We start from the raw sequence: 59,729 nt of genomic DNA, 5'->3' as shown, positions 1-59,729 counted from the left end.
GCAAATTAGGACAAACGGCGTTCCTCTGGTAGTCTTGTCTTACAGACCCTGATAAAAATATATATCAAATACAGCCCCTTGCAAGTCTATGATGTTTGGCAAGTCTGGGGCTTCCTTTTATTATATTTTTATTAAGATAACTGAACAACTGTTTTTTCTGTACGATATGTTCATTTCAGAGAGTAGATGTTAGTCTATTCCTCTGGGCGCCGTTGTACAAAACAACCCTATCGCTACGATCATCGTAAGTCTATGTTAAGGTATGGGAGGTACGATCGCCTTTGCGCTAAGATCGCTTTGTACAGCAGCACCCTTTGACATAAACTAAGATTGCTTTGTGAAACCGGGCCCTGCTCTTGCCGCCTGTGTTGATCTACCGCCGTGATAAAACTTAAATACAGTTCAAAGCAACGTTAACTGTATCTCACTATCTGTAGTAAGTTATCTGTCTCAAAGCGAGGCGTTCCGGGAAGTTTCAGTTTCGAAGTAGTAATTTGATGAGCTGTGATTGTTGCCTAACCTGGCTTGTCAGCTGATATCGGAGTATACAACTGGGTGACAGGTAAGGCTGCCTTAAACTCCAAGTGTATAACATGGTCAATACAATTTACATACTTATACTGACCATTGTATTTTACTGTTGTCATTGTCATTATTGTCAACTATGGCGAACAGCAGGTTAGACGTTCATCGCCCGCGAACACCATGTGGCATTTACACCATACATTGTTAGTGGAGTACACGCCTATCACATGCGTTATTTTATGTAAATGGCCTAACTGTTGACCTCGTACAGTGACTCGACAAACGTGTTTAAACTTGCAGAGGATGTACCATCTACATGTAACAGATGACATTATTTGGAACAACACTTTCTTAGAACAGTACAAATTCTCCTTTCGGGGTTGAGTCCCATCAGGGATGGGAGCACATAGAGTGATCTAACCCGCCCAGCACCCGAGGCTGCACAAATTGTCCGACAACTTGTACCACATGGTCCCCGGTATCGTATGGTGGCCTTACTTTGGTTGCAGGTGATATATAGCCGAATTATATATTGTATTGTTATGAATTGTCACATTTTTATGGTTATATGGTTACATACTAGTTTTAAAGCTATATCTATGATAATCTAGTGCTTTTACTGCCCTTTATAGTCTATATTGATGTATTATTACTGTACAACTTGATTTAGCTACGATATGACTGACATATTGCCGATGTGACTACAAATCTTAACTTGCTCACCCACTTAACTCACTCACTCTCTACAAGTACAATCGTCACGATATGGCTGAAATATTGCCGATGTGACGAAAAGCATAAACTCACTACAGGGGGCACGGGTGGCCCAGTCATCTAAGGCGCCGCGATTCGCTGTGCAGAGTTGCGTCCCTTGGGCACGCCAGAAAAATATGATTGTGGGTTCGAATCCCTGTTCGCCCCGATTATGATTCTAGGTTTGTCAGCACCATACCCGTGCTCGTGGGTTTCACCGAAGTGGTAAACGTCTTAGACCTGCATCACTTCGGGCTTTCCCCCCACATTAAGCTGACACGCCGTGATATGACTGGAATACTGTTAAAAGCGGCGTTAAACCCAACTCACTCACTCACTCACTCACTACAAGTACACTAAGATTCACTAAGAAAGGTAGAGCAATTGATTCCATTCCTTCTACATAATCTCCTTTGTACCAACATGTCAAAAGAGCTGCATTTCATGCTCGCCACTGGTTAGGACGAATTCTAGAGTCTGAAACAGATCTTCCCACACCAACTAAGAGAGAATAGGTAATGTCAGCAGCACAGGGTTATTAGCCTGTGGACCACACTACCACATGCTTCCAAGTCGTGACGAAAGCTTAAGAGATGCACTTGTACGTCTGAGACGGGGTGTAGACCAAGGTGTGACTGTGTTGTGGCACATTTGATTGGTATACAACTTTGGGGTGACAACTGTGATCCCATTTAATTGTACCTAACCAACCAAAACCATTAGCCATTTATAGCATATTTACATAATTTTTGTTCTTTAAATAGTATGTTATTTACCATATGAGTAAATAATATTGGTGTAGTTAATTGGCTTTGTGCAACATGATGCTGTTTGTTTGTTGTTTAACGCCGCACTCAACAATATTCAAGCCATATGACGGCTTTCTGTATAAATATTCCAGTCTTGACCAGACAATCCAGTGATTGACATGAGCATCGACCCACACAATTTAGATACGATGACATGCATCAACCAAGTCAGCGAGCCTGACCACCCGATCCTATTAGTTGCCTTTTACGACAAGCATAGTCGCCTTTTACGACAAGCATGAGTTTCTGAAGACCTATTCTACCCCGTATCTTTACTGGTACTTTCATTATGCACTTCTTTAAGATATACCGAAAAAGAAATAAATGCACTTTTTTTCACACATTATATTACCTAAACCAACAGAAATAGTCTATTATGATAAAACTATTTACTTTAACAGTAACTTTGTGTTGTGTAAATATATTCAAAAAATTCATTGCATTCACTATATAGATCTATTTAGGTTGTGGGTCATGTTCACATGAGATAAACTTGAATATCATCCACCATGGCGGCCATATTGGATTGTTTGGGTGGCCCCCCATATCTGAGAATATTTGGAATACCATTACCTACAACTGTGCGAAGTGTCATGCTTTTATCACAAAGTGCACACTTGATGGTATATCTGTCACGAAACGCCTCCACTGGTAGCTCTGTGTAGCGACTAGTCAATATCAAAATCATTTGTTTTGTTTGTTTTTGTTGTTGTTGGTTGTTTGTTTTCTGTGTTTTTCGTTTGTTTGTTTTGGTTGTTGTCTTGGTTTTGTTGTTGTTGTTTTTGGGTGGGTGTAGGTGGGGGTTGGAAGCAGCACATAGATAGGTTACCGCAGCTTACCAAAGTATAAATCTGATAGCAACTAACGTGATACACAATATCTCATGTCATAGCAGGGATCATAGATGGTTGCCACAAGACACTAACCAGGTCAACGCGTAAGGTACTGACATGAGCGAGTCCACAAATAGACTTCACCATGTTGGAAGGGGGAGATGGAATGGAAGAGCACGAGGCAGGGGTAGAGGAAGAGTCGTGACGTACTCATTTGCCCAGGCGACCATCGAAGATGAATCGACAGACGTCACTGGTGAGAAGGCACATTGCTGATACTGTCGGTTGATGTTTTGGAACAATTATCTGATTTTTGATACATTCAGCTCGGCTATTCGAATAGACATATGTGTCTTATCACTCTACATGCACGATAATTTGATTGGTCCTTGCTCGTGATACCAATCACCGGATTGCGTGGTCCAGACTTGACTATTTTCAGGCCGCCGCCATACATATGCGAAGAATTGCTGATTGCAGCGTTAAGACACCGTAAATATATTCGCAGAAATAAGGCGCTGTCAGATAAGAGAGTACCCATGTGAAAACTAGTCCGCCTGGATCAAGTCTTATCTCCCACATAATCTCTATAGCACTATCCACGTATTCACTTCTGGCAGTATTTCTTAAATCTTTGATGTTAGTGTCATATGTGAGGTGTGAGATTACCTTGGTGCCTTCGATACATTGGCACACACAAAACAGTGAAAGGATGGGGATTTATTAGAGGCCACTCGGACTCAACACCTGGCCAGTTACCCTACTTATCAGGTAGGACAAGCTGTCAATCGTGGACTTTCTTTCAGCCATGACATGCAGTCCGATCCGGACTGTCTCTCATCCGGACACTCTCTCCCATGGCAACGTCACTGGATTCCAAACGTTGATTAAACATGGACAAGACACCAACAATGACTATTTTGTTGCAGGAATGGAAGGTCGATTATGAATGGAAGAACAGAATATCACAAGTTCGATATGTCTGATAAAGCCAACCATGTATGCATCGCTATATAAGTGCAATAATCTTGAACGCGACGCTAAACACAATTTCCCCTCACCTCACCTCACATCACCTCACCTTCATCTTAATGTTAGGATGTGAACAAAATATCATAATACACGTTATGAGGCTATCACACACTCGCAGGTGTTTCATTAAAGCATGCATTATAGCATGCATGATGCACCAGTGCACCAATATAACTACGATATTAATGTTTAACCTTACCAATTAGTTTTGATACTTTAGTTTGTTAATGGCTGACTCTGCAATTTACGAACTTTCAACAACCTTTCAACAATAAAGAAAATGATTGATATTTCAGTACAGAGTGTAAGACGAGGTCTGACCCAGGGCGCGAGGGAGCTGTGTGAACGATACAATGGGGGTCCATGTTCCTGCTCTCGTCTCCACCATCAGAAGAAGGCCCCGTATGTGTGGCAGTACCTGGCCAACACTGGCGACTGGAGTCTCTTGTCAAACACGGAGATGGAATTTGTGGAGAGAGCGTTCTGTAACAATGAGGACAGTACAGTGGCTGAGGTGAGCTGGGTGGCACCGTGAATACATGTATTTTCACATATAACGTCATTTAACGTCATAGTTATTTGTTAATTGTATCAGAATAAAATATAAAGAAAACATATGACTGTGTAAACATTTATGATGACAGGCAGTCTCATTTTAGGCGACCGGGTCAAACAATAGACAGTGTTTAAGCAATTTTCCATTCTTGTGATATCCACTCAAAGGTGACAGTCATAACTGAATATTGTGAGGGACCTTTCAGTGACATCTCGACATTTGGAAACTAGTTTAATAAGCAAAATGTGTGGTTCCTCGTTTTTCGTTCTATTAGGTGGATATTGCAAGAAGACGAGAGTGTCCCTTGCAGTCTTTCGAAAGTCCCACACTTCGTGCATTGACACAGTGAATCCCTCCTTTCAGGTCAAGTTATTTGGAAATATGAACTCAACAGAAGTGAACCTTGATAAAATACTTGATCCACCATCGAAAGCCTACAACAAATATAGTTTCCGGCGGCTGTCAACCCGGTCCTATGTTGACGCCGGAAGTGACGCTATTTCTCGCTACACGCAGTGGGTGTGGTACTGGAAGGACAACGATGGAGAGTGGGCGCCCTTTGTACCGGTAACTTTCATGGTCCATAAATGTTTCTTGATTATTATTTTTGTTTATATTTGCAGCAAAGAGAGTTTGGGTGATTCTCGCAGGCTAGGGCTGTATTCCTGGCAACAAACCCGGGTACTCTCCCAATGTTAGTCAACAGGTACCAAACCGAAGGCACCGAGAACAATGGGGAGTCGGAAAACTTGGTACTTGGGATGCAAGCGTGACATTTCTGAGGCGAGGTCCGAATATTTTCCGTTTTTTCCTGAATCATGTCAATCACATAAGTGTCAAAAGGGACAGAAAATTCAATGATATAAATGATTTCATTGGATTTATCAAAAAGGACAAGATCAGGTGTGTTGGCCTGGATATGTCTGAGGCTGTATACGGGCCTATTCCAAAGAATTTTGTATTTATCATTTTCCATGACGCCCTCAACATATTCTGGGTCGTACAATGGCCATGGATGAACTTCTGGGTCAAAACCACAAGCATGACGAAGACGGTAATAAAATGATCGCGCCACGCAATCATGTCGGTTAAGATACTGTGTTTGTGCCAAAGCTGGGTATCCACTGACAATGTGTTGGACAGCCTTATTAAATTCATTGCATATTCTTTATATCTTAAATTACATTTTGATTCAACATCACACATTGACGGTTTCGAGTGGAAAGTGACTGGTCTTGAGCAGCAAACAGAAAGTCTTCTGTTTAACTTTTCATGCAAGCGAAGCGCAGGACAGGGTTGCTGAACTTCTCAACACACTGTACATAAACAGGCAGTGGTCGTTTAGATAACTTCTCCATGAGAGGCCGATCTGACATGGCACTTTGCTTGGTTGACACTCATTTCTGTACCGTCCAGTAGTACAGAACCATCAACAAAATCAACACTGACATTGAGATTATGTCCCACATACTCGTTTAAGGAAACTGTGGAATGCCTTGTTTTCATAATGAGTCTTGACATGCTTCACAGGACAAATAAATGTGTGCAAAGTGCACAATACAATTCTAAGCTGAAGAGCCTCCACGTTAATCAGACCACGCCCTCCCATGATGATTGGTAAATATAAGCATAATATAAGGGAAGAGCAAGGGTGGTGGGATCTATTGTCTGACACAATATTCTTCGTGTGAGGGTGTCAATACCCTTAATGTCTTGTTTCGTCCAATCAACTTCACCAACAGAACATAAAAGCATACGTATTTGTGGCTTTGACTTTATTGCGAGCGTTCAGCTCTGAACTCCAGATTTCTGAAGCTTACATTTGTTCTCTGCCCGAAGTTTTTCCTTGATATGTGCAATCTTGATTGTCCCTAACTTGCATTCCCAAGTATGTATAGGCCTGACCTTCCACGAAATGGTCAATAACTCCTCCCCCGTGTAAACTGACTGATCCTCCCTTTCTACCTTGCCACGTATGAGATGAAGAATGCTGCATTTATCGAGTCCAAGGGACATGCCGATACCGTTAGAAAAGGACTCGACAAAGAGAATATGTTTTCTTTAGTTTGAATCCTCCATTGGCAATGAGTTCAAGGTCATCTATGTAAAGGAGGTGAGAAAGGGGTGGTGGGCATCTGTACTGATGAAGTCCAGGATGATAACCTCCCTCTTTGCTAAGAAAAAAGCTTAAAGGATTTAGTGACAAACAGACAAGGGAAGGACTAAAAGAAGCGCCCTGAAACATTCTTCTCCTAATAGAAACAGAAATGGGTTCTGAAGTCACCGCCTGCCCCTGCGAATACATCTCGAGTTGACCAGCATAACATTAAAGACTTGAGTAAAACAAGTAGTCGCACGGGGAGGTCAATACATTCCAGTGACTTCAAAATCTATTCGTGAGGTACAGAATCATAAGCTTTCCTGTAGCCTATGCAACACACTGTGAGGTTTTAGCCTCTTCAAGGATCATTCTCTGAACTTGCAACTGATCCTTACAACCCCAACATCACTTCCCGGTTCCTTTCTGCTCCATGTAAATAACGTCATTGGAAGCGCAGTATGATGACACAATGTCTGTAAGACACCCTGTGAATATTTTGTATTGTGTATTAAGTAAAGTAATAGGGAATCACCTTCCTTTGGGAGAAATATCGTTCGGCCTTTGTACTACGAAGGCGGAACATTCCCTGTAACCACAAGAAAATTTAAACAGTGAAGTTTTGGACACAAGGGAACAGTTTCCAAAATCGGTTTCGAATACCATCACGCCCTGGCGCCGTATTAGATTCGGACTTTTTAGTTGCCTCTTTCAGGCAATCGGGTGTAATGAAACACAACAATGGTGACTGTATTTTGTCATGTACATTATTAGTGTACTCTTCTATCCATGGTTCCTCGAGAATGCAGCTGCCGGGTATAAATCACAACTGTTTCCAAATCCTTTCACTGGAATCCATGATGGATCTTTTCTCATCATTGCCCTAGTTGCATTTAATTGCCTGTAAAACTGTTTTTCATGAGATGTGAACAGTTTATGTTGTTTAATGAAATCATTTTTCTTATCCCAGTTTCTCTTTCTTTAGACCCAAACCTTTAACTTTGCCTTCAGAGAATCAAGAATTTGATCAAGTATCTTCTTTCTTGTTGTCTTGTCTTGTACTTTATATTTTTTTCCAAATTATATTTTGTCGTTTTGACATTGATTGCCCTAAGGAACGTAATGTCAAGTTCTAGCCATGATATTGCTTTCCTTGTTTCATTTAATTTATTTTTTCTTTTGATGATTTTGTTTATTACCCTTTTGTGGTTCCTTTTCTTTGGAAACTGTATGGAGGTCCTCAAATGTTCGAGCAGCAGCATACACTCAACAGTAAATGTCATGCAAAGAACAGTCCGCATTGAGAGTATTAGAAATAATGTCATTAAATTTATCAAGTTGATTCTGTGGAAATGAATGGTTTAATTGGCCCTCGTTTCTCAATCGGTAAATCACAGATTTTTATTATAGTATGACATAAACAAAATATACAAAGGCTCATCGGAAAGATCATTGACAGAAGAGGGGTCAGAATCTGTAGAAAACCCAAAATCGTCGAAGCCACCAACAGGAATTTCATTTTGTGAGCCCATGTGTGGGTCATCAGTGACAGCTGAATCAGGTAACTTAGCGAGAATCATGCGAACGTTCACTTGCAATTTCGGGCCTGCTACTGTTGGAACTGAGGGTTCATGCAAAAGCGCCCGACGACTGTTAGCTCACCAGGTTCACGGCGCATATATAATAAAATTATATATGCTGGAGCTGGTCACCGATGTTTTGTTCTGGCAGGTATGCATACATCGGCATGGCTTTGTCCCAATTCTGCTTCAACAATTTGCCATTTACTAGTGGTAGTTCTGGTTCATGAATTTCTTCTTGGCTTTCTGTAACCCAGTTTTGAACCAGTTTCGGGGGGTAATCTCTAACTGGGTGATGCACTTCTAGTTCAGGGTAATAAATCCTCACTATCTAAGCCCACCACGGAGAGGCGTACGTCCTTGGGCACTTATTATTATTAATTATTACATTACATTACCTAACATCATTATGACGTCGCTCAGCATTTGGCGGGTTGAACGGCGACTGGTCGGCTCGGAGTAACTATAGTGTGTCTGAGTAGGAAAACTGCGGCATCTCACTGGGCTAGCACTAAAAACCGATATAATGGACTAAAACAGACACATACACACGCGCATGCACTGTGTAAGGCAAATAACCTTGAACGCGACATTAAAGCCCTCTTTCACCACACCGAACTATCTCCATGCATCATGTTATCACATAGTTGATTTTCTACCATATATATTCTACCTTATCTATGTTCAGATACATAATCTCTCTTCAGCCCGAGCTTCAGCTGACCCTTGAGACCAAGTACCTGGCAGGACAGGACATCTACCTCTACTCTATCGGAGATCAGGAATACCACCTGGACTTTACATCTCTGGTTCAGGTCAACAGGAAGTATCAAACTCGGAGGCCAGTCCACCGGAGACCGGTGTTTGTATCTCTTGATGACGCCCGACACCGCCAGCAGACATGGTGAGACATCTGAGTCATCAGTGCATAACATGTAGGTTAAATTAGGTCTTCCACAGTGGACCGGCGTTTGTGTCTGTTAATGGTGTCCGATACTTCCACCAGACATCTCAGTCATAAGCGGGTTGCCTGTAGGGTCAAATTAGGCCAGTCCACCGGAGACCGGTGTTTGTGTCTTATGACACTGTTATTGGACGTGGTGAGGTGAGGTGGTTGGTTGGTTTGTTGCTTTACGCCGCACTCAGCAATATTCCAGCTATATGACGGCGGTCTGTATAAATAATCGAGTCTGGACCAGACAATCCAGTGATTGATATCATGAGCATCGATCCACGCAATTTGGATCGATGACATTCATCAACCAAGTCAGCGAGCCTGACCACCCGATCCCGTTAGTCGCCTTTTACGACAAGCATGCATGGGTTGCTGAAGACCTATTCTATCCCGGAATCTTCACGGGTCTGAGGTGAGGTGAAATGGGGTTATACGTTGCGTTCAAGATTATTGCACTTATATAGCGACGTGAATGCACGTGTATGTGTGTGTGTGTGTGGCTGCTTGTACTACTGTACTCTACTCGCCAACAGTATGCTGACCCCGAGCCGACCAGTCCTTGTTTTAGCCCCTTAATACCGAGTGCCAGACGGGGTAATAACAAGTACCATCTTTTAACGTCTTTTGGCATGACGCGGTCGGGGATCGAACCCCGGACCTTCCGCTCTCCGGGCGGACGCTCTACCATTAGACCACGGAGGCGGTCCTCATTAGACGTGGTAAAGCATGTAACATCACTGTATGAATGTTGTGGGTTCTGTTTCATGAAACCTTTATTGTAGTAACCCTACTCTTTAACATAGCCTTGCGTAGATCGTAATAATAACGTCATGCAGTGTTACGTACACTTCCAATATATTCAACTTCCAACGTTATATCCAATGTTATATTTGGGTTAAGAAAACGTGCCTGTCGTGCCTGCCTTTCACAGCTTACAGGACAATTATTCAGTTCCAGTTTATTGATGTCCCCGGCGGCAGTCATGACATCTTGCGTCCCTGCGAACTGGACACCACTTGACTGTTACCAGGAGAGTGAAATGGTTGACCTTGCATCAAGTTCTGATGAATATTCTACAGTGATGGCATCCATCAACAAAACGCTATCATCGAACAAGTGTAAAGTAAAGCATGTATACAGACTGCAGAATGCTTTACTGTTGCATAATTACAGCAGGTACAGTGCTGTTTGACAATTGTTAACACAGATTACAGTCCGTTTGACTCCAAATGAGAACAATGAATTGCAAAATAACTCGAAATCCAGAAAAGTGTATGAAACATCAATACGGTACTTGACCATGAATATCCTGTACCCAACAAAATCTGAATTTTGTTTATTTTAAGACCCGTGACGAATGAAGTTATTTAAGAAACAATCATGTAATTTTGTATAGAAATGTGTACATGACACGTAGGGGGACAAACCGTGGAAGGAACAGCGCAAGCACGGTCTGCACGTGCTACACAGTGACCGTGTTCATTCAATGACAAGATGCCCTACTCAGCAGATGTTAAACAGTTGATGTTGAATGTGTATGATTTCTTTAGAAGTGAGGCAGAAAGAGCAAAGCCTTTTTATGCAATTAATAAATTCTTGAAACGAGCTTCAAAAGCTCTTAGTATGTCCCCTCAGAAACTTAAAAATGTTGTTAGTCGACGAGATACAAATAGTCAGGCCAAGGAGGTAGGGAACATGTCAAAACCACGCAAGGTTGATAAATTAGACAGTTTTCAGAGGGATCAAGTCAGACGTGCAATTGTTAAACTGCACTCAGAAAATAAGTACCTGTCCCTAAGAATTTTGAAGAAACACCTAGAAACTGACCATGATTTACGTGTTACAAAGTACAAACTATGGCAGCTGTTGCATACATTTGGTTACAAATACAAAAAGATAACTGGAGAAAATAGGGCTGTGTTGTGTGAACGGTCTGACATTGTTCGTCTCCGAAATCATTACCTTCGTACCATCAAGCAGAAACGTGAAGAAGGATATGAGCCCGTCTTCTTAGATGAGACATGGGTAAATGCGTCACACAGCCAGCAGTCAGTGGGTACCCAGTGGTGACTGTAAGGAGTCTGGTAGAAAGTTACCAATGGGAAAGGGTGAAAGACTCATAGTTCTCCATGCTGGTTCTACTAGTCAGGGTTTTCTCCCAGACTGTGACCTCGTCTTTAGAGCCAAGGCCAAAGACAACAGAGAGTATCACACAGAAATGAACGGCAATGTATTTCTGGAGTGGGTGGAAGATAAATTAGTCCCTGCTTTGCCTACCAAGTCTCTCATTGTCATGGACAATGCACCGTATCATAGTGTGCAGGATCCAGAAAGCAAGACTCCAGCCTCTAATAACCGTAAAGGAGACATGGTTACTTGGCTGCAACAGAGGAACATTACCTTTCCTTCTCGAGCGACGAAACCAAAGCTCTATGAAATCATCAAAACTATGAAACCTGACCCCGTGTATAAAGTTGACAGTTACATCAAGGGTCAAGGTCACGCTGTCTTACGACTGCCACCTTATCACCGCGACCTGAATCCAATCGAGTTGGTATGGGGCATCATCAAGGGTGACGTTGGACGATCGAACACAACGTTCAAATTACGAGACGTTGAAAAACTCGTAAAGGAATCCCTTGGTCGGGTAACAGTAGAAACATGGAGGCGTTGTGTGGCCACAGTCGTTGACGAGATAGAGCCACGTTATTGGTCACGAGATGGACTACGGCCAGCAACAGTCCAACCTATAATAGTGGCAGTCGGTTCAGGCACCAGCAGTTCCGACGACTAGATCTATGGCATGAGCGAGTCAGATTGCGACTGAAATTTTCATGAGACGGCCCCTCTAACGCTCTGTCATTTCCCCTACCACAGAACGTGCAGTGCATGCATGCGTGCTTGCGCTGTGCCTTCCACGGTTTGTCCCCCCTACATGTCATGTACAAATTTCTATACAAAATTACATGATAGTTTCTTAAAGAACTTCATTCGTCATGGGTCTTAAAATAAACAAAATTCAGATTTTGTTGGGTACAGGGTATTCATGGTCAAGTACCGTATTGATGTTTCATACACTTTTCTGGATTTCAAGTTATTTTGCTATTCATCGTTCTCATTTGGAGTCAAACGGACTGTAGGCTACTTGTGTTTAAATCGCTTTATGTGTATTTTGCTATCTGTTTGTAAAATGAAATAAGTTAGAGAATGCCCTTATGCCATCTCTTGATGTCTTCATCATCCAAAAACAGCTGTGTTAACCTCAATATTTATACGTTACACATTTCCAGCATTTCGAGTTATGATACTGATGGAAGTGTTGTATCTTATCACCATTTATGTACTGACTTGTTTCAGTATGAAGAAGACACTTCATATGTCTCATGGCACGGACACCATAGATGAGCGACAACTCTTCCATGGCACAGACACCAGAGACGTGGTCAACAACATCTGCATCAACAACTTCGACTTCAGAGTCAGCGGCAAGAACGCCACAAAGTATGGCAAGGGGGCGTATTTTGCCCGTGACGCAAAGTACAGTCACAGCTACACCAAAGGCAGAGACAGGTACATGTTCCTGGCCCGAGTTCTTGTGGGGAAATACACACTGGGAGACAGCACCTACACGAGGCCGCCACCAAGAAAGGGCCACGTGCTACATGATTCTTGTGTAAACGACGAGAAGAACCCGTCAATATTTGTTATATTTGAGCGGAATCAGTGCTACCCTGAGTACCTTGTCGAGTACAGAGATGGAACTGTTGATGAGTCCAGTTCTGTAAACAGGCAATATAGTGGAAGTGCACCATCCCCTGCCAGTGCGCCAGTCCAAAACATTAATCGCGCTATCACTGTACAGTCAATACCAACAGCCCCACCTCGTCCAAAACGACCCGCTGTTGTAATGCCAGCATCAACCTCCTACAGCTCCAACAACCAACATCAGGACAACTCAGGGCTGATCTTCACAGGTAACACCTCCACACACAGTCAGGCATATCAGAGAACATTACCTGCAGCATCAGCTTCATCAAACTCCAACAACCAACATCAGATCAGTCTGGGACTTAGCTCCACAAGTGACACCTCCACACACAGTCAGGCATATCAGAGAACATCACCTCCAGCATTAGCTTCATCAAACTCCAACAACCAACATCAGATCAGTTTTGGACTGATCTCCACAAGTGACACCTCCACACACAGTCAGGCATATCAGAGAACATCACCTCCAGCATCAGCTTCATCAAACTCCAACAACCAACATCAGATCAGTTTTGGACTGATCTCCACAAGTGACACCTCCACACACAGTCAGGCATATCAGAGAACATCACCTCCAGCATCAGCTTCATCAAACTCCAACAACCAACATCAGATCAGTTTTGGACTGAGCTCAACAAGTGACACCTCCACACACAGTCAGGCATATCAGAGAACATCACCTCCAGCATCAGCTTCATCAAACTCCAACAACCAACATCAGATCAGTTTTGGACTGAGCTCAGCAAGTGACACCTCCACACGCAGTCAGGCATATCAGAGAACATCACCTGCAGCATCAGCTTCATCAAACTCCAACAACCAACATCAGATCAGTTTGGGACTGAGCTCAACAAGTGACACCTCCACACACAGTCAGGCATATCAGAGAACATCACCTGAAAACTCTAGATCCACAATCAACATCGACACCTTAACACGAGCCCCAGTCAAAAGACCTACCAAGTTACTGGGTGATGACGATATCCGAGCGGCAGTTACAGCAGCTTACAGATACACATCCGCTAGTCAGGAAAGACCCATACCTCAGACTAGTCTTAACGCGAAAAAGAACATATGCAAAATAATGTAATTGTAGAGTATTATGTCATAATCATGTGTTTATGAAACCTCATAAGTCGTTGATTGCAAGTCAGACTGTAACAACTTGTCTTCATAGTTCAAATTCTTGACCGATCCTTTTCTTTGGTTTGGGCCAAAACTTTACAGCGAGTTTACTTTTGAATCGGTTCATAACAGTTGTGTATCATTTAGATGAAACGGAGCATTTTTCAGTGACCGTCAATATGAATTACACCAGGCTTTTGAGAACTTGTTGACACATGGACAGAGAGCGTTTTCAAATCAAGGAGTAGGAGGTGGTGCAAGAGGAGGGGTTGTCGTGGTTGAATCGAGAGTGTCACAAAATAGCTATAAAATGTAGACTTGCCTGGAACAAACCCTCTTTTGAAATCATGTTATCTGGTGTCAAATAACATGTAAAAAAGAAAACATTTGAGACCCAGTAAATGTAACCACGTGCCGGCATGTCGCCTATCCGGTTTCTTCTTGGTATTTTGACTTGTGGACCCAACTGACTGATATACATCATGGCTTGTTGTACGGGGAGACTTAATGGATTGGGTGTTGTTGGTCGGCGGATCCTGGCCCGGATACTCACGGGGGACAATGTGTGCAGGCAATCTAGCTTCTCTTATTGGGTACATGAACTTAATGTATCGGTAACTTTGTTTGTTTGTTGTTTTACGCCGCCAATTGACGGCGGTCTGTAAATAATCGAGTCTTGACAAGACAATCCAATACATATCATGACCATCGATCTACGCAAGTGGGATACGATGGCATGCATCAACCAAGTCTGGCCACCCGATTCCGTTAGTCGCCTCTTACAAGCATAGAGGTCCCTTACGACAAGCATCGGTTCCTGAAGACCTATTCTAACCGGGTTCTTCAAGGGTCGATCGGTTCTTGGATAATAACTTGTCAGTGTGACCCGACGGCGTGGATCGATGCTCGGAATATCAATCTCTCGCTGTTCTAGTGCAGAGTCGATTATTTACATGCTGCATTAACAAATATCGTAGACGGCGAGTCGTGGCATAAATATTCTGCTGATAATGCAAGGTCATGACATACTTGCATTCAGTAAAGAATCATCTATCGTATTGTCTGTTTCCAATATTCTCAATATTCCTTTCGTGTTTAGCGTGTACTGTTTAGAGACAACCTTAACAAGTGTATGTAATCGTTATACAGTTAAGGCAAGCGTGATCAAATGGAAGCGGTTTGTTGTATTGGTCAGTTTGGTATAAGTTTGGCCATAAAACAACAACCGTAATACAACTCATGAATCTAAATATAAATTACAGTGTATGTCCAAATATATAATATGTACATTTCATTCTTTGTTAAAAAGTTCTAATATTCTAATATTTAGAAACATGTCGATGTATGTGTGGTATTCAAAACTTTAAAGAAAATAATGTATGTAAATTAGTCCATTACTCAACATTGTATAATTGTACATTGTACTATAGATCTACTGTGGCCTCAGTACAGAATTAAAACAACAATCGAATGTGATGTAAATCATCAGGTGTACCTCATTTCTGACAATGTTCTTCCATTGTTGTTCCAAAGAAGGGTTACATGTTTGTAAAAGTACACGATGCTCACCCTCATAGACATTTAAACAGAAGATGTAGCACCGGTCGGCTGACTGAGAATATTCCCCTACACATTACTAAGCAGACTGGCACAAGTCTTTGGCAATACGTTTCAGTGAAGTGTGGTTTTCAAAGAAAGGGTAACTTACAGTTAGCATGGAGTCACCTGGAGTTACCATGAGGTGTCTGGAGCTACCAGGAAGTCACCTGGAGTTACCATGAGCTGTCTGGAGTTACTAGGAAGTCACCTGGAGTGACCAGGAAGTGCATGGAGCTACCAGAAAGTCACCTAGAGTTACCATGAGGCACCTGGAGTTACCAGGAAGACACCTGGAGTTACCAGGAAGTGCATGGAGCTACCAGGAAGACACCTGGAGTGACCAGGAAGTGCATGGAGCTACCAGAGAGTTACCTAGAGTTATCATGAGGCACCTGGAGTTACCAGGAAGACACCTGGAGTTACCAAGAGCTGCCTGGAGTTACCAGGAAGTTGCCTTGAGTTACCATGACGTGCCTGGAGTTACCATGAGGCACCTCGGATTACCAGAAAGACACCTGGAGTTAGCATCAGGTGGCTGGAGTTACCAGGAAGTCACCTGGAGTGACCAGGAAGTGCATGGAGCTACCAGAAAGTCACCTGGAGTTACTATGAGGCACTTGGAGTTACCAGGAAGTCACATGGAGTAACCATGAGGTGCCTGGGGTTACCATGAGGCACCTGGAGTTACCAGGAAGACACCTGGAGTTACAATGGGGTGCCTGGAGCTACCAGGGAGTATCCTGTAGTTACCATGAGGTACCTGGGGTTACCAGGAAGACACCTGGAGTTACCAAGAGCTGCCTGGAGTTACCAGGAAGTTGCCTTGAGTTACCATGACGTGCCTGGAGTTACCATGAGGCACCTCGGATTACCAGAAAGACACCTGGAGTTAGCATCAGGTGGCTGGAGTTACCAGGAAGTCACCTGGAGTGACCAGGAAGTGCATGGAGCTACCAGAAAGTCACCTGGAGTTACTATGAGGCACTTGGAGTTACCAGGAAGTCACATGGAGTAACCATGAGGTGCCTGGGGTTACCATGAGGCACCTGGAGTTACCAGGAAGACACCTGGAGTTACAATGGGGTGCCTGGAGCTACCAGGAAGTATCCTGTAGTTACCATGAGGTACCTGGGGTTACCAGGAAGACACCTGGAGTTACCAAGAGGTGGATGGAGTTACCAGGTAGACACCTGGAGTTACCAGGAAGTCACCAGGAGTGACCATGAAGTGCCTGGAGCTACAAGAAAGTCACCTGGAGTTACCATGAGGTACCTGAAGTTACCAAGAAGTCTCACGAATCAGAGCTAATGAGAAAATGATATGCCTCGATTATCTGCCGGAACACATTCCATACGGCGCAAAGAGCAATACAAAAAATGAAAATTAGATGTAGCGATTACTGAAAATCAGTGATAACACCAGGAGTGCCCTACCAGAAGCATACGCCACTCACATTGTTTCATTGAAAACGTAATTGTCAGTGTCAGTGGATATATTTTAGCTCCGTGTAAAGGTTATAAAGCATGGGGAACCATCGCGCATCATGATGAAAAGTGACCTGTCATATTCAGTAAAATTCCTTCAATGTCTACCATAAATTTTCGGAAATCCACAATCATCGGGTTCTGGCAAGCATCGAGAACGCACTTCTCCACAGCGAATTGAGGCGCCATAGAGGACTGGACACCAAGCCCTATATTTGTATCACATTCAACTCTTTAGAATACGGGGACACGGGTGCGCAGAGTTACGTCCCTTGGACACGCAAGAAACCTATGATCGTCGGTTCGAATACCGGTTCGTACCGATTGTGTTTCTAGATTTTTCAGCACCATACCCGTGCTCGTGGGTTTCACCAAAGGGGTAAACGTCTGTCCCACAGTAAGCTCACACGCCGTGATATAACATGAATACGGTTCACAACGGCTTTAAACTCCCTCACTCACTAACTAACTGTATAATATAGTTAAGTCAATTTGTAGTATCAATAAACTAATTATAAAGATATTTTATTGAAAGTAAATATCCAAAAGTCTGAATCTTTGCGGCGTTCGTTAAACACAACAGACAATACGTATTTTTTTATAGACAGACAGACAGACAGACAGACAGACAAGATTAGATTAGATAGATAGATAGATAGATAGATAGATAGATAGATAGATAGATAGATAGATAAGAGGGAAAACATCGATATGTCTTGCTTTCCTTTTTGACCGTAGAGATTATGGGTAAGAACTCTTTCAATCTCTTGAACCATTCCTGAGAGTACCACCCGGCACCATGATATAACATTTGCCTCATGTCCTTCAGATAAAGACGCATTGATTATGAATGCACGTCCATTCTTACTGAAATCGATGATAAAACTATAGCCACGCGGATGTCCAAACATATATAAACAGTTTGTGGTATATGTCGTAACATTCTCTTCCCGGGCGATTGCTGTAAAATACGTCTTCATGTAAACAACGGACTACATTTCGTTAATTAGGATTATTAAACATTAATATTTGTGAGAGGGTTCCCTTTAAAAAAAAATGACAAAAGCCTTTTCCATGTTCATGAGAAATCTGGGCGGTCGGGTAGCCTAGTGGTTAAAGCGTTCACTCGTCACGCAAAAGACCCGTGTTCGATTCCCGACATGGGTACAATGTGTGAAGCCCATTTCTGGTGTCCCCCGCCGTGATATTGGTGGAATATTGCTCAAATCGGCGTAAAACCATACTCACTCACTCACTCATGAGACATCTCCATTGTACGAATCCGATTGTATCATGAGTATGTATGTATCAAACAGTGATACCAGGTGTTCGCGAAAACGTGATCGTTACCTGCACATGCAAAGGCAAGTCAATTAAGAAATAGAAATAATGAAATATAAAGACAGTTATCAAATAAGTTCAGGTTACAATTACCGTGTGTAATAAATGCGACTAACGGGAGTTTGGTGGTCAGGCCCGCGGACTTGGTGGATGCATGTCATCGATCCCAATTGCGTGGATCGATGCTCATGATATTGATAATTGGATTGTCTGGTCCAGACACGATTACTTACATACTGCCGTCACATAACTGGAATATTGCAGAGTTCGGCGTTAATCAACAAACCAACCAAACAACTAACAAACCGAGCAATTCTCAATAATAAGTCACGATGCTTCATGGTTGTGAAGAATGCGATATGACGTTATCCAGTCTTGGTTATGATTGTAAAATAACCGTATGAAAATGGTTTGCTTCATAGTAATTTATTATAAGCATGGAACAACAACAAAACAGTAACTTATCATCAACACATTCCACAATGAGACCGAAGTGTGCAAACCGCCAGGAGACAGTCTCTCGTTGCCAGTCAACCATTTCCTGGTAATGGTTGCGACAATGTCACACACGGAGAATGCGAACATATAATAGCCTATACCTTTCTTTGCAAACATTGTAGGGGGATTCCAGTTCATGAAAGCAGTAGATTCGAGGAAGAAACTAAAGTTGATGCTGAAGTTGAATTTGAAATAACACATGACATGGCTGTCGTTGAACCACCTCAGACAGAATCTGGACTGAAATTACCGTTGTTTACTTAACGCTGTACCTGTCTTCCACTCTACAGACCTCAACCCCAGCTGATCACAGTGCCATGTACCGGATAATTCTAATATCAACTTTTCAAAACTGTCTATTCCATCATATAATGATCCCAGATGCCTGTTTCATCTGACCCAGGCTATCTGGAGAAAAGTTTAAGAATTTTGCTTATTGGTAGGTGTATAAATACATCTGACTTTGTAGTATCTATATGCATATTTTAACACTTAAATAAATCTGAAATAAACTTATTAGCACGACAAATAATGTATTTTACAGACTGCCTACATGAACAACCGCGGTGTAAACAGGTTTGTGACCTAACTGATGTCACTGTCGTTCCTTCACCACAACAACATCCCACCCACCAGTCAAGGATCAGGGTAAGGTTCGAGTCCTGACCAACTTCGTAGAGGAGTGGTGGATGACTCATTTGATGTCCGGTCAATCCTTTGCTCGAACGTCTTTCAGCATCCACAACCATACCGAAGGTATACTTCATATATGATATATTTGTGCACACATCAGTTTATATATGAAAAATGCAAATATGAAGTTATTATAATACACACTTTTTCACATTTTAATCAATTTTATTTTACTTTTTAGGTTGGCATTGGCGAATCAATTCCAAGTGCGGAGAATAGTCCACGAACTTGTAGGCTGATAGGCGTCCTACACCGCTGCAGCAAGAAAAGGAACTCCGAAACAAGACATCAGAGAGAAAGTCAGTCAAAAGCAAACCGAGCCATTGTCACCTGTCGAGCTTTTCAGATGACCGCATCACTGCTGGTGAACAGCTTACAAAATGCGGCAGTATTTCCTTCCTCCTACCACCAAATTCGATTTCTAACCGATTCCTTTAATTTCTTCTTCCATTATATTTGAAATTTCCCTTTTATTTTCGAGAGTTTGGTTAACAATGATTCATTAATGTTTTGAAAATCATCTCTTATTTTATCCTCGAGGGCTTCACCTGTTTGTGCAGTATGACATCTCAAAGTTGGAGAATTGTCTGATTTTGGTTGTTTGAAGAACTCGAATCTGGACCTAAGGTGTTCTCTGATTCTGAGATAGTGACTAATGAGGACGTGTCCTTTGTGAACTGAAAATGTTGTCTGATTGGTTTTGGTTGTTGAAAGAACTCGAATATCTGCGACTAAAGGTGTTTTCTGATTATGCGACAGTAGTCCCAATTTAGACGTGTCCTTTTTAGAACTCAACACGATGACTATTTGTTTTTTTGTTATTTGATGTCAATGAGTGTGTGCATGAGAATGATAATGAGTATGATGTTCTTAGTAAGACAACAAATGCCCATTATGTAATCCCTTGCAGCACGTATCCCGGGATGGAAGTAGCGTATGTATTCCAAGGAGCTTGTGGTGGGTTTTGATGGTGTCCCGCCCAAATTCTGCATTAATGACTCAGATTCAGCCTTGACAACAGCCGCTGTGCTTGGACTAAGATCGTGGGCGAAGCTTAACCGCGCGGAAGAAGATTGAAAGGAAGTCAGGTTGGTCTCTTGTGGTGTTCCGTACAAGTCCTGTGTTACTGATTCAGAGTCAGCCTTGACAACAGCCTCTGTACTTGGACTACGATCGTGGACGAAGCTTAACCGCGCGGAAGAAGATTGAAAGGAAGTCAGGTAGGTCTTTGATGGTTCCCAATCCAAGTCCTGCATTAATGATTCAGCTTCAGTCTTGACAACAGCCTCTGTACTTGGACTACGATCGTGGACGAATCTTGACCGCACAGAAGAAGATTGAATGGAGGTCGGGGTGGCCTTTGATGATGTCCCGTCCAGTGTTAATGATTCAGCTTTAGTCTTGACAACAGCCTCTGTACTTGGACTACGATCGTGGACGAATCTTGACCGCACAGAAGAAGATTGAATGGAGGTCGGGGTGGCCTTTGATGATGTCCCGTCCAGTGTTAATGATTCAGCTTTAGTCTTGACAACAGCCTCTGTACTTGGACTACGATCGTGTACGAATCTTGACCGCACAGAAGAAGATTGAATGGAGGTCGGGGTGGCCTTTGATGATGTCCCGTCCAGTGTTAATGATTCAGCTTCAGTCTTGACAACAGCCTCTGTACTTGGACTACGATCGTGGACGAAGCTTAACCGCGCGGAAGAAGATTGAAAGGAAGTCAGGTTGGTCTCTGGTGGTGTTCCGTACAAGTCCTGTGTTACTGATTCAGAGTCAGCCTTGACAAAAGACGTTGTACTTGGACTAAGATCGTGGACGAATCTTGACCGCACAGAAGAAGATTGAATGGAGATCGGGGTGGCCTTTGATGATGTCCCGTCCAGTGTTAATGATTCAGCTTTAGTCTTGACAACAGCCTCTGTACTTGGACTAAGATCGTGGACGAATCTTGGCCGCACAGAAGAAGGCTGAATGGAGGCCGGGGTGGTCTTTGATGATGTCCCGTCCAGTGTTAATGATTCAGCTTTAGTCTTGACAACATCCTCTGTACTTGGACTAAGATCGTGGACGAATCTTGGCCGCAAAGAAGAAGGCTGAATGGAGGTCGGGGTGGTCTTTGATGATGTCCCGTTCAGTGTTAATGATTCAGCTTCAGTCTTGACAACAGCTTCTGTACTTGGACGTAGATGACGGACGTTTCTTGAAAACCCTGAAGACGTTGGAATAGAGGTCGGTAAGGTCTTTGATGGTGTCCAGCTATAGTCCATTGTCAAATACCCAGCTTGAGTCTTGACAACAGGCGGTGTACTCGGACGTAGATGACGGACGTTCGTGGTTTTTGACGTACTTACAGCAGGAGGGGACATTGTTGCACTGCGGATAGATCGTTGTGTTAATGTACTCTCTGCTTCAACAGATATTTCCTTGTATTCGACAAGATACTCAGGGTAGCACTGATTCCTCTCAAATATAACAAATATTGAGGGATTCTTCTTGTCGTCTACACAAGAATCATACCGGACGTGACCTTTTCTCCGTGGCGGTCTTGTGTACGTGCTGTCTCCGAGTGTGTATTTTCCCACAAGCACTCGAGCCAGGAACAGATACCGTCTTCTGCCCTTGGTGTAGAGATGGCTATAATGTGCGTCCCGGGCGAAATAAGCCCCCTTGCCGTACACTGTGGCGTTCTTGCCACTGACTCTAAAGTCGAAGTTGTTGATGCAGATGTCGTTGACAACGTCTATGGTGTCTGTGCCGTGGAAGAGCTGTCGCTCATCTATATTTACCTTGTCATGAGACATCTGAAGTGTCTTCTTCATGCTGAAACATCGCAGTGATAGCATATCATTTACGACGTCCTGCTTCAGTGACATTTCTACAGGCATCTGTACGCACACAGTATGGATAATGGAACCAGTTATAAAGCGTATCTAATGTAATATCTATGCTTATATTTTATTGTAATAGGCTTAACATTAACCAAACTGCAGGAGCTCTTGACACAAATGAACACAAAAGGTATAAATATAACCAAAGTGCTCCAAAAGAATCCTACGAAGAAGAACTTGAAACAAATACAAATTAAAAACGAGGAGGTTTCACTTTACCAGTCGTAAGTGTACCACAGCAAAGCATTCTGTAGTCTGTAAATGTGCCTAACTTCAAACTTTTTGTGAAGTGACAGGGTTTTGCAGATGGATGACATCACTGTACAATATTCATCCGAACTGGGCGCAAGGTCTACCATCTCACTGTCCTGGTAACGGTCAAGCGGGGTCCAGTTGAAGGGGACTCTGTATGCTCTGACTGCCGCAGGGGACATCAGCAAACTGGAACTGAATAACTTTCATATTGACATGTGTTCTCAAGCTAGTACCATCTAAAGTGACTGACAACTACACAGTCTTACGGTCTGTACAAGTATATGAGTGGGTGAGTGAGGTGGGTTTAACACCGCTTTGAACAATATTTCAGTTATAAGACGACGTGTCAGCTGGCTGTGGAAAGAAAGCCCAAGGTGAAAGTCCCTTTCTAGACGTTAACCACTTTGAGGAACTCCTTTAGTACGGTTATTGTGCTGACAACAGAAGTAAGGCGATTGAAGGATTCGAGCCCACGATCATATCTTCCTGGCGTCAAAAGGTACGCAACTCTGCACAGAGAATTTCAGCTCCTTAAACGACAAGGCCACCTATTCCCCATGTAATAGTATGAAACAGTCTTCAAACTCTATTATGGATAGAGTTCTAGGGGCACATTACTAGGGGTAAATTACTTGGGGTAAATTTGGCCCGCCATGGACCGTACATAGGCGACCAATGCGATAACTTGAGCCTTAAGATGAAGTTGACCGGATGTGTCGTGCTGAGCAAACAAGCTCTCATTACACAGTGGTTGTGTCAGTATTTTAATTGCGTCACCTATCATTTTAGCGACCAATAAAAACCAGGATATCATTTAGCTTCATTGATCTTATCACGGGAAAGGGTGGTCATACTTTGTAAATATGTTCTCCATATCGAATAGAACTCCGAAGGTCACGTGCCTGCGTTGAGCGCCACCTTACCACGTCTGCTGTCGCTGCCGGGCGTCATCAATTGATACAAACACCGGTCTCCGGTGGACTGGACTCCAAGTTTGATACTTCCTGTTGACCTGAACCAGAGATGTGAAGTCCAGGCGGTATTCCTGATCTCCGATAGTGTAGAGGTAGGTGTCCTGTCCTGCCAGGTACTTGGTCTCCAGGGTCAGCTGAAGTTCCGGCTGAAGAAAGGGAAATGAACATACTGTATCGATGGTATGCTGATGGCGTCCTACAATAATGCTTGTGTTTCTCTTTTCCAAGTATCACATGCATGCATGACTTCTAACATAACAGTAGGGTACTTCAGTTATATCACGGCGTGTCATGCTGGAGCAAAGATTACGTTTACCATTTTGGTGAAACGTACGAGCATGGGTTTGATGCTGACAAACCTGGAGTGAGTGAGTATGGTTCTACGCCGCTTCTATCAATATTCCAGCAATATCACGGCGGGGGACACCAGACACGGGCTTCCCACATTGTACCCCTGTGGAGAATTGAACTCGGACCATTGGGGTGACGAACAAGTGCTTTATCAACTAGTCTAAATTGCATATGAAGCAAAACAATAGCAATCATATAAAAGTGGAACTAGTGAACGAATTGAGCATTCGAACAAGTATTATGTTCTTCTTAAAATATGTCCGTGTTGATATACCTTTCTGAAGAAATTGTTTTTCTATTTATAACAGTTTTTTTAAATGTCTATGGGACTGATGGGTAATTGAAATATGGACATATATGTCCATATATGGGAAAGTGAATAGAAAGTACATGCATAACATGTCATATTCCGTCTTGTTTTTCTTAAAATTCTCGATATTTTGTTAGATGTTCAGTTTATATTTATTTAAACCCTGAAATGCATGACATTTGTCAGAAGGTTACCTCGACAATGAGAGAGAAACAGTGAGGTTGCCAACACCATTTTGGTTTCGGGATTCGGGGTTATATTTAGAGGGTATTCGGGAGGTATTTGGGACTCAGATTCAACATTCTAAAACAATAATGATGTACCTGTTTTGTGGTATCCTTTATGTATTTGTTCAGTAATTTAATTTCAAATCACATTCCTTTATGACACAAGAACGTGTTCTAAATGTTTCCGGCATACGTCACGACATTCTTGACTTATTAGCGACCAACTCCGGGACAAGACATGCCACTCTCGAGGGTTTCCATATCGTGGCTTGTTCAACTTTTAAAGCGACTCATCACATGGATAATTTTGGTGTGTGTGTGATTTTACATTTTCAACCAAAACCGAGGAGTCGTGTTTTATCCAAACTTCTTCGGCAAGCAATAATATGTCTGCATTACAATTACTTCATGAATGAATGCCATATCCACAATGACTAGAGATGTAAAGAAGTATTTCTAAATCCATACAAACAATATACTAAGACCATATAAATATTCAAACCCTATGGGTGTTCCCAAGTAGGTTTTGCTTGTCGTTATGGTAGGGATGCTCAGGTTCGATGAAAAGATTGATTGCTTGCCATCTAACCCTCTGGATGTTTGTTTACAGTATGAATTACTGGTTGGCCTGGTCAAATCTAGATTATACACTTAAGTAAAGACATGCAGCTGAATAAATATATATGCTGAATATACAATACATCAGCTTTTGTATAGTTGTGTTGGAATAACATAGTAAGTTTAATAAGCCAAAGTATATGTACGTCACCAATTTAGGGGTTGTTTGAAAACCCTAATATTTATTCAGTTTTTTAAATTGTCCGTTGACAACTTCTGTGAGTGTTTAATGCTGATATTTATACTGCAACGTCCTTTAGGTGTACTGTATGCTGAAACAAGAGTTTTCTTTTATAAATTTGAAATAATTCGTATGAATATCTTGATTGAATATTTTGGTATTCACAGTCAAGTTTTCGGCCTCCCGGCCTTCATCAGGCACACTCTGTTGGTTTAGTACTAAATCATTCGAGATCCTTTCAATGAAGGCCGGGGAGCCGGAAAGTCTGACTGTACATTTATGTATTATTTGAATTCTCCTATTATACAATATTGATATAGTTAATTGGCCTTGAAGAAAAGCCGAAGAAGAAAGTAATGTATATTTTTTTCACACTTTAGATAACGTAAATCAAGATAAATAGTTTATTATGATAAAGTTATTTACTTTACAGACGTAGTGTTGGGTACATACATTCTAATATGTTAATTTTTCATTATGTATATAGGTTGTGGGTCATTTTGACATGAGGTATGCTAGAATTTCATTCCTACATATTTTTTTGGGGTGGTGGTGGTCCCATTATCTGCAAATATTTGGAATGGCATCACGTACAACTGTGCCAAGTTTCATGCTTTTATCACAAAGTGGACTCGTCAAGATATGGCTGAAATGTTGCTGATGTTAAATTTTAACTCACTCAATCACTCACTGACAAAGTCACGAAAGAGTTGTAGTATAAGGGAATGAAAATAAAAGAAGATTATATTATTTTTGTGATTTTATTTCATTGTTAATATATTTTGACGAACAAAGTGCTTGCCGCCATTTTTCTATTGTTCCTGTTCTGGGTAAAATGATTATTCTCAGAGGCCTTTCACTAAATTTATACATTCCACAAAAGGCCACCTCACTCACTACATCCAAAACAGATTTAAATTAAGTTGTTAAATGTGGGCATCGGTGGCCCAGTCTCCTACGGCGACGCAATACACAGTATTATGTCCCTTAAACGTGATAGAAACCTATGATGGTGGGTTCAAATCCCGATTTGGGTTACGTGTATAGGTTCCTCAGTTCGTTGGTTTCACCAGCGTAATATAAGCAAGGTTCAGTCAGATGTGGAACAGTACAATTCAAGACCTTTTCAAGGCTTCCAACTGTCATTTGCAAGGCTTTATAAGCCTTAGTCTGTCAAAACAATTAAAATCAATACATTAGAAGATATAACTTTTCACAACAAACAAATTAATTAAGTCAGTCGTGAATTTAAGTGTTATATGTATAGGTATGTGTCATTTTGTAACAAACTCAAGGCTTTTCAAGTTATTTTGGTGATTTTCAAGGTTTTTCAAGGGTGGCACTAAAAATCAAGACTTTTTAAGAGGGGCCTTAAAATTCAAGGACTGTTCAAGCCTGTATGAACCTTGATCATACGTCTATACATCACTTCCGGTTTTCCACCCACATCAAGGCGACACATAATATAACTGAAAAACTGTTCAAAGAAACTTCACCTACTCACTTATACTATATTTGATATTAAACATTCAGTTGTCATTACTCGGCACAGTAATTATCAATTCCAATTTTCATCCTTACTTTTTGTGATCAGGTCCTACTGTAGAAAACGGTTCAAACGGTCTTCCATCATGACTTAACAATAGTTTACAATTCACATAATACAGAAAACGGACGAATGGAAACGGTGACATGATGTAAGGCAACCTCACACAGGAAACACGAGAACAGAAACAGTATATCTTGATTACCTTCATAAAGGGAGACCACTCTCCATTGTTGTCCTGCCAGTACCACACCCACTGTGTATAAAGGGAAATGTCGTCACTTCCGGCCTCCGCGTAGGATCGAGTTGACATTCGCCTTAAACTGATCCCGTTATCTGAATCTGTAGGCGTTGGGTGAAGAATGTCCTCGAACGGCACTGATATTTTTATCTGAAACAGAGGAAACAATAGTTTTTAATCCTCTATTAGATGCTTATATATACAGTTATCCGTGGTACACACAGATCTTCTTTTAGATGCTTGTGAGCTAGGTCTAGCAGGCTGGTACACATCGATCTACTATTGAATATCAGTGCACTACGTAGAGATGATGACAGTATCTATCGGGTGACTTCAAATGAGACGGAATTGATACTGAGAAAACCACAAATGTACAACGACAAACATTTCTCAACCATTTCATTTTATCTTCAGACAACAAACAATTCTCACCACAAAATACTCACCGTGGCTTCAGTTTCGTCCTCATTGTTGCAGAAGGCTTTCTCTACAAGTTCCATCTCTGTGCTCAACAGAAGTTTCCACCCGCCAGGATTAACCCGGTACTGCCAAACATAGGGTGCTTGTTTGGGATGGTGAAGGCGAGAGCAGGAACATCCTATGAAATGTTCACACAGCTCTCTCGCCCCCTGGGTCAGTCCTCGTCTACCACGTTGAACTGAAATGGCACTTAGTTACAAGGAATACCCCTTACTTCCATTCTTCCTTACTTTTATAATACATACCTTGTCGAAATCAAGTTTATCAGTAGTGAATATTGACATGCAATATTTCCTGCTGATGACTTTAATCTTGTCTGAATCAATAGCATGGCATCGATGCCGTCATTAACATATGTACAAAAATAATTCGACAACTCTTGGAGTTTCATCAATGTAAAAGAAATTACTTTGGTCACCTACCGGGACAATGAGTGAGTTTGTCAGCTTAATGTGGGAGAAATGCCCGAAGTGATGCAAGTCTTAGACGTTTACCACTTCGGTGAAACCCACGAGCACGGGTATGGTGCTCACAAACCTAGAAACATAATCGGGCCGAACCGGGATTCGAACCCTCAATCATAGGTTTCTAGCGTGCCCAAGTGACGCAACTTCAGACGACTGTGTCACCCGTGCCCCCGCCAGGACAATGAGCATTTTACAAAAAGAAATATGGAAAATGTCACGTTATAAGAATATGATGTGAGTGGTGGCAATGGTCCAGCAATATCACGACGGTAGAGGCCCAGAAATGTGCTTCACGCATTGTACCCATGTGGCGCACGCTTTAGCCACAGGCTTTCTCACTGCCCTGTTATAAGAATAAACAAAACGTACTTCTGGATGCCTAGCTCTCTCGTGGTTGTTAAGAGTGTGGTAAATGAGTGAGTAATTGACTGTGAGTTGGTTTAACGTCGATTTTAATAGTATTCTAGTTATATCACTGCGTGTCAGCTTTATGTGGGAGGAAAGTGATGCAGGTCTCAGACGTTTACCACTTTGGCGAAACCCACGAGCACGGTTCTGGTGCTGACAAACCTAGAAATATAATCGGAGTTGATGCAAACCCACAATCTTAGCTTTCTGGCGTACCCACAGGACGCAACTTTACAAAGCGAATTGCGGTGCCTCAGGCGAATGGGACACCCGTGCCCAGTGTTGTAAAATCTCCAAATGTTTGGTCTTACCGGAGCTTGCTTTGTCGTCAAGAGGGTTCATGTCCTGTTAAAAAAAAACAACCCATCAGATACAAGTTTTTCTTCTGAAATCCAAAATAAAGTGACGAAATGTATGTTAAAGGTCACAGATTACATGAGAGCACCTGAGCGCCATTTGAACGGCGAGCACATTATGAATTTACCATACAGAGCCACTTTAGTTAAAGAGCGTCACTTGAATTGAGAACAAAATTAACGATTTCTTATACCACACAGACTCCCAGTCGTTACAGAGCGTCACTTGAATTGAGAACAAAATTGATGATATCTTATACCACACAGACTCCCAGTCGTTACAGAGCGTCACTTGAATTGAGAACAAAATTGATGATGTCTTATACCACACAGACTCTCAGTCGTTACAGAGCGTCATTTCAAGTGATGACAAGAGATGTCTTATACCACAGATACACTGACGAGTATCCACGGCAACTTCAATTTAATAAAAATGCACTCGCAAGATGTAGATGTTTCACAGAAAACACTCCCCTTGCTTGTCAAGCTTGTAAGAGGGGAACTGTTGACCAAGGGTCGCGGTGAGTTGCGTCCCTTAGTCGTGCCAGAATCTGAACATCGTAGGTTCGAATACCAGAATTGTGCTGATATGATCATTGTTGTGATCATTGGTTACATGTGTAGGTTACACTGAAGACGTAAACGTCTACTGCCGTTACTCTGACACCTCGTGCTATGACCGAATTACTGCTCAAAGCATGGTTTGTTTGTTTGTTTGTTTGTTGTTTAACGCCTCACCCAAGCTTTATTCCGCAATATTTCAGCTATAATGACGGCGGTCTGTAAATAATAGTGTCTAGGCCAAACAATCCAGTGATTGACTTCATGACCATCGATCCCCGCAATCAGAATATGATGACATGCAGTAACGAATTCAGCGAGCCTAAACAACCAATCCTGTTAGTCGCCTCTTACGACAAGCATAGTCGCCTTTTACGGCAAGCATGTGTAGCCGGGCGTGGTGTCATGTGTCCAGCCACTGGGCTGCTAGTCAAAACATGAGGCAGTTCTTGAAGATGATGATGATTTTTATTCTTTGGTAGTAGATGGTGGGAGGGAAGCTGTAAACAAGAGTCCTCCCTCCATAAAGAGTTCATGCAGAATATGTTATAATTTAATTTAAGCCAAAAGGAAACAGATTAATTTATAGGGATATGTTGGGGAGCACATGGTTGAAGACCATGTGCTCAATTAATGTAACACAAAAGGTGTGAGCTGGCAAACATTTAGATATAACAAATTAAATAATAATGCAATTAAATTTATTTTACTTTAATGAAAAGCTGTGATACCCTTTCTATGAATATAATTGTTTCTAAAGCAGGATGGAAAGAGATAAGAATATTGAAATGTTTCTCACCTGTAAACAAGAGTCCTCCCTCCATAAAGAGTTCATGCAGAATGCATGAGGAGGGCAGGTGAGAAAGGAAGTTAAAGAAGTGGACCAAAGGGCCAATCAAAAGAAAGGTAGCATCTGACAGGTATTTAAAGGAAGTCAAGATGCTTCAGTCACATAAAGTGGTGGACATATCTAAAAATAGATAGGGGGAAGTCCAGGTGAAGCTGGAGAAATTACAGAGGCTGCAAAAAGGGTATCAGGTTGGTGTTAGTTGGCTGACATTCAACTGCAGACAAGGACAACATATAATGAACATATAATGAACACAGAATGAAGTGATGGTGATAATAGATGAACATGTATGTATATATGTATAGAATGAATCTAAGGGGGGTATAATAATTGGGTGGTACTTATGTGGCTATAACTCATTCAGAGTTAGCACCACCACCCGGCTACATACACCCCCACTTTGGGAAATGGCGACCTCGCCATTAAATAGCGGCAATGTATAATTACCTCCTCACACCCAGACACTTTGTTTTACAACAAACTGCCCATCTGTCATCCACTTTGGCTTTGTTCGGGTTCGTCCAACTCGCCGAGGTGGTGGCTGTGGAGTTGACGGTCCTGAGCCAGGGATAGAACTGGTTGGTGCAGTTGGTGCTGGTGTGGATGGTGAAACTACTGGTGACACACTTGCAAATGGCGGGCTGATTGGTGGCAGTGCTGACACTGGGGATGATACCGACACTGGAGAAGGAGAACTCTCAATATCCATGTTGGTTGTTGAGATCTCCAGTGTTGTGTCAGTACTTGTGTCCTTAAGCTCGCCAGAAGATGGTGTTGAAGTAGTAGTAGTAGTCGTCGTCGTCGTCGATGTTGATGGTGTGCGCCGTGGCCTGGGTATGGGCTGACCATTCGTACCAATGGGAAGGAGTAGATTACGGTGGAGTACACGACATTCTCTGGTTCCTTCCTTATGAACTTTAAACACAGGAATGTCGGCATGAGGTTGAGAATCAACCACGTAATACTCCTCTTCCCACCGGTTAGCCAGTTTTTGCTTCCCACGTATGTTGACGTTACGCACCAATACAACGTCACCAACCTTGATTGTGCCTCCGCGTGCCTTAAGATTATAGGCTTTGCGTTGTTTAGCCCGAGCCCTTTCAAGGTTTGCAGCTGCAAGCTCATATGCAGTGTCTAATTTGCGCTCTAGATCAGCAGCAAACTGCGTATAAGCTGGTGATGAAATATTGGCCAGTGATGTACCAAAAGCAGCGTCAACAGGCAGCCTAGGTTGTCTGCCAAACATGAGGAAGTAGGGAGTGAACCCCGTTGACTCATGGAGGGAACAGTTATAGGCATGAACTAAGTGAGAAAGGTGATCTTTCCACTTTGCCTTTTGCTGCTCCTCCAGAGTGCCGAGCATCCCTAAGAGCGTCCGATTAAAGCGCTCACATAGACCATTACCCATTGGATGATACGGAGTGGTCCGCGTTTTGAGAATACCCAATATGCTGCACAGCTGTTTGATGATATCACTCTCAAAGTTCCGGCCTTGATCAGAGTGCAACTTCTCTGGAATGCCATAGTGAACAATGAAGTGATCAAACAGTACTTTGGCTGTAGTACGTGCAGTTTGGTTGCGAGTGGGAATGGCAACAGCATATTTGGTGAAATGGTCCGTAATGACCAGGATATTCTCATAACCACCAGAGGAGGGCTCCAAGCTGAGATAGTCCATGCACACCAACTCCATAGGTTGAGTGGTTTGGATGCTAACTAATGGTGCACGCTCAGTTTGGTTAGGAGCTTTACGAAGTATACACCTCTGGCAGCAGCGAATCCTTTTCTCCACATCCGTGATCATTCCCGGCCAGTAAAACCGTGTCCGGAGAAGAGCCACGGTCCTGTCCCTACCAAGATGTCCCATGCCGTCATGTAGATGGGTAATGACCTCATCTCTTTTAGACTGAGGAACAATCAATTGATAGTAGGGTACTACACCATCTGAAAGTTGTTGCCTGTGGAGAAGGCCATCTTTGACAGTGAGTGAGTCCCACTGCCTGAGAATGGATGCAGTGTCCCGGTCCATGGATTTAAGAGCCTCCTTGGTTGGACGCATATCATTACGGATGAGGTCCAAAATCGAACAGATTGAGGAATCAGCTTGCTGATATGTTCTCATCCGTTGGCTAGCGACAACGTCAGAAGGTTCCATACCATCGACCGCCAACATACAATTCATCACCTCCTGATTGAGGGAGAGTGTCTCCACGGCACATGATGAGATGAGCTGCCCATTACAGAGAGCAGACACACTTTGAATGTCCATGGACTCACGCGGCAACCTGGACAAAGCATCCGCATCAACATTCCTTGCACCCGGAACATACTCAAGGGAGAAGTCATAAGTAGCAAGTTCTGCGAGCCAGCGATGCCCAGTTGCATCCAACTTAGCAGAAGTTAGGACATACGTGAGGGGATTATTGTCAGTCTTTACAGTGAATGAGTTGCCATACAAGTAATCATGAAACTTCTTGGTGACAGCCCATTTTAGAGCCAAAAACTCTAACTTATGAGCAGGGTAATTGCGCTCGGCTTTGCTGAGACTGCGACTTGCATAGGCAATCACTCGCCTTTGATTGTCTTGGGATTGGTACAATACTGCACCCAAGCCATCCCCACTTGCATCGATGTGCAATTCAAAGGGCAGAGTGAAATCAGCAAAAGCCAAAACGGGAGCACAAGAAAGCATGCTAATAAGCTCCCTGAAAGCTGACTGTAATCTCTCAAGATGCTCATCAAAGGTCTTAGAAAACACAATGATGTCATCGAGATAAATGAGGCATTGGAGAAGATGAATGTCACCCATACACCTCTCCATCAGGCGTTGGAAAGTAGCTGGAGCATTTGTCAGTCCAAAGGGCATAGAGTTACACTCATAAAACCCAAGTGGGCCAACAGTAAAGGCAGTACGGGCCTTGTGCTCCTCATCCACTTCGACTTGCCAATATCCACTCTTAAGGTCAAGACAAGAGAAGTATTTTGCCCCGTGTAAAGCATCAAGAGTTTCCTCTATCCTTGGTAGAGCATATGAATCTCGAATTGTGCGACTGTTCAATTTTCTAAAGTCAATACAGAAGCGCAGACTCGAGTCATGTTTGCGAACCAGGACAACAGGCGAGGCATATGGACTAGCAGATGGACGGATAACTTTAGCATCTAACATCTGCTTTATATGGTCCTTGACCTCTTGATACATAGAGGGCGGAATACGTCTATGTCTTTCCTTAAATGGAGTCTCATCTGTGAGTTCTATTCGATGGGTGACCAAGTCAGTATGTCCCATGTCCATATCAGACTTGCTAAACACATCGTCAAACTCATTCAGTAGAGAGCGCAATTGAGTTATTTCATCTGGAGTGTGATTATTACCCAGAGAGTCCAGTTCAAATAACTCTTTTGGTAGTTTGGTAGGTACAGAGCCAGTATTACTGACGCCATCCTCAGGGGATAAGCCGTCCAACACAGCAACTTGTTCCAAATGACAAAGTACTGTTTTGGCTGGAATTGTAACAGCCTTGGTGGACGGGTTAGCGACCTCAACCTTGACCCGTGTTGTTGAGTGGGTAGACTGAAACCCAACAACACCAGTAACGAGGGTGAGTGAACCAGGAAGAACGGACTGTGTGGCACAAAACTCCATACCAATCTGTGGAGCACTACCCCTGCAAATACCTGTTATAATCTGGTTGCAAGACGGGGGTATGGTTATAGATTTAGTTGTCCGCACATTCTCAGTTCGGTTCAGGTCATTCCAACGCCTACTGAGCCACTGAATCGCCATGGTCCAAGGAGAAGAACTCCCAGATACCCTGTCACCAGGGTTGCTTTCACAAGCAGCACGCAGGACATTGGTCCCCAGGATAAGTGGTACCTTAGAGGTGAAGTCGGTAGTGGGCACCACAAGGATGAGTGCGGGTACCTCCACTACTTGACCCATGAAGTCAGGGGGTATAGCAATCGTAGCCTCAACATACCCCAAATAGGGTAGCTTAGCTCCCCCAGCTCCATGCACCTCTAGTAATGAGCTGATTTGGTGGAGTGGCAAGTGAGGGAGGTAAGCTCTGTAGAAGTTTTCAGAGATAGTGGTGACCATTGAACCAGTATCTATCAAAACATCACAGGCATGCTCCTCTACCTTCACATGCGCAATGTTTGGGTACCCAACTAAATTGGAAGGCACCTTTCGTTGAGCGCTTTGGTTAGAGTCCTCAGACCGCTCCATAACTGGGACTCTTAGAAGTTTAAAGCAGGGCAATGCTGGTGACCCCTTTTGAGCCCTGGCCTTCCACAATCAAAACAGAAAACTGATGATTGTTGTGGAGGGGGTTTATCACCGACCTGCTTTACTAAAGGTTTATTTGTCTGGGCACCTCTGAAGGGAGCTTGGCCTTGACTCCTGGTGGGTGGTTTGTAAGAGGAGGCTTGAGCAGACCTGAGCTCAAGAGAGTGAACTTTGTCCCCGATAGACTTTAGACTCTTATCAAGGTCTTTAAGCCTAGAGAGCACATCCTCCATCTCCCGACCACATGGTACAGGAGTGGTAACGGGACTCTGATGTGCCTCCTTAGGGGTAAGCAGTTCCTCCTCCACCCGACGTACAGCAAGCAGCAGTTGGCTGTACTCGAGTCCAGAGTCAAAGTGATGACGAGTTGCCTGCTTCAAAGCATCCTGGGACAACCCCATCCAGAAACGGCTTCGAAGCAAGGTCATGGCAGCATTTGGTGGGAGCATTCCTGAGACTTCGATCTTTGAGATCAAGTCACGAAGTCTACAACTCCAAGCTGCAGCAGACTCGTTTATTTCCTGGCGAGCTGTGTAAAAGCGCTCCATGAGCGTCTCGCCAGGCATCACATTGCCAAAGACAATGTCCAACTGCTCTAAGGCAGAATCAAGGGTTGCCTCAGCAGGGAAACCACTGAGAAGATCTGCAGCAGAACCCTTGGCTGCTCTCCGCATGGCATTGAATATGGCGGTGTCAGAGTGAGCATTTTCACGTCGACACCCCAATATTTCAAGGCGCCAGATTTCGGCAATTCTATCCTAGGACTAGGGTCTTGTGGGGGTATTGTCCGCTGGGAAGGCTCCATGGGTGACCATCCATCAGGCAAGAAAGGAGACCCCAGAGGTGAATGTGTTAGCAGTGACGGTAGCCCAGGTGTATATGGTGGGGGAACAACCCTTTGGCTATCCACAGGAGGTGGAGGCACATGCGGCCGAAACAACGTATCTCCAGACCCAACATCAGCTACATAAGTGGTCTGAGGTGGATGTGGATTAGTGTCATCTGCTAGACGGTAGAGTAAACTAGTACGGACTAAGGGATCAAGCTGATGGATGAAATCCACAACCTGATCAACCTGTGATCTAACATCACTGTCCGACTGAGCCATGATGTGTATGATAATACAAGTATGACAAACCTCCAAAAAGGCAACAAGGATCCTATACGTTGGGACCCAACAACAATATTATGAACCGAGGCGATCGCAAAGTGCAAAAACTCCTAAGTATTAGGAAACCAAGTGCAGGGCTCCTACAAAAGCAAGGATACAAGATGGACTATGGTGTGATATGGGTAGACTTACAACTGCGGGGAACTAACCACTACCCCAGGTAAGCAGCAAAGTTCAATAGCAATGCAAGTAGCCGAACAACAATCAGGATGTAGTCACCTGAAGGACAACTTATGCATGTACTGAGGTCAGGTAAAATGAAACACTAGCCAGATGATCCCAATGGAAATGAAATAATCCAGCAAGCAAAGGCTACGGGGTGAGACTAAACTGGCAACGACTACAAAGTCATCCCAGATACAAGCAGTAACTGCAAGTACTACAGACCAGACAACCACTGGAAATAAGTCAAGATGCAGCAACAACTGAGTTGTACATACAGAAAGTAAATGTTACAGTAGATACTGACTGAACTCCACTGTCACATATGAAACTTACATATGAGGGGAAACTATACAAATATCTCCCATCACAGATATACTGGTACTTGAGATAATAGATATGCAATTGAGGGAAATACTGAGGACCTAATCACTGATGGTGTTCAAATATTTCAAACAGAAGATCTAATATGACTGATGATAGTGATGAAGCCTATAATGGGATATGGTATATGATGAAATGATGAAACAACACAAGACAAGACAAAATACTTATGGTAAACATGTTAGTGGTTTGCTGAAGAGAGATATGTCCACACGGAAGGAAAGACAGCAGGAACAGCATGGAAAAAGAAGTACTGAGGATAGAGTCTGACACAGGTAAAGTAAGAAGGGTATCAATGCAAATATCAAAAGTATCGACAGAAAATATATCAAGTAAAAAAAATAAACTTTGGATTTTGAAATTGAACTGTTTAAGTTAAATGTTAAATAATTTCAAATATAAATTTGGAATCAAAGTCAAATAATTACCAGCTACATTTAACATTAACCTGAAATTTTGATCAGTGGTGAAATTTTGAATAGATATGAACTCCAATTAATTTTTCAGAATAAACTTGTCAGCGAGATGAAAAATGAATCTATACTATATATATATATAATTTAAATAAACACTGTAGACATAGAAATGTGGTAGAAATAGAATTTGTACTATAATCAATACTCTGTAAAAGTCAATATGATTATAAATTTCAAACAAATATAAACATGATAAACATATAATAGATATCACAGGATAGTATTGCGGTGTGATAATGCAGGATGATATTTCAATTAGAAATATATATATCACACATAAATATAAATATACAAGGTGGATCACAAAATGTCTCGAAAGTCAGGCTCAAAAGTCAATGTCCTGAATTTGTGAAACACAAAAAATCAAAAGTCACAAGGTCCATACACTTCATAAAACATTGATGAATGAACAATTCATTCACATAAGTGTATATGATGTCCTCGGAAACTGCATGAACTCTTCTATGTTGAATTCCATCTACTGGATGATGAACTGCCTCTTCTCACTGTACAAGTGATGATGCTGATGAAACTAGCAGCCCCACGTTGGGCGCCATTTTGTAGCCGGGCGTGGTGTCATGTGTCCAGCCACTGGGCTGCTAGTCAAAACATGAGGCAGTTCTTGAAGATGATGATGATTTTTATTCTTTGGTAGTAGATGGTGGGAGGGAAGCTGTAAACAAGAGTCCTCCCTCCATAAAGAGTTCATGCAGAATATGTTATAATTTAATTTAAGCCAAAAGGAAACAGATTAATTTATAGGGATATGTTGGGGAGCACATGGTTGAAGACCATGTGCTCAATTAATGTAACACAAAAGGTGTGAGCTGGCAAACATTTAGATATAACAAATTAAATAATAATGCAATTAAATATATTTTACATTAATGAAAAGCTGTGATACCCTTTCTATGAATATAATTGTTTCTAAAGCAGGATGGAAAGAGATAAGAATATTGAAATGTTTCTCACATGTAAACAAGAGTCCTCCCTCCATAAAGAGTTCATGCAGAATGCATGAGGAGGGCAGGTGAGAAAGGAAGTTAAAGAAGTGGACCAAAGGGCCAATCAAAAGAAAGGTAGCATCTGACAGGTATTTAAAGGAAGTCAAGATGCTTCAGTCACATAAAGTGGTGGACATATCTAAAAATAGATAGGGGGAAGTCCAGGTGAAGCTGGAGAAATTACAGAGGCTGCAAAAAGGGTATCAGGTTGGTGTTAGTTGGCTGACATTCAACTGCAGACAAGGACAACATATAATGAACATATAATGAACACAGAATGAAGTGATGGTGATAATAGATGAACATGTATGTATATATGTATAGAATGAATCTAAGGGGGGTATAATAATTGGGTGGTACTTATGTGGCTATAACTCATTCAGAGTTAGCACCACCACCCGGCTACACATGGGTTGCTGAAGACCTATTCTACCAGGGATTTTCACTTTCACCCGGACACCTCGATATGTTTGCCCTCGTAGGTAATAAGAGACATTATTATATACTTCAGTGTGAAAGACTGAGTTTTCCGAAGTTGAAAAAAATGATACTTTCCTTGCAGTGAACAAAACAATTGATATTTCACTGCAGTGAACATAACACTTGATATTTCGCTGTTCTGAACATAACACTTTGACGGAACTGTTGCCACACAAGAGTCACCTCCCCTTAACTTGTCTCCCTTTGTCGTAAGTGACTTAAAATTACCTGTACACAAACTGTTGACGACCTTTTTACGTTAGGTCCACATTGACAAGGCAAAATAATGACAGATGGTCGTTTATTGAGTTAATATCACTTCTTGCCGTTTGCTTTTGTCTCGATAATGTTTCCTTATAAACTGTAAATTTCTCATTTAACTCGTCAATCGAGACTGTTCGTTTCGCAAAGCGCCATTTTTATTTCTTGACCAGCGTGTATTTTGTCGCTTCCAACAGGGGTCTCCTAGTCTTCAAGATTATTTTTTTGTGAAAGTTGATTTCGTATATAATCATATCTAAATGTATGATAAAGACTTTTCGTAAATAGAGGTTATCACGCGAGTGTGTTTAGGGATGGTAAATATCCTGCATTAGGAATAAACATTGTATTTAGCGAGCATTGGCGAGTTTAACCAGATGTTGTAGTTTATCCAGATTCCCAATGGTAAATTCTGACTCGACAAGGGCGACGCCATGTTTGTTTATAAACACTTAGTCCCTATTTGACCTTTGATATTTGCATCTCTATCCGCTTATGACCCCACGATACTCGTGAAGAAGGGGAAACTACGCCACTCGTGAAAAAATCTCCTCCTCCTCCTTGTTATATCGGAATGAAATATAAATTAAATTTGCTGAAAACAAAACTGTGCGATATTATGAAGATTATGTTCCAAGCCTATGACACATCATAATGATAGATTCGGTTACTGGGCGATATGACAAATTCCCTGTAATCTGAGTGTGGTATTGAACTTCACATTGATACGTGTCACCGACATCTTACCTGTCTGCTGTTCGACTGAGGCAGTCAGTGCTTATAACAATAATCTATAGTATACAGTAAAACATGGCTCACTTCCTGACTATATGCAGTTTCGCTTTACGTTCCGAGAGAGTAATTGTAAAGGTGGCTAAAACTGGTGAAGACTGGGCTCCTTCTAAAATGTGTTCACTGGACGTCTGCACTGTGCAATGCGTCGTACTGAGCTTGTATGGAGGACAAAGGGAAGTAAGTCTTTATGCTCCATGACCACCTAACAAACATGAGTACAGTGCCTATTAAAAAGGCGCCAAATTATTATGCATTTTTAAATGTATATTATCTTTATATATATCTATATCATATATATTTTTTTATAATTGTAGCGTTCCTCGCTATACTTGAATAACAGATACATCCCTGTGGATTTGTGTTTTGTTTGTTTGTTTGTTGTTTTGTTATAAGACCGTGGCCTGTAAATAATCGACTCTGGACCAGACAAACCAGTGAATTACATTATGAGCAACGATCCAAGTCGTTAGGGTTACGATGACACGCAAGTTCCACGGCGCCAGAAACCTATGATTATGGGTTCGAATCACAGTTCGACCCGATTATGTTTCTAGGTTTGTCAGCACCATACCCGTGCTCGTGGGTTTCACCGAAGTGGGAAACGTCCGAGACCTGCATCACTTCGGGCTTTCCTCCCACATTAAGCTGACACACAGCGATAGAACTGGAATAATGTTAAAAGCGGCGTTAAACCCAACTCACTCACTCACTCACTCACTTATTTCTGGGTTTGCAAGATGCTGCATTTGCTTTCTGGGCATCACGATGGCCATCGAACAGATCACGTAGCTTGCCATCGTGATCACCATCGAGCACAGAAAATATCCTAAAACGTGAGTAAATATTTTCAATTGCGTATTTATTTTGTACGGTTCCATGAGCAGTGAATACCTATAGACATCTAGCAACAATTTGATGTGTTGAGATATACTGTCATTCTGCCGCAGTTTTAGTAACAAGTGTCAATTAAACACAACAATCTGTAAATCGTAATAAAAGACTTCTATTATCACCGACAACTCTGATTTCAGTATTAGCGCGTTGTATTATTGAAAAAAAAGACATAACATTGTTGCAATGTTTTTTTAAGAAAAATATAATTTGTCAACAACACTTTGAAAAATGTCCGAACAGTATCAAGTATCTGAGGCGTACGTACAATCTCTTACTTCTTCTCTGCACACATTGTTTGTATGGTTAAACCATGATCTTGCCATTACAGAACGTACCAAACAGTCCTTAAACTGGCTCGGTGTGTTTATGAGGTTGGCTATCACAAAGTAGTAAACCCAATTTATTATCGATCTATCGTTATTACATTCTAAAAGATAATGTCCAATTGGCGAAAACGGAACTTTGCCCAGGACCAAACGTCTACTATTTCGAGGCGAAAACGGCAGTTACGACATCTATTTGCTCTCTATTTTGTTACTAAAAGCAAGCAGTAAGTGAAATAACACCCAAAGGTTTCACATGCAAACACAAAGTTTCTGACTGGCGATCATCTCCTTCCGGACGCCATCGCCCGTGCCGACATCACTCAAGAGGATCGGGTGGTCAGGTTCGCTGATTTGGTTGATGCATATCTTCGTATCCCAATTGCATAGATCGATGCTCATGATATCAATCACTGAATTGTCAGGCCCAGACTTGATTATTTACAGACCGCCACCATATAGCTGGAATATTGCCGAGTGTGGCGTCACACAACAAATAAATACATACAAAGGCGAAAGACACATCCAGATTGCTACTGACCGACAATTATCTAGAACACTTTTAAAAAGTATGAGTAGTCAGTGGTTTTATCCAGGAGGGCCGACTCCGATCGTACATGTATCAGGAAGTCGACATCCAGGCGAGGTGGAGGTGGAATGGGTGGAATGGGGGTTAACGTCGCGTCCAAGATTATTGCACTTATATAGCGACGTGCATGTACGTGTGTGTGTTTGAGCGGCTGCTTGTACTAGTCCGGACTGATGACGATTTATTGTGGTAGCCCACGGAGATACCATGCCGCAGTTTAACATGAATACCCCACTCAGACACAGTATACTGATCCTTGTTTTAGCCCCTTAATGTCGAGCGCCAGACAGGGTGACAACAAATATCATCTTTTAACGACTTTTGGTATGACGCGGCCGGGAATCGAACCCCGGACCTTCCGCTCTCCGGGCGGACGCTCTACCACTAGACCACGGAGGCGGTCCCCTAGCAGGTGTTCAAGGATGGTGATCTCTCTCTTTGTCTCAGATGCTGACCCTGCTTGTGCTCTGCTGATCATGGACGATCAGTGGTTTGAGAAGTTCAGTTAATTTGCTGTGCTGTGCTGTGACAATTATGCCGTTACAACGCTTGTTTGTTTGTTGTTTAACGCCGAACTAAACAATACTTCCAGGTATATGACGGCCGTGTGTAAATAATTGAGTCTGGACCAGACAACCCAGTTATTAAAATTGACATGATGCGTCGTGACAATGAGAAAAATGATACCAGTGACTGTGACAATGTAAGTAATTGAGTCCGGACAAGACAATCCAATTATTAAAATTGACATGATGCGTCGTGACAATGAGAAAAATGATACCAATGACTGTGACAATGTTAAAAAACACCTTGAAAGATGTACCACCTGTTTAAGCCGGTTCGCCTAATAAGGGGAACGGCAGTGAATAAAATTAATTGATTCGAACGTGATTTCAACGAGTGCATCACGACATTTCACGAGCGAACTTCTTCATACGAAAGTTACCTCCCCTGCCGTTTCTAGGGATCGTTAATAATCCAAAAGGATTATACATACTTATGAAATGGTTCTTCCATGCAGGAAAAAAATCGCTATACATTGCTAGTTTCTAAAGATATCTGTACACTACTACCGCTTCAGGTGTTGCTCTAAACATGCGCAAGTAATTTATGTGATGTAGTTTCATTTTGAGTTAGGTTCAAGTACTGAGTTCTCCCGCTGACGAATTTCCTAACATGGCCACTCATCCTTCGCAACTTGCAGTCGACATGGAACTAAAGAAGGTAATGTCTATCTCCACTGTAAATGATCTATGAGGGATGATCTAAATACTCATCTAAGGTTTACATATGTTCAACTTTAGTTTTTGAAGGTCGATCAGTAAGGGAATTATTTAGTATTTTTCCTTTATGTCCAATTTTCGGTCATAAGTAATATCATGTATTGACTTGACTGGCAGTGTTATTAGTGAACCTGTTACCATAGTAATTTTATATCTATTGCCTTGTGATGTCCAAACCATTGATGTCTATATTACATTTTCCTGTTTAGCTGAAGTTGGGAATTTATTTAACAGTGGTTAAGAGGCGAAATTAAGATGATTCCACAGAAAACGCATGGTATCATGGCGAAATGCCACTGAGAGTCTGAGACTAAAGTCAGAAAAAGGCAAATCTATGTGTCCACAAAGAAAGTCGTATATCATTGGATTTATCATTTTGTACAATTTTATAACCATAATACATCTAACTATGTCTGTGTAAAAGAAATGATTTCTTACCAAGCTTACTTGCTACCAACAATGCAAACTTTCGATTGCTCTACTTCTGTCGGGTGTTATACGCAATCTGTTGTTGTCCATCACCCCCACTCTCACCAATACTCCAGCACGATACCCAGGTCTAAGCCCTAAACAGCTTCTAAATTCTACAGGTTTCTGAGCAATGGGCTATTATCTGCATGACCACTGTAATGCTTGTGAATTATTTCAGTTGTTGAACATGAGGCTCTGTCAAATATTTGCAGGATTGTGTTATGAATAATTTTAGTAGCTAACGCAACAGCCCAAGTTATATTTACTGAACCATAGGCCCTTTTTGAAAATCTGCAAGTAGACATGATCACAAATTAGAGATTAAGCAGGGCATGTATGTCTTCTTCACAATAAAACTTCATACCCTCTACAGGCTTTTCAAGAGATGCAATCAAAGATGATTACAACGACACAGCAGCTGAAGATCTCAGATGCCCAGATTGAGACGTTGAAGAGGACCATGGCACATTCTAAACTAGTGGACACTGAGATCTCGCAGCTCCCTGGTGGAATCCGGGTGTACGAGGGGGTGGGGAGGATGTGAGTAACTCAGCCAATCATCATCCAGGGTCTAATTTCAATGTTTTATGTCTTATTAACATCATATTAACGGATTGTTAAATGAAGCTTCTGTTCTGGAGTTACAGATGTGTGAAATATACTTGGAAGGTACTGTTGCTGACTTATGGAGAATCACATGCAAGTGTCTTTTGATATCAAATATATCTACACGAGTCGATAAAAGTCGAGTGTTGATATATTTGATCTAAAAAAACACAAGGGTGAGATTCTATTTATCATCTAACATCATTCTTCTTCAAACTTTTTCAGTTTGTGGACAGTAATAAGCAGTGTCTTAGTGGAAAAAGTACTGCTAACAGCTTCATTAGCAGAGCCATTAGTGATGTCATTTGATTGTGATGTCATGGTAACCAATGACGTCATTATGGTCTGCAAAGCATCGTGAAGCAATTTCATTGCAGCGATATCAGCAATGTAGATATCGCTTGATCTCAACCTATAAATCAGCATCAGTCCGGACTAGTACAGGCAGCCACACACACGTGTGCTTGTACTTCCCTATATAAGTGCAATATTCTTGGACACAACGTTAAACCCAATTTCACCTCACCTCAACATTGTTCATGATATCAAATACGGTTTTATGTGACTTTGATCCAACAATAGATCCACTGTCTCCACTTGTGACAATGGAGGCCACATTTGTCTACATAGTCTGAGAAAATTAAACTGGGTAATGGATAAAAGAAAAGAAACACAAAATTAATTCAGTCAGTACAGCTTATCTGTCATTCCACTTTGCTTGTAAGCTATTCTCCTCAATATGCCAAAGAAGACTTCTTTAAGGTTTTCTTTATCTAATTACTGTCATTTATTCATGTATCGTAAAACCACCTCCATTGTCTAGTTGTTAGAGCGTCTACCTGTAGAGCGGAGGGTAGGTGGTTCGATCCCTGTCCGAACGCTTTAACCATTAGGCGCGCAGCATTTTGTGGATAAAACAAGGTCTGGTCAGTGCAGGGGCACGGGTGTCCCAGTTGGCTAAGGCGCCGCGATTCGCTGTGCAGAGTTGCGTCCATTGGGCACTACAGAAACCTATGATTGTGGGTTCAAATCCCGGTTCGCACAGATTATGTTTCTAGATTTATCAGCTCCATACCCGTTCTCGTGGGTTTCACAGAAGTGGGAAACTTCAGAGACCTGCATCACCTCGGGCTTTCCTCCCACATTAAGCTGACTCGCCGTGATATAACTGGAATACTGTTAAAAGCGGCGTTAAACCCAACTCACTCACTTGCTCACTCAGAGTCAGTGCACTGTGTCTGAGTCAGGTATCCATGTTAACCTGTGACAGGGTATCTCAGTGGGCTAGCATTATAAAACCCACCATTAGTCTGGACAAGCAGACACACATGCATGCATGTCACAATATAAGTGCAATAACTTTGAGCATAGCATTCCCCTCGCCCCATTACTAATGTGCAGTGTGTGGTAATGTATATTACTTGGCCATACATGCACATACTGCATAATATGTCATGCAGTATGTGTGTTATGTGAAACATTCTGTCAACTACTCAACCTTTTATTCACGTCTGTTTGGACCCGTGAAGATCCGGAGTAAAATAAGTCTTCAGCAAACCATGCTTGCTGTAAAAGGCGACTATGTTTGTCAGGAGAGGCGACTTACGGGATTGGGTGGTCAGGCTTGCTGACTTGGTTGATGCATGTCATCGTTTCCCAATTGCTTGGATCGATGCTCATGTTATCAATCACTGGATTGTCTGATCCAGACTCGATTATTTACAGACCGCTGTCATATAGTTGGAATATTGCTGAGTGCGGCATTACACAACAAACGAACAAAACAAACAAATCATTTCTGTTTGTGAAGGTAGAGATAATTTATGGATAACAACTTCTTTATTTACTGTAAAGGCGACGTTTCAGTATAGATCCTTATACCATTGTCAAGCTTGACAAAGGTATAAGGATCAGCCTTGCTTGACAACGGTATAAGGATCAGCCTTGCTTGACTATGGTATAAGGATCAGCCTTGCTTGACTACGGTATAAGGATCAGCCTTGCTTGACAATGGTATAAGGATCAGCCTTGCTTGACAACAGTATAAGGTTCTATACCGAAACGTCACCTTTACAGTAAACAAATAAGTTATCGATAGATTATCTCTACTTTGTCATCCGTCAACTTCTAAGTAATGGCTTTCAAACAATTCAATGAATACAGTACCAGGTATGTCTGTTTTGTGAAACAATGTGACATGTTCAGTGGTTTGTTGTTCATCGTTATCATTCATGTAAGATATCTATATTCCTAGGTTTCTTCTTCAACCCTTGGATGTTGTCCGGTCAAATCTAACAAAGAAGATCAAAGCGTCTGACGAGAAAATTAAAACAATAGAGGTAAGGTGTTGAATAAAATCTAACAATGTTCTTGCTTCAAGAGAACTCGGATGGAATGAGCAGGAGAACACGAAGTACAAAAATGGCAATGTGACTATATTTTTAACGAAATGAATGATTGCGAGATGGATTTTTGCCTGTCTGGGGTGTGTTGAGGGGACAGTCAGTTGAATTGGTTATTTCAGTGAAAATGAATTATGAGATACCATGTTATGTTGGTGTCGACCTTCAAGCCATTAATAGTTGAATTGACTCAGACTAGTTGAGTATAGTTTGGTTGTCAGTTGTGGTGATTCACGTTTGGAATAGATTACACCAATCTATGCATTTCATATGAGGCCACTAACTGGATCAGTGGTCATGCTTCATGAGACCCGTGAAGATCCGGGGTAGGATAGGTCTTCAGCAACCCATGCTTGCCGTAAGAAGAGACTATGCTTGTCGTAAGAGGCGATTGATGGGATCGGGTGACGGGATCGGGTGGTCTTTTTTAAGTACGCCTCATATGTTGTATAGGTTTGGAACAAGTTTGGATTTGCACCATATGATGGATTTTGGAACATTGCCCCCTGTAACGCCTTCCCATTGAAGCATTGACATGGACACACCACCTTGATGTTTTCATGTTTATGTGTTGAAACATATTCTATTCATTTGACTAAAAAGTAAAAGTTCTGGGGGGGTGACACAAGCTATACAACATACAGGGCATTTTCCCCATGCATGTATGCATACAATGTAATTTTATATTTGGCATTTACAAAGATCCGGGGAATAACAGGTCTTCAGCAACCCATGCTTGTGGTAAAAGGCAACTACACTTGTCGTAAGAGGTGCCTAACAGGATCGGGTGGTCGGGCTCGCTGACTTGGTTGATGCATGTCATCGTATCCCAATTGCGTGGATCAATGCTCATGATGTCAATCACTTGATTGTATGGTCCAGACTCGATTATTTACAGACCGCCGTTATATTGCTGGAATATTGCTCGGTGTGGCAAACAAACATCATGCTTCGTGCCTTGTGTGTCATTATTTCACAATGGTTTGAAATGTTGCTTATGACATCTGACTTTTGCTTTGAACAACAAACAAACTTTCTGCCATTCTCACTGACTATGTTTATGACCTGGTATTATTATTAAGGTAAACATTTTCACTTTTAGATTTTTTCTCATCTGACCAAAGTCATATTTCTTTGCAACAATAGTACTCAACTCCAGTTCAATGTAGTTGTCTTCATTAATGGACATATCTTATAAACAGGGATGTCTGGATAAACAAGGTTCTATTGTACACTTTATTTTTCAATGCTATTTCAAAAAATTGTATCTAACATCTTTTGGTTTATTTGCTTTTTGTATAATTTGAAATTTTAACATTAAATCAATGGCCATAAAGCCATACTTGGAGGAGAAACTGTTTTGAGTTGAACCAATACAAAAAATCCTGGATCCTTGGTAAGTACCGTTACTGGTTACTCATATTTGTAATATTTTTTTAAATTATGTTTCTTTCTGTTGCAGATTAACAAAGGCTATCTGGACAAAAGCCTAAAGGAAAGTGAAGACAGCTTGAGAGAGCTCGTGTTATCAAAACAGCAAGGGAAATAACTCCTTCTGGCTTAATGCCACAAAGACTGTTCACCTTATAAAACCATCGTGTCTCTTGTGTTGTTCATCACGTTTTGTACCTCATTTATGTATACATAATATAAACAATAAAACATAGAAGCTCACGGCCACATTTGTTGGTGGTCTTTTCAGACACATTATGGGGCATTAATTGGCCACATTGTCTCCCGTTCTGGTCAAGACAAGACACATTGGTATCATGATATTCACCTGCTGTTTTCGTTCTATTCTCCCGATTCAATTTTGGCAAAACTGCTTTGCATCTTGAGCACACGCATATTCATTACTTGAAATTATTACTTCCTTCGAGTCAACGTCTTTGCGGTTTTGATCCTTATTCGTTGAAACGTAGTCGCCACTATAGTATATTTACATGAATCTAACCAATATTAGTCAGTTATCTTATGGCAATAACCAACAAAATACAATCTCGTTTAGTTAGCATTGTGCCACACTATATTTTTGTCCCTTTAGGTCAGTTAAATTAGTTTTTTTACAAGTGATCATGTCTTGCACTTTAATTACTCTTTATTATAATCAATGCTGGAACATAATTACAGAAACTTTATTATTAATTAGCATCATTCTCCCGGATGTTCGCGGCTGCTACCGGACGTTATTTGGTTGGACCGAGACTAGGTGATAAGTAGATATGGTTTATGTGTAAATTATCTGCTTAAGTTCTCGTGGGGCTAAGGGACTGGTCATTTATTATTTGGATGGGTGGGTCACCAAAAATATGACACTCTGTGAGTGAGGGTTATAAAAAATAATACACATACTAGTATTTGGGGAGGATCGTGAAAAAAATGACATTACATAATAAAATAGTAAGTGCTTTTGCGTGTGGTCTTTTCGGCGAGGGTCATGAAAATAATGTACATCCACAAATGTTACCAGCTTTAGGGAGGGTGATTATTTTCAGTACAATAGTGCATCCAGAACCTGACGCACCACCCCTGAAATAAATGGCCGGTCCCTAAGGGGGAAATCTGTATAGTGTTATCCATGGGCCATAAATTTGAATTTGGTTTTACCGACTTTTTTTTAGCAATATTCAAACCGTATCACGGCGGGTGAACATGAGAAAATGGGCTTCACACATTGTACACGTTGGGATTCGAACCCAGGTGTTCAGTGAGACGAGTCAACGCTTTAACCACTGAGCTACCCCACCACAAATAGATGTCTGTATGTGATATATTAAGACAATCGTAACCTTGTATATATGTTTGTGAGCTATATGATGACGGCCTGTATGTAATCGATTCAGGAACTGACAATACTGTCAGCAACAACCCACGCCGCCGGGAGACGATGACACGTAATCAACCAAGTCACCGAGCCATTTGGTCGCCTCTTCCTATCAGCATAAGTTGCTAGGGACCTTTTCTAACCCGGAATACCAACACAAGGGAAACCGATATTAATCTATCACATATTTTGCTGCCAAGAAGAATAGCCAATGTGAAAATGGCTGAAATGATTAAGATAGGCTGTGTACAATATCTGATCTTATACATGTTTAAGTCAACCAAACTGATCGCCGAAAGTGAAGTACTGGTAGTGAGAGAAGTGCGTTGTTGTTAAGTTTTAACGGAGAACGAGGTACACCTTATGAACTATAGCTGTTGAGTCGTTTAACAGAACTAACAGTTAATGAAAACACAATAGCAGTGCCAAATGCAGTCACAATTACACGAAGATTTAAATATTTAATAATTAAAATCAAGTTAAAAATACTTCTGTGGTTTTCATATGGTCTTCTTGGATGCACATTTAATGTTTTGAGAAATATATACTGCATTTACACATTCAGACGCTTTATAGGTGATCGATTACACGAAACCTGATATCGATTTGATGATGGCTTGCTGTGACCGATTGACTTCTTACTGAATCAGTGAATGAGTCAGGGAGTTGGGTTTAACGCCGCTTTTAACAGTATTCCAGTCATATCACGGCCTGTCAGCTTAAAGTGGGAGGAAAGCCCCAAGTGATGCAGGTCTTAGGAATCAGTGAATGAAATTCTTTGTATATTTGAAATTCATGTAAAGTGCGTGAATATTATTTCACGCCAGATTATAAATATTCTGAGCCAGAGACAATCTTCAAACATTTGCCCCCTCACGCTCTCCCCGTGGCCTAAAATTTGACATTTTTGCCAAAAGCTGAGACTTTCGAAATGCTAGTTCTGTCTGTTCACTCGATGATATAAACATGTTGTGTGACCGGAAAAAAAACCATTGTGTGTCATGTCACCTCGACGGCATGAGACGTTGTACATTATATGAATCACTGAATTATCTGGTCCAGACGCGAATATTTACTGACGTCAACAAACGAACCCCAACCACCTTCATCATATATAAAATACCAGAAATAGTGTTGGACACAGCTGAAACAGCCTGTTGATATCCGCCGCCCAAGACATATTTTTAGTTTATAGATAAAGTTGATGATATATTGTTGATAGGTATAATTATAATTGAGCTGTATTTAATTAGATATTGGTTATATGTGGCTGAGATGTAGCTGACGCATAGTTGGGTTATAACTACATGTATATCGCAATTATGACCTATAACTACATGTACATCGCAACCAGGGAAGACCCGGGTAGAATAGGTCTTCAGCAACCCATGCTTGCCGTAAGAGCCGACTAACGGGATCGGGTGGTCAGGCTCGCTGACTTGGTTTATGCATGTCATCCTGTCCCAATTGCGTGGATGGATGCTCATGATGATGTCGATCACTGGATTGTCTGGTCCAGATTCGTTATTTACATACTGCCGTCATGTGGCTGGAATATTGTTGAGTGCGGCGTTAACAACAACCAAATGAAACAAAACATGTATATCCCTATGATATGATGTATAACTCAAGTAAACCCGAGATATGGGGGAAGCTCTCTGTTCGTGATATGCCTCTGTTCACGCCGCAGTAAACGGGTACCTTGACGAATAATGGTGAATGGAAATCGAGAGCACGCTGATCCATTGGCCGGTGGGAATAATGTACCGCCATCAGCATTCACTTGGTGAATGGAGTTCTAAGCATTGTAAATTGACTTATTATAAACATAAATTGATATATGATCGAAATTTAAGAAATGATATTTCAAACCCCCCTTGGTTTAGAATTGACCCCCATCAACCTCTGTTGGTCATAAGAGACGATTTAATGGATCGGCTGAGGGGCTTGGTTGATTGAATGGCATCTTATCCCGATGATTTGGATCGTTGCTCATAATATCAATCACTGGATTGTGTGATCAAGACTCGATTATTTGCAGGCCGTCGTAGAATAGCTGGAAATTTGTCATCTTATCCCGATGATTTGGATCGTTGCTCATAATATCAGTCACTGGATTGTCTGATCCAGACTCGATTATTTGCAGGCCGTGGTAGTATAGCTGGAAATTTGTCATCTTATCCCGATGATTTGGATCGTTGCTCATAATATCAGTCACTGGATTGTCTGATCCAGACTCGATTATATATGCAGGCCGTCGTCGTATAGCTGGAAAATTGCAGAGTACGGCGTTATACAAAAATAAACACCTCCGCAGTACGTACAAGGCACGCTCGTCTAACAGGGCGTCTGTTTGCTCACCAAAATGTACTGCACATTTGTCAACCCAAATTACATTACTTCAATGCATATGTTTGCAACAACCCAAATAAACCATTTTACAACGCTGAACCATAAAACATATTTTTAACCAATTTAACCGAATTATCCCTAATACTAATACACCTCTTGAAACTTGGGGCAATTTACTCCCAAAGTCGTTGCAGCGTTTATAATGAAACACTTAATCCTAAGTGTGTGCTTCAACTCTTTTTCAAGCCTATTTTGTAATTTCGGAACACAGATAAGAATCACGGGTCCGCATACACGACGACGGTGGGCCCCGAACAGGGCGTGGTTTTACCCCTGCCCGCAGATTCTATTCAGACTTGTGTCTGTAATTCCCATGTTTTACGGTTCCATGAAAGTAGTCCCGACACTCACAAGTCAGCCGAGTAACGCGGTCGTTATTAGGCGGATTTCGGCTTGTTGGATGATAATATCATGCGCATCTCACTGGCGTGGGAGCGTGACATTATACGCCGTTTGGCAAATACACGTTACACCTGCGAAGTGACATGGTCAGAATTACTGGGTTGCCTTTAAAAAGTACGATTTTGTTTAATTTATTTAACAAACAGTTTCTATAACTGCTCCATCCGTTGTTTTGTAAAATTGGGGATTTGTGTTCAAGTGAATTTATCATGATAATAATGTTTGTGGCGATACGTTTCTTATGATGGTCACTTTTTATCCGATGAAATTTACTTCTTGGTTAAATTAAAAAGGGAGAAAATTTTGCTATGTACATCATTTCAGTCACAATTGTTGATTTATATCAGTGTTATAATGTTAAACTTGTTCTGAAGTTATATGGTCGGATATTGCCGATGGGACGTAAATGTTACGTCACTAAATCAATGTCTGCTCCAAATATGCTTGCCGTCCCTATTTTTGTGTTTCAATTTCCAAGAAGAATTTGATTTTACAAAGCAATTTAAATGTTTGACCTTAAATTAAATGTAAAATATCCTGATCTAAAACCCAAATTATTTTTTTTAAATAATGAAATATAAAATACATATATGTATTCCTTGTTGATATGGACCCGTGAAGATCCGGGGAAGAATAGGTCTTCAGCAACCCATGCTTGCCGTAAAAGGCGACTATGCTTGTCGTAAGAGGCGACTAACGGGATCGGGTGGTCAGGCTCGCTGACTTGGTCGATGCATGTCATCGATTCCAATTGCGTTGATCGATGCTCATGATATTAATCACTTGATTGTCTGGTCCAGACTCGATTATTTACAGAACGCCGTCATATAGCTGGAATATTGCTGAGTGCGGCGTTAAACAACAAACCAACCAACCAACCTTGTTGATATGCTGGAATTGGACGCTGACAGGAGGAGACAACTCATGTTGGACTGATCTCGAGCTTTAGTTTGATTTCGTAAACACATCCATCTTCGGTGCTTGTGAGTTGGTTTGACGGTTTGAACGGGTTTCCGTTCTGCAAAAGATTGGATGTGGGAGGAAAGACGGAAGTGAGACATTTACGAGCACGGGCATGGTGTTGACAGACATTAAAACATAATCAGGACGAAACTGGGATTCAAACCCACGATTGGTTTCGAATCCGGGTTAACCTTACTCGTGGGTTCACCATACTGGTTGTATTATATTGTCGTAGGAGGCGACTAACGGGGTCGGGTGGTCAGGCTTGCTGACTTGATTGATACATGTCATCGTATCCCAATCACGTAGATCGATGCTTATGATGTCAATCACTGGACTGTCTGGTCCAGACTCGATTATTTATTGTTGAGTGTGTCGTTAAACAACAACAAAATAAACAAAAACACACCATAGCAGTAAACGACTAAGACCTGCACCACTTCGGGATTTTCTCCCACATTAGTGAGAGTGAGTATGGTTTTACGCAGCTTTTCGCATTATTCCTGCAATATCACGGCGGTGGACACCAGAAATGGGCTTCACACATTGTACCCATGTCGGGAATCGGCGTGACGAGCGAACGCTAAAACCACTAGGCTACCTGACTGCCCCTGTCCCACATTATGCCGACAGGCGGTTATATAACTGAAATACTGATATAGTGTGTAAGAAGTGCTAAACCCAACTCACTCACTCACTCGAGAATGAAGTGTGTAGCTGATGCCCTCAGCACGTGGATCGATTTGTCTTTAAAAACAAGTAGCGCATACAAACAAAACAACGCTTGAACGGTCTATTTGCGCTCGAAGAGCCCCTTTAACAGATGGTCCGCTGTAACACGTGCAGCACGAGGTTTGAAGAAGCTGTACGGGAAACATGCTTGTAAACAGACAAAGACTGTCACACTGTCAGGAGGACAATTGATAACACTGGTCGTTTATTTTTCTTATAATTTACTGTCTTCTTATAATTAATTGTACAAGTATCACTTGTCCCCAACCTGTAAATCCCCTCCCACCCCCACCCACCCCCACCCACACCCACACCCACACCCACACCCTCACCCTGCCGGCTGGCTACGGCGCTGGCTAACACTATTAACACTATTAATTAAACTATTAACGATTAACAAGTCCGGACAAGTACAAGTAGCCACGCACACAGGCGCATGCGTGTCCCTCGCTATACAAGTCAAATAGTCTTGAGCGTGACTCCATTTCACCTCATCTCATATCCAAACCAGTCTGCCTCAATGCCATCATTACTTGAATCAGGCCTGTCATAAAGTGTCAGATCTGGCTTACGTGTGATATTATATTTGTAAACTGCCAGTTCACGATACCATGTATGACTATAACGGATGTGTTATGCATGATATATTACTATATATATTATTATCATGATTCAATGCATGTGTGATGCTGACAGATCTGATGTGGGATATACTCTCTTACATGATGGAAATCATGCATTTTAATAACTGACAGAGTTAAAGCATGATGCGTTACCATGTTATGAATGCCTGTCACTGACAAATATAATCATTATGCATGATATACATTTATTACCATTCTGTGATTCAAGATCAAAAGCCAACCTAACTCAGCTCAGCAAAGTCAGAAGTTAAGCCAATGGGTACCTTCAAGGATGATGAAGAAGACGATGGAGATGAAGAAGATGATGATTATGTTGATGAAGATGATGATGATGATGATTAAGGTGATTATAATGATGATAAAGTTGATGATTAAGGTGATTATAATGATGATTAAGGTGATGATTAAGGTGATGATGATTAAGGTGATGATGATGATGATGATTAGGGTCGATGATTATGGTGATGGATATGATGATGATGATTAAGGTGATGATGATGATGATCATCATTATGATGATAATGATTAAGGTGGTGATGATGATGATGATGATGATGATGATGATGATGATGATGATGATGATGATGGGGAAATAAAATAAATCAAAAGAGATTAAATGTAAAAGATATACACACAGGTAAAATGTATTGTGTCCATATACATTTACTGATAACTGTAAATTAACAATACCTGTGATGAACATAATCTGTGTGGTTTTACTGGTCCGTCAATCTTTTTTTAGCGTGTACATACACAAACAAGCCAGTTGTCGAGTAAGTCTAGGGTAGGCTCATGCCATTGAATGTGCATATGGACAAGATGGAAGTCAATAATTTGTCGCGTTCAAACTGCCGCACATATATACTGGGCAATTATAATAAACAAATTGTGTGTATTTCTCAATAACTTGTGGAGAAAACACAAAAATTGCTAGGCGGAATTTTAATTTGAAATTTAGAATCTGTTTAAATTTTACAATAAAATATTAGTTTTTTTAGAAAGCCTTTTGGGTTCTTCGGGCCAATTTCATACAAATACACATTTTTTTCTTTCCCAATGTTGTTATGACAAATTCCATTTTCCTTTGAATATAAACGCTGCTGTACCATAAAATGTCAATTTCCCCCCAGTAAAAAATATTTTATTAGACTCCTAAAACTTTAAATTTTGTTATTTTTGCTAACATTTCGTTACAGCGATTCCCAATTTCGTCTCCGCCAGGGGTCGCTCTTCTGTCGCCTGCCACCAGTCATGTTTTAGGCCACGTGCTGAGCATGTTTTCACTGATTTGGACGGATTTCCCGTAAACAAACATTGCAGCATTTTTCAATCTGTAGACGGAAAACTAACATAATAGACGACACTTAATATGTAAGTTCCTGCCGAGTTGAATCTGTCCGATAGCTATATTTCTACATCTTGCACGTGCATAAATACCTACATCACGGCTCAACAAGCATGGTATTTGGTGGTAAATAGGTTACAAAATAGATTTGTCAACAAAACACATGCAATCTAAATGTATCCATTGGGCGCTTAGCGTATATCCGACCCGCGCTGGCCAATCTGCCCGTATCATTTGCCTTCAAATTAGCAAAGTTTCTCTTTAACTTCTAATGTTTGTTTTTCTACTAAGTCTACGTCAACATAAGAAAGCCAGTTTCGTGTGCAGATTTCGTATGTTACATTAGCGTCGAGTCCCGATTTTTACATCTCGTATTTGACATCCCTGTGCTGGCAAATATCTCCGGGGATTCCTTCAGATATGGCATTACGGGCATCGTGTATGGGAAAGGAGCGAGTTGCAGTACCGATTGCTTCACTAAGTAAACTCGTAAGGTTTTAGGATAGTATGTTTTTTCAATTCACTTGTAGCATTTTGATGGAAAAAACTTGAACTGCTTCTTACGTCCACATAATAATTATCATAATATGTTTAACACAAACGAATTGTCTGATTCATTGGTATTAATTACTTCCGCATGCGTCCACTTATTGGTTTAAATATTTTACTGTTATTTTTTGGAATCTTTTAAAAACTTGTATATTAAAAGTGCCTAATTATCAATACGCTTTGGATATTTAGAGATATCTTTTAGTATGTAACAGTATATTATTAAAACATTTAAAACAAACGTTATGTCAAGGGATAAATTTCTATCCGGAATTAACAGTATTTATATTTGTTAGAATGACAATTTCATTGTATCTCTATTGACGTATTTTGGATTTCGTTTTGGTATATTTCACTGCTATATCAGTTCTTGGAGAATATAGAGATACGTTTTATTATTTAAGAACTTTTAATTTTCTTAAAATTATTCCCAGAGATAGGTTTTAATTCGGAATAAAAGGAAATTATATTCATTAGAATTACAACGTCATTGTATGCATGTCGTAAACTTTATATTTATCTACACGATCACGAAACCATTTATACACATGTAAGATAGTTAACCACAGTTTACTAATGACATTTTCTGGAATCGTATACTACATTAATACATTTGTTTCTGTTTACAACGTGACATACTCACATTGACATACAAAAACTGAAATAGATTATTATCATATTATTATCATATGTTTTATAATTGTTCCACGGCAACAGTTGCTAGTTCAGGTTCTGTGCATCATATGATATGACTCGGTACGTACAACTATCTGAAGAAATATTATAAACTGAGGGGCAAAAGAAAGTATACCAAGTTTGTTTTTTATGTAATTAAAAACTGAAAAAAACTGTTGTGAAATTTCATTATGAAGTCTGGAGAGTGAAATTTCATTATGAAGACTGAAGACTGGGGTAAGAAATGAATTGTAACCACATGACCACTACAATGTTCCAGATATTGTATATTTGTGCCGAAAAATACAAATTTATTGATTTTCAAAGATGAAATGCCTAAGACACCCCTCAGAAAATGTGTATTATGCGAATGTTTTGTTTTATTTTTAAAATTTTTAAATCAAATTATATTTTTTAAATTAAACCATGTAGAAGTATTGTAGGTTCTGGCAAAGCGCCGGTAGGGTTCATGTTTTGGATATAATATCGCTTACTTAAGATATTTTAAACTGAATATCAAACATCTGATAAAATTAACTGAGAGGTATAGTTCTTGTATAAGCTTCTCTACCCGTGAAGATCCGTGTTAGAACTGATCTTCAGCAACCCATGCTTGTCGTAAGAGGCGACTAACGGGATTGGGTAGACAGGCTCGCTGACTTGGTTGATGCATGTGATCGTATCCCAGTTGTGTATCCCGATGCTCTTGATGTTAATCACTGTATTGTCTGTTGCAGATTCGATTATTTACAGACCGTCGTCATTTAGCTATAATATTTCTGAGTGCGGCGTTAAACAACAAACAAACAAAACAATTTTTCATCGGATCTCGGTGACAACTTAGCCGAATGGCATGTGTAGTTATCTTCAGGAGATGCACGCACGTTCAGGATATATGACAAAAGGATGCGCTTAACTCTCTTTCTGGTGTTTATTGGACGCTGCAGACATGTTTCCCCTCTTCGTACTTGTTCCAACAGCCGTCATATAGCTGGAATAATGCTGAGTGCAACAAACAAACAAACAAACAAACAAACAAACAACTTGTTCCTGTGTTCATCTTAACGAGGCTATTAGTTACACTATTTTGAAACCTTTCAGCCATGTAGCAATTCATTTGCAGGTATTTTGTAAGTACGCCTCATATATTGCATATTGCATAACAATTTTGGATTGGCACCATATCACGGCCTAATACAACTTGTGTTACATTTTGGAATATTGCCCCCAGTAACGCCCTCCCATTGATGTATTGAACCGGACACACCACATTGATGTAATGTTTTCATGTTTATGTGTTCAAAACATTTCATTCATTTTATTAAAAAGTTAAAAGTTAAATGGATGAGACACAAGTTATACAATACGAGGCATTTTCCTCATGCATGTATGCATACAATGTAATTTTACATTTGGCATTTACAAAATATGTGACCCGTGAAAATCCGGGGAAGAAAAGGTCTTCAGCAACCCATGCTTGCCGTAAAAGGCGACTATGCTTGCAAAAGGCGACTAACGGGATCGGGTGGCCAGGCTCGCTGACTTGGTTGACGTATGTCATCGTATCCTATATGCATGGGTCGATGCTCATAATGTCAATCACTGGATTGTCTGGCTCACACTCGATTATTTACAGACCGCCGTCATATTATATAGCTAGGGTATTGCTGGGTGCAGCGTTTAACAACAACAACAACAAAAATATATGTAATTAATTGAGTAACTAGTTGGGTGAACTGTTGTACAATTTGGTTACACTGTGTGAAAAAATAAGAACGTTGTAACACTTTTGATACAATGAATTCATTTTTTTAAACCGCGACTTCATATCAGTTTAGTGATGAGCGGTATGCAAAGCCAGCTGTCGGCCAGACACCATGAGGGTAAAGACACATATCACTGTATATCAACCTGTCGCAAGCCCGTATAAGCCAACATGTAAACAAAATAACTTCGTTCGTCACGCGTCCCTTTATGTCTACCAGCCTTTGTGTACCACTCGATGACTGCCTTTAGATCTTATAGATGTAAAATTCAGCTCTTCACATGGAATTCAGCAAGGGTTGTAAACCTATTCTGGGTTTAATCCGCAATGGTCCAGTTTTAGCATTTGAAGGAAAGTGACACCAATTATGAAATAATCAAATTATACGGAGAGACAGAACGCGTGATGTACATGTTTTTTAAGCAATTAGAAGGATTTCGTAGGCATAATAATATTTCATTTTATACCGGTATTACACTAGGCACGCCCTTATTTTAAATCTTCATGATTCTGAATTTAACACGAAGCACTCGAGTGTTGTAGTCATGACACTGTAGGAGACGTTCTGAAGAATTAAGAAGATTTAAAAATTATTAATTTAGGGAATATTTTTCGTTTCAAATCTCTTTTAATAGGAGTTAATCTTTTGCTATCCACCATGTTTCTAGATGCCGTGTTATGTGATACTCTAACGTAAGTGAGCATGTATAAATTTAGGATTAAAATTTAACCGGGAGATGATTCGTGTGTACCAAAGTCGTAATGTGAACGGTTGTTTGTGTGACTACGGACACCGATATTGAAAACAACATATTTATCTGACATCTCTTACGTGACGCATCAAATGAATATGAATATGAGTTAGTGAGGTTTTCACAATTTACTTTAGCAGTAATTCAGTTATAACACAAACGAAATCCAAAAGTGATGTGAGTCCAGACGTTTATCACTTTGGTGAAACCGAGGATCACAGTCAGGGCCCAAATATCGAATTCCAACGCGTGAAATGCGGATCCTGTTGTGACTAAGGGTTGGTTTGGTTTGTTGTTTAACGCCGCACTAAGCAGTATTCCAGCTATATTACGGCGGTCTGTAAATAATCGAGTCTGGACCTGACAATCCAGTGATTAATATCATGAGCATCGATCCACACAATTGGAATCGATGACATGCATCAACCAAGTCAGCAAGCCTGACCACCCGATCCCGTTAGTCGCCTCTTACGACAAGCATAGTCGCCTTTTACGGCAAGCATGGGTTGCTGAAGACCTATTCTACCCCCGGATCGGGGTCTTGTTCCAGTATCAAGAACTCCGGTGTTCGGTGAGGTAGCCCAGTGATTAACGCGTTGGTTCGTCACGTTGAAGGCGCGTGTTCCATAAATCACATTGGTATAACGTAGGAAGCCTATTCTTCACCCCAGTTCGTTGTGTTGTTGAATATTGTTACAAACGGCATAAATCG

General features: G+C 41.3%; 3 protein-coding genes across 3 annotated transcripts; 2 read left to right on the top strand and 1 right to left on the bottom strand.

The window, feature by feature from the left end:
- The first annotated feature begins 3,037 nt into the window (after window positions 1-3,037).
- LOC139467597 (protein mono-ADP-ribosyltransferase PARP12-like) lies at window positions 3,038-14,491 on the top strand. Its single transcript, XM_071249130.1, has 6 exons — window positions 3,038-3,176; window positions 4,249-4,485; window positions 4,912-5,075; window positions 8,894-9,090; window positions 10,093-10,317; window positions 12,499-14,491. Exons 1-6 carry the CDS (start codon window positions 3,038-3,040, stop codon window positions 13,997-13,999), a joined length of 2,463 nt encoding a protein of 820 aa, XP_071105231.1. The 3' UTR covers window positions 14,000-14,491.
- Window positions 14,492-19,910: 5,419 nt separating this feature from the next.
- On the bottom strand, window positions 19,911-39,469 carry LOC139468058 (uncharacterized). Its single transcript, XM_071249757.1, has 7 exons — window positions 39,339-39,469; window positions 28,913-28,946; window positions 27,693-27,904; window positions 27,211-27,396; window positions 23,722-23,918; window positions 22,763-22,990; window positions 19,911-22,475 (listed from the first exon to the last, which is right to left on the bottom strand). The coding sequence occupies exons 2-7, from the start codon at window positions 28,941-28,943 to the stop codon at window positions 20,468-20,470; spliced, it is 2,862 nt and encodes a 953-aa protein (XP_071105858.1). The 5' UTR covers window positions 28,944-28,946; window positions 39,339-39,469; the 3' UTR covers window positions 19,911-20,467.
- Window positions 39,470-42,313: 2,844 nt separating this feature from the next.
- On the top strand, window positions 42,314-47,625 carry LOC139468057 (prefoldin subunit 1-like). The gene is made up of 4 exons (XM_071249756.1): window positions 42,314-42,416; window positions 43,320-43,486; window positions 45,807-45,891; window positions 47,417-47,625. The coding sequence occupies exons 1-4, from the start codon at window positions 42,369-42,371 to the stop codon at window positions 47,501-47,503; spliced, it is 387 nt and encodes a 128-aa protein (XP_071105857.1). The 5' UTR covers window positions 42,314-42,368; the 3' UTR covers window positions 47,504-47,625.
- The last annotated feature ends 12,104 nt before the right edge of the window (window positions 47,626-59,729 follow it).

This window comes from Haliotis cracherodii, unplaced genomic scaffold (assembly GCF_022045235.1).
Source record: "Haliotis cracherodii isolate W230 unplaced genomic scaffold, xgHalCrac1.p SCAF_2, whole genome shotgun sequence".
In the NCBI taxonomy this organism is placed as follows: Eukaryota; Metazoa; Mollusca; class Gastropoda; order Lepetellida; family Haliotidae; genus Haliotis; species Haliotis cracherodii.
Note: the sequence above shows the minus strand (reverse complement) of the source record. Positions and strands in the feature narration are given on the sequence as shown.

Excerpts from the sequence above, each read along its gene's own strand:
- LOC139468057 (XM_071249756.1), top strand. The coding sequence starts at position 42,369 with ATGGCCACTCATCCTTCGCAACTTGCAGTCGACATGGAACTAAAGAAG. Across the intron at positions 43,487-45,806 it reads TACGAGGGGGTGGGGAGGAT|GTTTCTTCTTCAACCCTTGG; the intron begins GTGAGTAACTCA and ends CTATATTCCTAG. Across the intron at positions 45,892-47,416 it reads AGAAAATTAAAACAATAGAG|ATTAACAAAGGCTATCTGGA; the intron begins GTAAGGTGTTGA and ends TTTCTGTTGCAG.
- LOC139467597 (XM_071249130.1), top strand. The coding sequence starts at position 3,038 with ATGAGCGAGTCCACAAATAGACTTCACCATGTTGGAAGGGGGAGATGG. Across the intron at positions 9,091-10,092 it reads CGACACCGCCAGCAGACATG|TTCCAGTTTATTGATGTCCC; the intron begins GTGAGACATCTG and ends ACAATTATTCAG. Across the intron at positions 10,318-12,498 it reads CTGTTGCATAATTACAGCAG|TATGAAGAAGACACTTCATA; the intron begins GTACAGTGCTGT and ends GACTTGTTTCAG.
- LOC139468058 (XM_071249757.1), bottom strand. The coding sequence starts at position 28,943 with ATGAACCCTCTTGACGACAAAGCAAGCTCCG. Across the intron at positions 27,905-28,912 it reads TGACGACAAAGCAAGCTCCG|TTCAACGTGGTAGACGAGGA; the intron begins GTAAGACCAAAC and ends GTGCCATTTCAG. Across the intron at positions 23,919-27,210 it reads AGTGGTCTCCCTTTATGAAG|CCGGAACTTCAGCTGACCCT; the intron begins GTAATCAAGATA and ends CCCTTTCTTCAG.